The 72,089-nt window shown below is 42.5% G+C and overlaps 3 protein-coding genes across 3 annotated transcripts; 1 reads left to right on the top strand and 2 right to left on the bottom strand.

Annotated features, from left to right (window-relative positions):
- Nucleotides 1-36,118: 36,118 nt before the first annotated feature.
- LOC147859257 (protein SHOU4-like) lies at nt 36,119-39,283 on the top strand. The gene is made up of 4 exons (XM_087326119.1): nt 36,119-37,142; nt 37,368-37,526; nt 37,727-37,938; nt 38,617-39,283. Exons 1-4 carry the CDS (start codon nt 36,153-36,155, stop codon nt 38,807-38,809), a joined length of 1,554 nt encoding a protein of 517 aa, XP_087182245.1. The 5' UTR covers nt 36,119-36,152; the 3' UTR covers nt 38,810-39,283.
- Nucleotides 39,284-41,422: 2,139 nt separating this feature from the next.
- On the bottom strand, nt 41,423-49,405 carry ABC1 (ABC transporter 1). The gene is made up of 9 exons (XM_087326016.1): nt 48,873-49,405; nt 48,139-48,319; nt 46,105-46,330; nt 45,454-45,606; nt 43,607-43,765; nt 43,095-43,254; nt 42,900-43,009; nt 42,457-42,573; nt 41,423-41,959 (listed from the first exon to the last, which is right to left on the bottom strand). The coding sequence occupies exons 1-9, from the start codon at nt 49,375-49,377 to the stop codon at nt 41,582-41,584; spliced, it is 1,989 nt and encodes a 662-aa protein (XP_087182142.1). The 5' UTR covers nt 49,378-49,405; the 3' UTR covers nt 41,423-41,581.
- A 2,107-nt stretch (nt 49,406-51,512) lies between these two features.
- NMD3 (nonsense-mediated mRNA decay NMD3 family protein) lies at nt 51,513-54,396 on the bottom strand. The gene is made up of 2 exons (XM_087325926.1): nt 53,794-54,396; nt 51,513-53,071 (listed from the first exon to the last, which is right to left on the bottom strand). Exons 1-2 carry the CDS (start codon nt 54,268-54,270, stop codon nt 51,992-51,994), a joined length of 1,557 nt encoding a protein of 518 aa, XP_087182052.1. The 5' UTR covers nt 54,271-54,396; the 3' UTR covers nt 51,513-51,991.
- Between the last annotated feature and the right edge of the window lie 17,693 nt (nt 54,397-72,089).

Below are 72,089 nucleotides of genomic sequence, written 5' to 3'. Positions count from 1 at the left end.
TAGTCTTGGTGCTTGTTGCAAGCCATAAAGACTCATTTTCAGCTTATAGACTAACTATTCTTTTCATTTCTCATTAAAACCCTTTAGTTTCATTTTTAGCTTATAGACTAACTATTCTTTTCCTTTCTCATTAAAACCCTTTAGTTCTTCCATGTAGATATCATCCTTCACATAAAGTGGTGTTTACATCAAGTTCAAGCTCAAAATTCAAACTAGATGCAAAACATAAAACTGGAGATGCATAGGTTGGTTAACACAAGCCCCAATAACATGGTAGAAGACAAAGAGGAAATGATAATGGAAATTATAGGAGTAGAAGCAAATCTAGAAAGAAAAATGTCAAATGTCATAAAAAGGAGCAATTTAATCAATTTTGCTAGGGGCCCCGCCTTCCAACTACATCGCTCAGTGAGGCAAGGTTGTCCCCTAGCCCCATATCTCTATCTATTTGTAACCGAGGCTTTCTCAGCCTACTTACAAGCACCAAGTAGCGGACTAAGGGGATTGCCCATCCCCAATGTGATTGAGGATCTTCTGTTATCTTAATATGCCGACGATACGGTCCTTTTCTTGCAAGGCGATGATGCAAATTTGCAACGAGCTGAACATCTTGTTGAAGACTTTTGTCAGGCTGTTGGTGCCAAGATCAATTGGGATAAAACCCAAGGCCTCTGGTTCAGCGAACAAGAGAAGCCAAGGTGGCATCCCCATGCTGATTTTGCATGGGTCCCTGATGGGACGACATTCAAGTACCTCAAATTTACGATGGGGAGGGCAATCCCCAAGGGAGCGCAACTGTCCCATGTGCAACCCAAACTAAGCAAGAAGTTGAACCAATGGAGCAGATCTAAACTATCCTTCGCTGGTAGGGTTCTTATTGCGAACCAAGTGATGCTCGCCACCATGTGGCACTCAGTCTCGAGCTGGATTATGGACCCTTCAGGCTTGCACACGATTAAGGCTACCGTCAAGGGGTTTATATGGTCAGGTAAGAACAACCCGATGGTTGCCGCCAGAGTGTCATGGCATTGGTTAACACAACCGCGGGCCAAAGGGGGGCTTGGCCTCATAGACCCCTTAATGTAGAGCCGAGCATTGCTAGCCAAAATGGTGGTTCGTTGCCTCCTGCCAGGTAAGGGGTGTTGGAAGGTTCTACTTCGCAATAGGTTGCAAGCAGGGACTCCCAAGTATGGTAGGCCTTGGCCCGACTCCTTGAATTGGTGTTGCACGAGCGGAGTCTCTCCCAAGATGGCTTGTCTTCCGGAGGACAAGGTCACAAACTCCATCTTGCGGGCATGGTGTCACGTACGACATCATTTGGTCAAGCACACGCCGGAGACACTAATCGAGTGGTCTAGACAACCATTATTTTGGAACCCTCATGTGCGAACAAGTGATGACATGATGTTAGACCAGCTTAAGGGCCTAGCATGGGGAAACTTGGCGCAAACAGGGCTTCACTCTTTAGATGATTGGAGACGCACAATGGGTTTAGGAGGAGCCTAGGAGGTCCCATTCCCTCCCCTCAAGGGAACCATGAAAATGTGGAGATTGATAGCTAAGTTAGTTGATAGGGTTTTGATGGGGGAGGTTGTTACCCGACCGGCAAGAGGGCTAGAAGATGTCCAGACCAGAGTGTGAAAAGGGGAATTGTTATTTGGGAATTTCTTGTAATTACTAGTCTTAATATATTAATATATGAGAAGATGTGGACGGACGGACCGGAATCGGTATGCCGATCCGGATCCGGACCGATCCTGAATAGGTGCCAGTTGGCACCGTTTTGTACTTCGCACCGGTGACCTATATATAGGCCCGGTTACAATGTAGTCATTAACAGAGAGTAATATAAAACTTTTGTTTAATCATTGAGTATTGTTCACCGTTCTGTGCTTATTGTATATCTTACGTGTGTTAATGACGTATTGCTAAGTAACCGATTAAGGTCCAATTAAGCGTTGTGTCGTAAGTTATCTCGCCGTAACACCCTTTGGTGAAGTGTCTTAAGTGGACACCCTGTGTTAGGCTGTTGTCCGGCCCTAAGGATTAACACAGTTTTTGGCGACCACGATTCCTGCACAATCGCAGTGAACAGCGGCGGGAATTGATGACTAGGCTAACGGACAACCCGACTACGGAGAGAGCACGAAGACTTGCTGAATGGCGAAGGCAGCGAGAGGCTTTCCAGCAAGCGGCGGAAGAAATCTGATCGGATCGATCATTTTCCAAAGTTATCTGGAAAGTGGCGGAGGAGTCGCTCTGTTTGCAACAAAACACCTACCTGGACGAAGGAAGCAACTTAAGCAGTCTCCGGGAAGCGGAATCCCTTCTCCAGGCCTTGGCCGGAGGAGACGGCGAATCCGAAGCATTTTCGGTGCTGGAATCGGATTCGGAAGGGGGTTACAACACGCACACGAACTATTGCAGCAGTAACGACAACCCAGGAGGACCGGAGGACGAGGAGTCAGATACATTACCAACACCGGAACCAGAATTGTCAGACCGAGAACCTCCGGCACTAGATGTGGAGCAACCTCCGGAGTTGGAAGAGTACAAAGAAAGACCTCTGACACCAGAAGTCGAGGAGGAGAAGCCGGCAACACCGAAGGAGGAGGAACACAGACCTCCGACATCGACAGAGGACCGGCAAAGACCTCCGACTCCGACAGAGGACCACTGACACCGACAGGCAACGATCTCCGACGCCGACGGAAGAGCAGGAAAGACCACTGACACCGCCAACCCACGCACCAACATCGGACGACGACATGTCGTTCCAGTACCCCAAGTATAGGGATGACCCGGACGTGGAGGCTCATGTTCACACTTTTCAACAAACATGGGAGGCGAACCATGTGTCACAACGGTTAACCGCAGCCGAAGAGGAACGATCTAAGATAGCCAAATTCGGCATGACATTGGAAGGACTGGCCGCCATATGGCACCGGACGCAGGACCCCAACACCATCACCACCTTTGCGGACCTGAAAGCTAAATTCTTGCACTTCTTTCAGAAGGAGGTGGACCAGAGAGAAAATGGTGGGCCTATTTTATACCATCTGGTAGGACCCTGGGGAGAGCATTCCGCAGTTTGTCATCTGGTTTCAACGGATGCATAGTCAGGTTACCTGAACACCTCCGGAGGAAGAAACACGGGCTATATTCTTAGCCACGCTCCGGGAACCTGTACGTACGGTATGCACGGTTATCGACTTTCGCACAAGTACCGTCGACCAGGTCATCGACCGGGTTAGAGAAATGGAGAAAACAAGCTCTTAGCTAACAATGGGAGCACTCCAATGAGCGTTACCAACCGATGATGATCTCTGGTTTCGACATGCCATTCAATGCACAACATGCCTAAATGTCGGACACTCAGCACTAGAATGTACCATGCGGTCGCAATGTCTACTGTGCCATTCCAGGAACCACACAATGGAGCAGTGCGAGTACAATTTGTTGAATTGCCAAGAACCACTGGTTCGGCAAATCGAACCACGGAGTACCAAGGAGGAGGAAGAAGAACATAGGAGGCGAGAAGAGCGATACCGACCGGCACAAGATGTCCGGTACAGGGACAACTATGACCGGTATGATAGATATGATCAGTACCGGGATTATAATGGACGGTATGAAAGATACAATCGAGACCAATCCCCCGGTTACAACCAATGACGGGAAGCCTACGGGAGACATGATGACCAGCCCCGTCAAGAGTATCGGAACAAAAAGAAACGCCATTTCAAGAAAAGGGGTTACCAACGGGAACTGGAGAAGGGCGCCTGAAGCAACCAACCGGATCAAAGCCCCGCCGTTACCACAGGTCCTCCACCGGGAGCAGGAAACAACGCCGAATCCAACACTACCCGGAAAGCATATTGCTACTATTGCCAACAAGAAGGACATTATAGTAATCAATGCCCGGAAATGAGCTATGATAAACGACCGGCGGTGAACATGGTAGTCGCTGAAGTCGCAGACCTGCAATAGGTAACCACAAGATCGAAGGGTAAGGCGACGGAATGGGAGGCGCAAGAGGCCATCTGCAAGCAGGCAACGGAATGGGTAGAAAAGGCGAATGCGCGAAACATGGCAGAGCTTGCGCAGCAAAAGGAAAATACCGAAGAGCTCGCCGGCGGTAGTCTGCCCGAAAATGCGACATGGCAGGCATTGCAGGAATGCCAAATCATGCTGCCATTAGGACGGCTCCTGTAGCTAGTGCCCAGATAAACAGAAGGACTCAAGATAGGCATGACGATAGGAGAAACACCACCGGCTCCAACATTCTTCTCAAATCCGGAGGAGGGACCGGCGGTAGTAGACACAAACAATTCGGCAATCACAGCCATCGTGAAGGGAAAGGAGTTACCCCCAGAACAGTAATAGATGGAGGATCCGGCATCAATGTGATTAGCGTCCGAATGTGCAAAACCTTGGGAATCCAAGAGTGGGAACCATGCCCGTTCTGGCTGGGATGGCGGATACAGGCTTAGTGCGACCGACCGGCTTGATACGAGATTTGGAAGTAACAATTGGCGGCCACACATTTTGCATCTCGACAATAGTGCTACAACTACAGGCACAAGGAGCTTACCCACTATTGTTGGGGCGCCCGTGGTTGAAAACGACGCACATTAAACAAAACTGGAGGAAGAATATAATCACCTTTCGGCGGGGAAAAGCAAAAGTACGGGTACCGACACAACCACGGACGGGTACCGGGAAGGAATTGGCACCCCTATATGCCGAATGCGTCAATATGCTGGACGGATTAGCAGACGAAGAGGAATACTTGCAGGATAATCCGAAGATCGTACCTCTGTTCGAAATCGACGTAGCTGAAGCCGTATCACCATACATACTACCACCGGACGGAGCCGACGAGGAACCAAATAAAGAAGTGATCCAAGAGCTACGGCAAGCACAGGAGGCACTGGAAAGAGAAATGGCCGTATCGCAACGGGTTAAAGCATCCCAACTAGAGGAGGTAAATCTAGGAACTACGGAAGAGGCGAGACCGGTGCACATCGCCAAGGAAATGACTCCAGAGAAGAAAACGACGATGATTACACTTCTCAAGGAATTTCGGGATGTGTTTTCTTGGTCTTACGAGGATATGTGAGGGCTCGATCCTCAGCTATATCAACATCAGATACATTTGAGCAAAGACGCCAAACCGGTAGCACAACGGCGGTACCGGATGAATCCAAATTACGCCGCCAAAGTCAAGGAGGAAATCGACAAGTTGCTGAGGGTTGGCTTTATCCGCCCAGTAAAGAAATCTACATGGTTGAGCCCGATAGTAGTCGTATCAAAGAAAAACAGCAAAATTAGAGTTTCTGTCGACTACCGTACGCTTAATGCGGCGATGGTAACAGATGCATTCCCACTCCCATTTACGGATGGAGTCTTGGACGCAGTCGCCGGCCATGAGGTATACAGTTTCTTAGATGGATTCAGCGGATACAACCAGATCCGGATGCACCCCGATGACTAGGAGAAAACGACTTTCGTCACCGAATGGGGAGTGTTTGTTGCCGTAGTAATGATGTTCGGACTAAAAACGGCGCCGACAACGTTCCAGGGGATCATCATGGAAATATTCGGAGAATTCATACCGGCATTCATGCAGGTGTTTCTGGATGACTTCGCCGTCTATAGCCGGGAAGGAGATCACTTTCAGCACCTCCGACTGTGTCTAGAGAAATGTCGGGCTTACCGGCTAAGCTTGAATCCGGCAAAATGTGTATTCGGAGTATCAAGCGGGGCGCTATTAGGACACATTGTGAGCAAGGAAGGAATTGCCATGGACTCAGACAAAGTAAAAGCAATCTTGGAGGCACCGGCACCAACAACGGCCAAAGCATTAAGCCGTTTCTTAGGCCAAATCCGGTGGCATAGTCGAATGCTCCGGTATCTGGCGGACCTAGCTACACCACTGCATGCTACGGTACACCGAACATCGTGGACCGACACCGAAGACAAGGCGTACCGGGCACTCAAAGTACTATTGTCGCAAGCGCCGATAGTGCAACCCCCGGATTGGGCTAAGGAGTTTCATGTGTTCGTGGATGCGTCCGACATTGCAATCGGAAGTGCGTTGATGCAACTTATGGAGCCAAGGTGGTACCGGCCCGTATATTACGCAAGCCAAAAGTTATCCCAAGCCGAACGAAATTATTCCACCACAGAGAGGGAAGCTTTGGGCATGATCTACAGCATGACAAAATTCAGACATTATTTGCTGGGAAGGAAATTTTCCTTCCACGTAGATCATTTGGCACTCCTCTATTTAGTTTCCAAAGCGTCACTAACCGGTAACTTGGCACGGTGGACGTTACTGTTGCAGGAATTTGAGTTCGAAATATTCCACCGACCCAGCATACAACACGTAGTAGCAGACTATTTGAGGCGGTTAGATTCCGGCGAGACTGGTGACGGAGTTCCGGACGAGTTTCCGGATGCCGAGCTATTTCGAGACACCGTGGAAATGGCAACAGATGAAACGGTGGCACAAGAAGATAAGTGGCTAACGAATATGCAACAATTTTTGAGCACCGGATTGCCTCCGGAGGAGATGAACCGGGACGAGAGGAAACGCCTGGCGGTACAAAGCCGGCACTTTTGTTTAGTACGGGACACGCTATACCACAAAGGCACGGACGGTATATGGCAACGGGCGGTGCGCAGTGACCAGAAGGATATAATACTACGAGAAGCACACTACGGAGTCGCCAGAGGCCATTACGCCGAAGATGCTACGGCAAGGAAGATATGGCAGAGTGGCCTATGGTGGCCGACAACATTGAAAGACGCAGTCCGGTATGCTAAAGAATGCGATCTATGTCAGCGAATGGGCCAGCCAACCGAACAAGCTAGGATGCCGCACCAGCCGGTACTGCCGTTAGAACCATTACAGAAATGGGGGCTGGATTTTGTGGGTCCATTCAACCACCGGCAATGAGAACCGGCAACCAGTATGTGATCGTAGCTACAGATAACTGCACGAAATGGGTAGAAGCCAAAGCCTTGCGCGACAACACCGCGGTGTCGACGGCGAAATTCTTGTATGAATACATCTAGTGCAGGTATGGATGCCCGATCGAGCTAATAAGTGACCAAGGAGGGCACTTCCTCGGCCAAGTGGTGGAAATCTTGACGTCGTTCTATGCCGTGGTGCATAAACATAGCACGCCATACTATCCGCAAGCAAATGGGTTAGCCGAGTCGACGAACAAAACACTACAAAATATCCTTCGGAAAATCGTCAACGAAAACCGGACAGACTGGGATACGAAGTTGCATAGCGCACTCTGGGCTTGCCGGCCAGCCTACAAAACAAGCATCCAAACCACACCGTTCCGGCTAGCATTCGGATTGGAGGCCGTCATGCCGGTAGAGTTCCAGGTCCCGAGCTTATGGATTCAGATTAGGGAACGGTTAAATGAAAAGGAATCGGAGGCAATTCGGTTAGCAGCTTTGTGTGAACTAGAAGAGCACCGACTAGCGAGTATCATGCACCTGGAACTGGAGCAACGACGAAGAAAGGCGTTTGTGGATCGCCACCGAAAAGGAAATGAAAAGATGTTTGGAATCGGCAAGCCGGTACTAGTGTTCCTGACCCGGATGGGAAAGATGTCGAGGAAACTACGGTTTCGGTGGACTGGACCATACTGGATCACACGTGAGTTCAATGGATCCTACCAGTTAGGGACATTTGCCGGCGAGGTCCTGGGTAAGTGGGTCAACGGATTTCGACTAAAGCCATACAAGGGACCCATGCCAAGGAACCCATTTGAACAAGGAAAGGCCGATGCTGAACCAAATACTGGCATACCGGCAACCCGATTAGCAATCGGCAACAATGAAGCCGGTAAGGGGGACAAAGTGCCAGCACACGGGTTGGATAAGAGGACAGCAAACCGTCACGAGGCCGGCAAGATTCCTCATTCGGGTAAGGGTCCGATAGGACCAGAGACGAAGTAACCAAACAATTGATATTTTAAAAAAAAAAATACAAACGAATCAAAGAAATCATGCAAAGGAGTGGTGTGAACGGCCATGCAAACGAGGAGTAAAGAGGCACTTAGAAAAGGTACGAGGGGGCTATGAATAGGGCATTAAACCACCGCCACATGGCACGTAATGCTATTATAGTATACGACCTGCACACGCGTAGGCTCGAAAAAGGTGCCAGGATGCAGAGAGAAACCCCCCCCCCCCCGCATCGAGACCTTCTTCTTTCGCGAACCAAGGAGCACAAACGCACACAGGCGCTTGAAGATCATCAGAAGAGAGCCAACACACACAGATCTTTCACACACAGAGCTTCCTCACACAAAGCTTTCTCATACACAGCCCTCACCAACGCTGTCTGACCTCGACGCAGGCATGGACTGCCATACTCTCTTTGAGGCCGCCAAGAAATGGACGCACCACCACACAGAGAAGCCGACAAGATCATCAAAGAAATTGACACCGAGCTGATCACAGAGGAAGCGATCCGTGCACTAACAGGCCTTCCGAAGGGGGGCATCTATACTATTGACAACCCTACCTCCGAACAGCTCATCAAATACTTCGGCGAGTATTCTCTGGCCAGCAAGGGCTACAGGACAAAGGGCATAGAAGATATGTTATTCTGAGAAATTGCTCGGGCACTCCATGAGTTCGGCCACGTATACCCTTGACCCCCCGTTATGCCTCAGAACCGAGCAAGCTTGATCATCGCAACATACGAAGGGGTCAAGGTGGATTGGCCGGTGCTGATCGTCGACGGATTGTGTGCGGCTATTGACACCGTAAGAGGTAAGGAAGCCAAAGAAGTCCGGAAAATACGGCATGCGGTGGCGCAATGGCTCACCCTATTGGCGCCACCTGTCGAGCCCGTCCAGACCAAGAAGCGAGGAAGAGTAACGAACGGCACCCCGAAAGCTACTTCAAAACGACAGTAGTTCTTGGCCTCCAAGACCACTAAGGGGAAGACAGCCGACACAGAGCAGGCGACGAAGGAGCGCGCCATCCGGAAGCAGCCGACGAAGACGCGGGAGGAGACACCGGCACGGACCCTGAAGAGCACACTCCGCCGACCGGTGCAGCAAGAAACGGACACCCTGGCGGCAAGAATGAATCCCGGGACTCAGGAGGAGGAAACGGAGGAAGAACCTACGGAGCACCTCCAGCGGCGGCCGACCGTCGAGCACTGCAGAATCAGCCAGGAAGCGTTCGAACCCACAGAAGGATGGAACGCTTTTACCCCACACTGACAATCCTACGCCAAGGGAGGAACCGGAACCGGTTTGGATGGAACGGGTCTCAGAAGCCCCTGCACAACAGGCAATACCGTCGGGTCAGAAACGGCAAGCCTCGAAACGCAAGCACCGGTAAGGCATGTGCCACCTTCCTCAGCCGGCCAAGAACAAGCAGAGCAAGAGCGGCCAGCCGAAACACAACCAGAACCTAAACGACAAAGTGGTCAGCAGGCAGAGCCGGAATTGTAGCTCGACACAGTTAGGCGGGACCGGCCACTAGCAAGTGAACCCATCAGCCAACCCTCCGTGCAGACGCAACAACAGGGCACCGGCAGCCAATGGCTCCGGTGGATAGGAGAGCAAGTTGTTGGAGTGATACTGTATGTAGAGGCGGAAGAACGAGCACAAATGGAACGGTTGCTAGTCACAACCAATGAACTAGAGACGGCCCGGTCAAGGATCTGGTGCCTTGAACAAGACTTGGATCGGGTCATAGAAGACATGGCCAAAATGGCCTTAACCGCAACACAGATCCAAGCACCGGTGACTCCGATGGTGTACAGAATAAAGAAACAACCACGCTTGTACATACAAATAAGACCCCGGAGATAGAAACCATCCCGGAGAAAGATGCGGCGCAAGCCCAAGAGCTTGCCGAATTAAGGGACGAACTTGCTGCACAAGAAGCACTACGGAGCCGCGAACGAGACTTGAAGAAAGCGGCAGAAGAGGAGTTAAAGAAGACTGTTGAAAACCTCCGCCAGACAGAAGAAAATCTGTGGAAAGGGCATCAAGCCTACTACCGGCTAGAGGAAAAAGAAAAATTGTTGCATGAGAAGGACAAGCTGCAACGGATGGTGGAAACGGAAATCGAAAGGCTGAAAGAAGAACTCCGTCAACAAAAGGACCGGGAAGACCGCGCTCGCTGGAAAATCAACCAGATGCTGAAGCAGAAGACAGAGGACTTCGACCACCTGCACCGAAATTTTAAGAGCTTGGACACGGAGCATAAGCAACAGCAGGAAAGGATGGCCGAGCTCCGGCAGGAAGTTGATAGGGCCACGACGGCACTCGCCGACGAATGGGCTAAGAATACAAAGCTATTGGAGGAAGCGGCGAGGACCGGATGGAGCTCCACAAGCAGCACCATGAAGAAAAGGAGAGGGTGACAATGGTGTTACAGAAGTTGCAAACAACCTATCAAAGTCAATTGTCGCATTATAGGGAGCAAGAGGCGGACACGGTTAGAATCATCAAGCAATTGAAAGAGGAGCGACAAGCCGCGGAGAACAAATCACATATCAGAACCAAACGGATCCAGTGCATCCTTCGGGCATGGCTAAACAAGACTAAACGCTTGATTGACGAGAGCTCTGTGCGACGGTGGACGAAATGGGCGCAGAATATGGCTGAACTCCGGTTGCTCAGGGCGGACGCGGAAAACCGGCGGAAGGAAGGTGACAACTGTTACATGCTCACATCGGAGGACTTCACCGCCATAAAGGATGAGCTGGCAGAAGATTTCACAACTCTGGCGGATGAGCAATTGGTGCAGGTCCGACAACTCATAGCTCAACTGGACGATGATCAGATGGATGCTCAAATCCAGTTTGAGAGCTATGAGTGGTCTCGGCTTAGGGAAGAAAAAGCAAGGCAGGCGGCAACGGTCAACCTCTGTGATGAGGAACCGTCACTGGTACAAGGACCAGACGGAGACCAGGCCAGGGTAAGTAAACCAGAGACAACTCTAACGAAGGAAATGCCGGTGCCAGATCAACAATCAGAGTCACAGCCAGGGTCGGAGCAGCCACCACAGCAGCCACAACAGCAACCATAGCAGCAACAACAGATTTTCGTCGCGCCATTGGAAACTCTGGAGCAAAGCATTCTGGACATTTTGGATGAAGAGTAACAGGGCCGGATAGTGGATTCGACGTACAAGGTACTATCCCACGGGCGTGCCATGTGTTACCCAGCCGGCAAGAGGGCTAGAAGATGTCCAGACCAGAGTGTGAAAAGGGGAATTGTTATTTGGGAATCTGTTGTAATTACTAGTCTTAATATATTAATATATGAGAAGATGTGGACGGACGGACTGGAATCGGTATGCCGATCCGGATCCGGACCGATCCCGAATAGGTGCCAGTTGGCACCGTTTTGTACTCCGCACCGGTGACATATATAAAGGCCCGGTTACAATGTAGTCATTAACGGAGAGTAATATAAACCTTTTGTTTAATCATTGAGTATTGTTCACCGTTCTGTGCTTATTGTATATCTTACGGGTGTTAATGACGTATTACTAAGTAACCGATTAAGGTCCAATTAAGCGTTGTGTCGTAAGTTATCTCGTCGTAACACCCTTTGGTGAAGTGTCTTAAGTGGACACCCTATGTTAGGCTGTTGTCCGGCCCTAAGGATTAACAGAGGTGAGAGAAGATGCTTGGTTCGGTCTCTTTGATGAGGCTGGAAGGGTTAAGGCGCTGAAGGGTGTGAGCGGATCGACAAGAGATAGGATTTTTGGGGAGAGTCAAAGTAGGGGCTCTTGGCACCCAATCCGCGTGGTGGCGCAGGTTGGTAACATCTGGAAGACAGGCCCGGATGTTGTTAAGGTGGAACCCCATTGGAAGTTATGGGTATATGGTTGTCGTCCCCTTGTCAAACTGGAATGGGACCCAAGGGATTTCATGTGGAAACATGATGGCAGATTTCGCCATTTCTTCGAATACAACACTAAACTAGGCCGGACCTTTCAACTGCAGCTAGACGGCCCCTTACGCAATGGCTAGCGTACATTGGGCATCCCTGATGAGGTGCTCATTACCTTTTGGAAGGGTCTCTGGTGTCTCCACTTTCCGGAAAAGATAAAGTTTTTTTGGTGGCAAATCGGTCATAATGTGGTTCCCATTGGCGAATGTCTCGGTAAACATGGTGGCCCGTTAGGTTGCCCACTTTGCCATTCACCTATTGAGACTCTAAGACATTGTCTATGGGATTTCCCTCACACTCAAAAGGTATGGGATAGAGTGACTCGCCTCCTTGCAGCATGTGAAGTGGAAGGAACAACATCGTGGAGTGTTGCAGCATGGCTTGATCACTCCGTTGATAGGTGGGCGGATGCCTTCAATGCGGATAGTTGGTGTTACGTATGCATAAGAGGCAAAATCGCCAAGATTCGATTTGAGAGAGGCTTGTAGTCCGCATCCCCTAGGTTCTCGGACATTTGGATGCTGATCGCAGGCTTCACCCCCTGTGGTATGTATGGAAAGCGCGTTGCCTAAAGGTCTTCCAGGATTTGGTGCAACCCTCGGAGCAAGTGATCATGGATATATGGCTTGCGCTTATTAGCTGCCTACGAGGGCAATTGGACGAGGTTTTCAGCCATTCCACTGACGTGGGCACTGCTCGTTTGCGCTTTTGGCAGAAATGGCGGAACACGCCTATGGTGACACAAGGAGGAAGTGGCCCGAGGTGGAACTACCAGCCCCCACGTTGGCTGTTTCCGGCTCACTTACCACCCTCCCTTCGCTGTCGACCCCGAGAGTTGTCTTGTACTAGCCATCACTGAAGGGCACCGTTTTAGCTATAGGTACTTACATTAAGTAGTCAGTCGGAAAGGCGATGTAACTAGTCTCATTTTCTTGAACTTGATCGGAGGGAGATTCCCCGATCTATGTTTAAGCCTCCTTGTACAGTCTCTTTGTAATAATCCTTCCTAACTAATGGGAAAGTAGCTTCATTTTGGAAATAAATAAATAAATAAATATTGTTATACCTTAATGAACAAAGGAAAAGAAAATCTTAAAGCCATAGGTGATGGGCATGATGAACAAATTGAAAGAAATCTAACATGTGATGATATAAACATATTGGTTTTGAATGATGCTACAACACATGCCAAGGTAAATATGGTCTTTTCTCCATCTCATATATGATTGTTGGACTCTAGTGTATCATTTCATGTGGCTCCATACAAGGAATGATTCACAAGTTATAAAACCAAACCACTTGGTAAAGTCAGACATGGAGTCTAACATCGGTATGATGTTATTGGTATTGGGGATGTTGTAGTACATTTTGGTGATGGTTCATAGCTTACCATAAAAAATGTACATAACAAAAAGAAGCATGGTTATCTAAAGGGAAATAAAGTTGGCTCTCTTTACTCCTTATTTGTTCATCAAAAGGAAAATTATTAATTATCACAAAATAGCCTATGACTTGTATTTAGCATGGTTTTTTAGGCAATATGTCTCGTAATGGAATGGGAACTCTTTCTTGTTATGGCTATGTTTTATCATTGTCAATATGGAAAACAAATAAAAAATGTATATAAGATCCACATTGACTCATTCACTTGACCATTGGGTCTTGTTCATACATATGTATGTGGCCCTATGCCTACTAGATCATTGGGTGGAGCTTTGTACATTATCATGGGAAACGACGATGTATACTCTAACAGGAATGCACGCTCCCTTTGCACACCACTCGGCCACAACCAAGTCTCGTGCTCACGATCTTCGCCACAGGCGGCGGTTACAACAGAGGCAAGCGACCTCTTCGTTTCTTTCTCTCTCTCTCTCTCTCTGTACACTGTTGCGCTCTAATCTTGCGCCAACAAGAATGACAACAGCTACACACACACATCATAAACAACAGTTTTCCCTAAGTCATATTTATACTAATATGACTTTCTGGCTATTTACAAATATAACCCCGATGGACTCTCAGAAACATATTTACGAATATGTCCCTTCATCCGGTGATCACTCTTCACCGGGCCTGCATCATCCGACGCTTGCCAAGCACTCATCATCCGGTTCTCACCGGGTCATCCGTAGCCGGGTACTCCTCATCCGGAGGGACCTGTTTCCTAACAAACTCCCCCTTCACTCCGGCATGGGGTGTCTTACTAGTCCGACCCGCTTCCGACATGCATCCAGCTTGTCAGGTGTCAGTACTTTGGTCAGCATATCTTACCCGTTCTCGGCCGTGTGGATCTTCGTTAGCGTGAACTCCACAGCCACCATGTACTCCGCCTCCGTAGTTGACAACGCAACCGTCTTCTGCAACCTCGACTGCCACGAAACAGCCCCCCCTGCATATGTCATTACATTACCCGGATGTAGACCGGCTAGTATCCACATCAGCCGACATATCCGAATCGGTAAAACCGTCAAGTTGAGGTTTTCCGGAGCCGAATCGGAGACACATATTTGAAGTGCCCTTCAAGTAACGGAGTATCCATTTGACCGCGTTCCAGTGCTCCTTGTCGGGATTGCTCATAAACCGGCTCACCACTCCGACTGCGTATCCTATATCCGGTCGGTTACACACCATTGCGTACATTAAGCTCCCGACGGCAGAGGCATATGGAACCTTCATCATATCCGCCTTCTCTGCTTTTGTCTTCGGGCTTTGGTTACCGGATAACCTGCAGTTTGCCGGAAGTGTCGATCCGACCGGTTTCGCTTCTAACATGTTGAACCGCTGAAGCACCTTTGTCATCTTTACTACCGGGGCAAATATCTCGTCGAAGTCCACGCCCTTCTTCTGCTGGAACCCCTTCACCACGATCCTGGCTTTGTATCTCAGGGGGTTACCGGCATCTCCCGGTTTCAACTTGTACACCCACTTATTTCGGAGTGCCCACTTTCCTTTCGGCAAATCCACCAATCCGTACGTATGGTTCTCATGCAGGGAATCCATCTCATCCTGCATGGCACTTAACCATTTGCGGTTGTGGGTGTCATCCTTTGCCTCTACGAAGCTTTCTGGCTCCCCCTCATCGGTTACCAGCACATGCTCTGCATCCGAAAATCTCCGGGGGGCCCTTCTCTCTCTGAGAGGATATCTCTGTCTTTGGGCTTCGGTAACCAGGCCCTCCATTCGCTCTTCATCCGAATCTGATTCGGGGTCTTGGCTGGTTCCGGTTTCATCTTCCTCTACTTCTTCTTCTACCGGTTCGGTGTCCTCACCGTAACCAACTGGTTCCTCGAGTGCTAACCGGTTTCTTGCTGGTTGGGTCTGCTCATCGTAGAATCGATCCTTACCGGTCGACTCGGAGTTCATTATCTTCTTCTCCGACTCCCAGTCGGCGAGCGTCTTGTCCTCCATAAAGATAATATCTCGACTCCAGAATACGTTCTTGTCGACCAGGTCCCACACTCGGTAGCAGAACTCATCGTCGCCGTAACCAAGGAATATGCATGGCGGGTCTTCGGATCTAGTTTTCCTCTCAAGTCCTTAGCTACATGCACATACGCAAGACACCCGAATACCTTCAGATGCCGGTAGGACACTTCCTTACCGGTCCAGACTCTCTATGGCGTGTCTCCGTCCAAGGGTACTGAGGGTGATTTGTTTATCACATATGTCGTCGTCGATAGTGCCTCAGCCCAAAACTTCTTGGGTAGTTTTGCATGCGCCAGCATACTCCGGACCCTCTCCATTATGGTCCGGTTCATCCTCTCGGCTAGCCCGTTTAGTTCCAGCGTCTTCGGCACGGTAAATTCGAGCCGGATTCCCTTCAAGCGATAGTACTCCTCGAACTGCCCCCGGTATTCACCTCCATTATCTGCTCGAACCGCCTTTAGGTTCCGGCTGGTTTCTCTTTCCACTCTCGCGTGGAGCTCTTTGAAGACGGATAGCACCTGATCCTTCGTCTTCAGCGGTGTGGCCCACAGCTTCCGACAGTGGTCATCTATGAACGTCACGAAGTACTGCGATCCCGCATGTCACTTCGTGTCCACTTGACACACATCAGTATGCACCAACTCGAGTGGTGCATTACGTCTCATCGGTGGCCTTGGTCGGAAGGAGGTCCGGTTTTGCTTACCGGCCAGACAATCAGTCCACTTCTCCAAGTGCACGTTATTCACTGGAATGAGGTTGTCTTCTGCAAGCCTCTTCATCCCCTTCTCGCTCATGTGACACAGCCTTTTGTGCCACAGCTCACCGGCAGTGTCGGATGCCACGTTCACTTCCTCCGGACATAACCGGGCATTCATCAGGTACAACGTGTTTACCTTTCGGGCCCGAGCCACAATCAGGCTCCCTTTGCTGAACTTCATAACACCGTTCTGGATGCTACCTGTGTAGCCTTCATCATCTAGCCGACCGGCTGATATCAGGTTCAGACGAACCTCCGGAACGTGTCGGACATCCTTCAGCAGCAGCTTGCATCCAATTAGTGTTGTCAACCACACATCTCCTATGCCGACAATTTGGCATGTACCTTCATTCCCCATCCGGACACAACCGTGATCACCGGCTGAGTAGGATGAGAAGCATTTCCGGTCCGGGGTAAGGTGGAACAACGCTCCGGAGTCGACCACCCAGGTCATCTCATCGTCGGCAAGGTTTATCTCACTCTCCTCGGTGATGAGCATAAACTCTTCTTCACTTGCCGCGATTGTCGTCGTTCCGGTCCGGTCCGTTCCCCTCCGGTCTTTACCATTCCGGTTCGGTGTCCGCTTCGAATCGGTACCGTCGGTTTCCTTGTCTTTTCGGAAATGCCGACAGTTCTTTTGGAAGTGTCCCGGCTTGCCGCAATAGAAGCAAGTAGGCCTCCCCCTTGACTTTGACCATGTCTCCGACTTTTCCCGTTTCTGGGAACTACGGTTTCTATGTCTTCCGCGTTTCGATTCGGTAAGGAGCGCTTTGGAGTCGGAGCTCGTATCCTTATCTTTCCGACGCGCCTCCTCATCTAGCAAGCTCAACTTCACTCTTGCTAGGGATAACCGTTTCCCTTCCGGCCCGGCATTGCCCAAAGTGACAACCAACGTCTCCCAGCTATCCGGGAGGGAACCGAGCAGGAGTAGCGCTAGTACCTCATCGGCGAGAGGCACTTCCAATGATGTTGCCTGGTGTATCAGCCCCTGGAAGGCATTCATGTGCTCCGCCATGCTGGAGCCATCTTGGTACCGGAGTCTTACTAGCTTCCGGAATACCGAAACCTGGTTAATAGCATTTTTGTTCTAAAACATAATGTTGATCTTCTCCCAGAGCTCATGAGCCTTGCTCTCTTCATTGAAGTGGTTGTATAGGCTCATGTCGATGAAGCACCGTATGTACGCCGTTGTCTTCATGTGCATCACCTCCCATATCGTGGCGTCGATTTTGTCCGGTCTCTTGTCCCCGAACTGAACCGGCAACAAAAGATCTTTAACCACGAGCATGTCCCTCATCTTCGACTTCCACACCGAATAGTTGGAGCCGGTGAGCTTGAACATGCCTCCCAACGAATCGTCCATTTTCTGTGTCGTTTCACTCTGATACCACTTTGACAAGAATGCACACTCCCTTTGCACACCACTCGACCACAACCGAGTCTCGTGCTCATGATCTTCGCCACAGGCGGCGGTTACAACAGAGGCAAGCGACCTCTTCGTTTCTTTCTCTCTCTCTCTCTCTCTCTCTGTACACTGTTGCGCTCTAATCTTGCGCCAACAAGAATGACAACAGCTACACACACACATCATAAACAACAGTTTGCCCTAAGCCATATTTATACTAATATGACTTTCTGGCTATTTACAAATATAGCCCCGATGGACTCTCAGAAACATATTTACGAATATGTCCCTTCATCCGGTGATCACTCTTCACCGGGCCTGCATCATCCGGCGCTTGCCGGGCATTCATCATCCGGTTCTCACCGGGTCTTCATCATCCGGTTCTCACTGGGTCATCCGTAGCCGGGTACTCCTCATCCGGTTCTCACCGGGTCTTCATCATCCGGTTCTCACCGGGTCTTCATCATCCGGGTCTCACCGGGTCATCCGTAGCCGGGTACTCCTCATCCGGAGGGACCTGTTTCCTAACATACTCTACTTTATTTTTTGAAAAAAGCTTGCTTCAGTTGAGATAAAGAATGATAGAAAGCTTAAGGCTTTACATTCTAATAATGGAGGAGAGTACACCTCTTATCAATTTATTGCTTTTTGCAAGTACAAAGGTATTTGAAGAGAGTGTTCACTACTCCTAATACCCCTTTCAAAATGATGCGCTAGAAAGAATGAATAGAAATCCAAGACATAGTTGTTTCAATGTTACATAATGCAAATTTGTCACAAGGTTTTCAAGCAGAAACGGTTTTGACTAAAATCCATATGATTAATTTATCATTTAATACTACCATAGGCTTGACAGTGGCACAAAAGTTGTGGACATGCAACTCACACCATCATGAACTTTTTTGGAGTTTTTGGATGTTAAGCATATGTCCATGTTCCAAAGCAACTAAGGTGGAAATTTGATTATAAATGTAGAAAATGCATTTTTTTGAGTTATTAAATTGATGAGCAATTTGTTATTGCTTATGGAATCCTAATACACGTAATGTAATCAAGGGTAGTGAAGTTGTTTTCAATGAAAACAAAATCTATAAGCTCCTAATAAAGAAAGTGGAACTGAGAAAAGTGTCGTTCAAGATGTACAAAAGAATATTTCCACTTATGTAAATTAGATGATAGTACCAAAAGTTTGATGTTTTTATGAAGTCATAGGTATCAAAAGTTTGATGTTTTTATGAAGTCATAGGTACCAAAAGTTTGATGTTTTAATGAAGTCATAAGATTATAGTAGAAGCAATAAAGATTCTTGTTTCTATACAAAAAAATGTTTAGGTGAGACCTATGCAATCTTGATACTCTATGTAGATGGCATGCATATGGTTAGTAAAAACAAAGATGAGTTATCTATGTTGAAAAAAAAGAGCCAAACATTTGATGTGAAGAATTTGGGAGATGCAAAACATGTTGTTAGTATGCATATTACTCGCGTTAGGAGCAAATCTTGTATTTATAGTCCGAGTATATTTAAAAAAGTACTCAACTCAAGATGTTTAATGTGGAAAGTGTAAAACGTTTTTACCACACCAGCTACATGTGTAAAATTGACAAGAGCAATTGCCAAATTTTGATTGTGGAAAGGAATTCATGAGCAAATTTCCTTATCAATCTGATGTTGCTATTCTCATGTATGTTATGATAACAATTAGGCAATATGGTGCATTTGTAGTGGGAGTTATGAGTAGATTATTATAAAATCCTTGTAAGCAACATTGGGAAGAGCTCAAGATGAATCTTTGCAAGAAACATTATAAAGAGGTCTGGATGATATTGAGATAACTAAGTGACACTAATGATAAGTTCTTATGTTTGGGTGGCAATGATTTACCTATTATTGGATACACAAAAGTTGACTATGATAGTATGTTGCAATGAGTGAGGCATGTGATGAAGTTATATGGTTCTCTAGACTAGCTTGTGACATGGGCATATTCCGCGTGTACCTAGACTACTTTGTGACAATTGTTTTGGCTAAGAATTTAGTCTATCATACAAAGACCAAGCACATTGGAGTGCGATATCACTTCATCTAGGAATGTGTAGTTATTAGTTGCATTCGACTTGAAAAGATTGTTTCTCAAGAAAATGTTGCATAAAGGGCAAAAATGAAATACAATAAAAAAGAACACTAGGATAGAAAACTAGAAAATGGTTTTTTGGGAGATGTGTGTGTTTTTACATCCTCCTTCCTCGCCGCATCTTATGATTCGATCAACTGGGTCTTGGTCATCACGTTTCTCCAAGAGCACCCCCAAATCCTTTCGGTATTTTATATCGATGAATCGAAGAAACAACACATCCGTGTCAAGTTGAAGAAGAGCTTGATCCCTCACCATGAGTTGGTTGTCTTTAATTTTTAACCAGGTGAGGATATTCAACACATGTATGTCTTTGTGGCAACTTTGAGGCATTATTGAGGCATCAAAGACCGAATGCTTTGAGCATCATACATTTGAAACCCTCCCATGCTTCTAACTATCATGGAGTTTTTGAATATTATCTTTTAGGTTGTCCCCACTGCAATTTGCATCACATCGGGAAGAAATTCTTATTTACAATTACTTCAGGAATCCCTCTTCAAAGTATCTTTACTTTGTAGTTGTGTAAGTCTTTTGTGATGTTTTGTCATTTATTGTTGTACTTGAAGCACTCCTAAAAATATCCATCATGATCAACATCTTGCCTTAAGCAACCATCACTCTCCAACCCATTCACAATGAGTTCACCAAATTGTCATGATAATCATTTGTGATAGGTAGAAGCATGCATGGTAGAATCACTAGGGTGCTTGACCACGAGGTGGATGAGACCATGTGAATGGGTAGAATTATAAGAATAGAGTAAGGATTTCCAAAACTCAAGAATTAGCATGTTGAGAAATCTTGGAAAATAGATAGCAAAAGGAATTGGTAGAAATATGCGAAGTAAAAATCTTTGAATGCAAAAGTTTGACTCTAGGATCAAGTAATAGAAAGTGATAAGCAAAAGAATCCCCCTTTATGACTCCATTTAGGTGTTTACATAGGTCTAGACATGTAGAGATGTGTACAGTGTGAGCACATGGCACCATTGGGTACTCATGCCTTTGCCTAAGAATATAGATTAGGTTCAATGTATTTGTGCATGAATGAACTCTATCTGGTTCTTATCCCAAGCGGAGATTCATAATAATATATACAATGTTTACATATTTGAGTAATGTGCATGTGTGTTAAACCACATCATTTCAATGCTGGTGCACAACATGTGTTAACATCCATCCATTCATGATTGTAAACTACACCATTTTAGTATTTGTGAACAACATGAACCGATGATAACATAACAACATGACGCCAAGATTTGATATCCAAACCATGACTAGTTATGACTAGGTCATGAACTATGTCCACAGGTTAGCCTCGATGGATGGGATGTACATGGATGGTACTAGATGTTGTGATAAAGATGGTTTGTTCCTAAATTGTATCATGTAAGCACTCAATTAACAAAAAACCGTATGCTAGCACCCACCAACTATCTCCAAAACAATTGGCTAACGGATGGCTAACCTATGTCAAACCTACAACGTCCTATTGAGCTACTTATGACCTTATTAATGCAATCTTGGGTAAATTAATATGACCACCAAACAACATAACAAATGATGCACCAATAAACACTCTAAAGCATCAAGAAAAATAGACATACCTAACCATTTAAAGTTATGTGAGAAAGGATCACGTCGCATGACATTCTTTTTTTTTTCCAAAAAAAAAACTCCTTCCATTAGTTATAAAATTTTACAAATGAGACGATTATGTACAAATCCCTAAAGGGACACAATAGTTCCATCTAATGTGGAAGCCCACTGACTCAAGAAAGGGTGAGGACGACCATTGTTGGATGAAGGTTATGTGTTGTCTTTCAACTCCCTCGGAGCCACCTTTAAGGCCATCATATTGGCTCTTCAGCGTGGCTACAATTTCACTCCATATCTCTTGCAGTAACCTTGTTGGATGGGCGGTTTGGTTGGAGAAGACTCGCCTACATCGTTGTTTCCATAGAATCCAAAGGGTTATTGGGCTGACCAATTCCAACACCTCTTGAGATTTGTCATTAAGAGGAATAGAGTGGACATTGCTGCTGGAGGAGAAAAGGACCTCTTGTGCTTTTATCACCAAAGTCATCCCCTCCTCCTAATGCTCGTATCGGCCAATTGCAGCCCGCCATGATAGCCAACATATATTTCCCCACTTGATTGAACCTTGCACCTGGCATAATGGCAACAAGCGGCCAACCCCCCGCCATATTCTATGGGACGTCAGAGCGTGTCGTATGGATTCTACTGCATGTGGGCACTCTACACAATGATTTTATTAACATTAGACTCTTTGATCTAAATGGTGTTAAGGTTTCAAGATGTGTCTGAGCAATATGTGAAATATGGTAGTGATTATATCTCGTTACACAACTATGCTAGCAAAGAGGTCAAACATTATTTGGTTGTGCCATAGATGCACTTTTAAGGTTCCTTAGGCTTTACTTATCCAATACAACACTTTCACTTCAAATTATTTTTTAGTGGCTTGATTTGCGAGAAAGAGTACCTCGTAATCTATGTTTTACCAACTTTATCAAGATAAACTTGAACGAGGGTAGGGTAAAGTGTGATTCACATTAGAAACCAATTATGGTAAGATAACGTTGATGTTGAATTTATATGTAAACTTTAATGAAGTCCTCGATGTCATGGATATTGTGAAATTTCCCAAGGAAAAGCATGTTATTAACGCAAGGGATAAGTGTCCTCTCAATGGAATTATAAATAGTTATGCCCATAGAAAAGTAGTGAGTGATCATTTCCGTATATATGTACTTATTGCCAAATTTCAAACTTTACCATGTTCTTGAAATCACAAACATCCATTCTTATGAGAGTTCGACATGCAACAAGGTTCCTAGGAAATTTCTTAATATAATAATTACTCGTGCTTCGTATACTATAACAACGGGACATTGAAACAATAACATGTTTCCTTATAATCATGTGTGCAATTAATTGTTTAGCACTATGCAATGTGTCCCAAAATGTTTTAAAAAGAATGAGACCACCAACCCACATTTGAGTGCATAGGAAACATCACACCCAAGTGTATAATTGCACTAATTTCTAAAGTGAGATAGAGCTATGAAACAACCTTTTTTTCTTTTGTCGCACATTGGCATTGAAACTATTTTCTATATTTAACAACCTAAGTTGTGCCATAAAGGCTAGTATTCATTAAAATATGCATTACATCATACAATGGGTTATTATTATAGAAATATTACCCTTGGTAAGTAACATTGTCTCCAACATGTTACATGATCTGTATTTTCGAAAATATCTATTTGTACCCATGCATTAATATAAATATACTCACATGCTTTGATGTTTCTGTTAATACTAACTACAATGCTAGTTGTTGTAGTTCTCACACAAAGCTAAGTATTTTAATTATCATCAATCACAAAGTTATTGATTGTAATCAGCATTGACTATATTTCAATGACTATTGTGCGCCTCGTACAAAACTATTGATTGATTTTTCATTATTGTCTCTTTGAGGCTACTCTAACCAAGCCAAATTTGTACAACAACTTGAACTTAACTATGTTAGGGCATAGCCATGGTAGAGATGCTTGAATGGGTCATAACGAAGAAAATAGTCACAAGAACGAACATATCAAGACCAATCATAAAGAAGCTCATATGTTCTAACATTAAGGTGATCTTCCTCATCTTGATCATGCTCATGCCATGATCCATTACCATCCACACACTCGATTCGCTATATTGATATCACAAAATTTTGAGTGTGCAACAACCATTTTCATGAAGGAGAGTGTACTCTTTTGGCAATAAAACATTATCACAAATTGTTGATAATTCATATCAATGTTTCTAGGTATTTGTAATAAATGATACCAACACACTACATGCTCACTAAGATAATTGCAATTTCATAATAAATTCTCAAGATCGTGAGATTTGAAACTCTGTCAACACTGATAGCTTATAATAAGCACACATAGGCATCAAAAGTGGAGAATGTAATGGTGGTAGACAAATGGTGGACACTGGACTATCTAGAAAGAGGATGTATGGACGAGGGCATGAGCATGTGAGTCAGAGATGAAGAAGTAAATGACCAATGGATTGATCGAGAGATGAGAGGGATTCAAAGAAGATACATGAACACCATTGGTGTTGGTCTACTTTTCATCAACCAGGGGGAAACCTATTCTTATACATAACAAATGTATAGTGCATTGACTATGTATGAAACCTCTCACATTACTTGGGCAAAGCCAGAGTAGTGGCACCTGGCACCCGATCCGCATGGTTGCATGGGCTAGCAACAACTGGAACCCCCCTGGTGGAACTCCATTGGAAGTTGTGGGTCTACGGTAATCACCCCCTCACAAAACTAGAGTGGGTCCTAGGAGATTTCAAGTGGAAACATGGCAGAAGACTACGTCATTTCTTTGATGGGCTGAGCTATACAAATGCAGCGGGAAGGTTCCCTACGCAATGCATAGTAGACATTGGGCATCCCTGACGAGGTGCTTGGTACCTTTTGGAAGGGTCTCTGGTGTCTCCAGTATCCACATACCTGAGAAGATCAAGTTATTTTGGTGGCAAATTGACCATAACATGGTCCCCGTTTGCGAATGACTTGGTAAACGTGGAGAGTTGATAGCTTGCCCACTTGGTTTTGCACCTATTGAGACTTTGAGACATTGTTTGTGGGATTGCCCTCAAGCTCAAATGGTCTGGGACAAGGTGACTCGCCTCATAATTACCTACAAAGTGGAAGGGTCAACATCATGGAGCGCAGCGGCCTAGATTAATCCCTCGGCTGATAGTTGGACAAATGCCTTGAACATAGGTAGTTGGTGCTATGAATGCACAAGAGTTAAACTCGTCAATACATGTTTTGAGAGAGGCTTGAAGACCGCATCCCCTTGTTTTGTTTCCTGGAGATTTAGATGTTTCACCCTTTGGTATGTGTGGAAAGCACACTGCCTAAAGGTCTTCCAAGAATTGGTACAACCCTTAGAGGAATTGATCATGGATATTTGGTTCGCGATTATCAACTTCCTACGAGGGCAGTTGGACGAGGTTTATGGCCACTACCCGCTTAAGCTTTTGGCAAAAATGGAGGAAGACGTTGATGGTGATGCAAGGAGGAAATGGCCCGAGGTGGAACTACCATCCCCATGCTAATTGTTTCCTACTCACCTCCCACCCTCCCTCCGTTGATGGCCAGAGGGTCAGGCTCGTGCTAGCCGGCAATGATTGCCACTAGTTTATAACTCTAGCTACCTACTTACATTAAGTAGAAAGTACGAGAGGATATGTACGTAGTCTCATATTCTTGAACTCGGGAGGGGGGTGATTCCCCGATATATTTGTATAGTCTTATTGTAAAAATCTCTCCTAACTAATGGGAAAGTCGCTCATTTTTTGGATAAAAAAAAAGCATGAAACCTCTTAAGACTTAAGTATAATCACATAAGTGCCAAAACTCAACAATCTCATAACAAACTTTACAATACAATACACTTATAACCTTTTGACATCCTATAAACCCATTCTACCTTGCAATCCTTCATTCCTTGGTCATCCTGGCAAATGGACTAAAAGTTGTATTCAATAGACAAAAAAATTTAGGAAGACCATTTTTATATTTGGAAAATCAAATAAGGAGTTATTTCTTTGTTGACAAACATACAACAAGACCATTATCGATTAAGAAAACTACTTGGATGCAATGTGGTCATAAAATACATTTAAATGTCACCTCCCCATAACAAAAGATATGGGCACCATTTACGTTGACTCGTATATTTATAGTCTGTTTGTTTGTAATATAAACTAAGTAATATGATGTTTTGATTTGTAAATTAGGAAGCCATTCAAATTTTGTGTATGAACTGGGCATACTTCTTGTTTGGGGTCGCTTTTATTACTCATTTTGCGAGTATTAATTGCGAACACTTATTATTTGATGATTTTATCTTGCATATTAAAATATCGAATAGTTTTTTTGGGAAAAAAATAATATCGAATAGTAACTCCATATTCTATATCATTATATAAAAATGGAGGATTACAATCGCACTCGTATGCAAGAGGGAATTATGGTACCCGTATAATGAACAACTACAAATCCATGAGGTTGAAGCATCCTATTTATTCAAATACAATCATGGAACTAAACCTCTATAATTGAATGGAAGAAAAACAAAATGAATGGACCAGTTTGCTTTATAGAATCGAGACTCTAGAAATATCACCTAACAAAATTATAATGTGAATGAATTGGAAAGAGCAGTTTTGGATCATCATGTTGAGGTTTGCCATATCATATCGCCATCACATGACTTGCATTGACATTATCATTGTAGTTTCTTTGAGGGAAACAACAATATTCTAGCAAGAACATATTTCCTCAAAATCTCGTCTCCTATATGCCAAACATTCACATTGTGCAATAATAGATTTTGATACAAAAATTAAGCTAGGAACAATCAAAAAATTATACAAACAATGCATAACTCTATATACGTTTAGAGCCCTTTCACGATATGTTTGTTTGGCAAAATTTGTGGTTTTTGGTTCGTTGACGCTATGTCTTATATACACTAACAATGAATAACACCTAATACCTATTGTGAAAGAAAATAATTAAATGGGATGACCTATCATCGATATCACATATTTTCTAGTTGGATGAATGTTTGATTTCTTATGGTTGGAGACAATTGACATATCCTTAATAATTGTGGTTGCTAATATTAAAGTCATTCATCCCTTTCAACAAATTAATCCAGCCATTTATTGCATGATAGTGAATACTTCCATGACTTATGGGACCTGTCAAAAGTGTAGAGAGAAAGAGAGAGAGCTTAGAACAACTTTGGGAATGTATTAGAATTTGGAATTAGAATTTTTATCGTCCATAAAGAGGCCAATTTAGACAAATGGGACCAAAGTATACATATGTTCTTGATATGTGTCTCCTTCCTAAGAAGGGGTATTCATACATTAAAGCACAAAGTCTCTATTTGTGAATACAACATACACATATGAGTTCAACCTTCTCGGTAGTGTCTTAAGTATGCACTTAAATTATCGCTCCCTCTTAGTATGTCAGTATATCTTGAACGAATTGCAGTATATGTCAAGCATGTGAAGAGCAAGTGACATTCATCCTCTACCATGCCTTCATTGCATACTTTGCATGTCTTCAAGTTCGTTACATTTTGATACCATGGTGCAACTTGAATACCTAACTTGTGAGGTCAAGTGCGAAGTAGTGTAAGGGCTCTATGAGCATTACTACTCATATTGGTAATGAGATAAGGTTGGATACGATCAATAGGCATTCTTGCTTTATATTGAGACCAACATTCAAGGTTGACATTTGCAATGTAGTATTCTAGCTTTGTCCTCTTAGCATCTTCCCACTTCATCCTTAATTATTACACCAACCTTTCCTCAATCATTACATACTGCATAACATTGCCCGAAAGCTCTAAAAGATCATCCACACCCCATCTTCTAAACCATTTCCTTATGTCAACAACCCAACCGGATGAGAGAATCTTACTTTTATGATTCTTTTGAAGCTTACATCCAACATTCCAAGCAAGATGTGGTAATCGACGATTCGGCATATTCTTGACTTTTGTAATGTATTTATATACTGTTTGGAGTGCCAATAGTTCTATGGGTCAAACACCTGTTTCCAAGAGCATAACCTGGTAAGAGGTAGTGCATTTAACTCTCTCTCTTTTTCCTTCCATTAGTTTTAAAAAAAGGCATATCATCGACAACCTACAAAATAGGTTGGATTTCAAGTAATCATCAAATGTCCTTGTTGGATGGCAAGATGTTAAGTATGAGGATAGCTAGTACTTATGCTATTCCAATGTATATACCCAATGCTTTCATATAACATTGCACAACAGATCTATATAAAGTGTCCCCCCTTTACTTTCCTTTTCTTTTTTTGGGTTGAAATGGCATTGTCTCTAACATTGCAATGGCTTCATCAAGTTGCCCAGAACGAGCGAATAGGTTGATCACACAATTGTAATGCTCTAGTGTTGGAGAGAGACCATATTTTTTCATAGCTTTAAAGCACCTCTCTCCGATGCTGACAAGACCTCCATGTCTGTAGACAGAAAGAACCTTAAGGAACATCATGTAATATGGACCTATGCATCTTTGGTTTGTGACCTTATGAGCATTTGCCATGATCCCACATTTTCAATACATGTCAATGATTGTATTTGTAAGTACTCTCACATCTTCATCTATGCATGTTGGAGAGCCATTTATGTCGTATGGAAACCCCTCTTTGGTAATCTAAATATATAGTTCATGGCCTTTGCTCAAAGCTGAAATGTTGTTGCAAGCTTTAAATGCACATGCATAAGTGATTGCATTAGGTAATATGCCATCGAAAAGCATATTTTCTAAGCATTCTAAAGCTTCAATGATGAGCCCATATTCAGCATAACCTTAGATGAGGGTTGTCCATGAAATAACATTTCTAAGAGGCAATAAATTAAATATCTTCTGCGCCTCAACAAGTAGCCCACATGTAGCATACATATCCACTAATGAACTCCTGATGAAAGAATGGCCATCCAAACCTGTCATAACAATCTCAACATGTAGTTTCTGGGCCCTTTCATTGAATTTAGCATTGCTACATATTTGCATTTAACTCCTAATTGCCTCCTTAAAAACATCTTTTGAATTTTCTCAATCTCATTCCATGCATTAAGAGAGATGGTTCCAACCCATACTTTTACTCCATGGCATTGAACAACATTAGTTTTACTTCCCATCCACAAGTATCACTTTGGTTGCATTGGTTCTCCAAAACGTAATACGATTTCCAACTGTCTTGGAGCCTAGAATCAAAGCATGCCCTCTATTTATTTGTGGTTGGTACATCAATACCAAGATATTTAAAGCTTCGAACAAATTGTATATGTTCCCCTCTATATGTGATCATAGGGTAATGATGAGGTTGGATGGTTTGCACTACCATCATTTTTGTTTTCTCCACATTCACTGCTACTCTACTACTATGGAAAAATTATTCTAATACCCCAAGTAAATGTTGCATACTATCAACATCATATGAGAAGAGTACCACATCATCTGCATATAGAAGCAATAAGATAACATGTTGCATCAATTTGGGGGCATTCAATCCTTCTTCTCTTGCAACCTTATTCACCTCTTCTTCTAATTTATCAATACAAAAGTGAAAGAGTGTGGGTGATAGTGGACATCCTTGCTTGACCCCCATGTTACTTAAAAATTGCTTTGAAAATCCACTATCCATTTTTAGTTGGCATTTAACTTGTTCATATAGGCGTGCAATAGTAACTCGGTACTCTAATGCCATGTCAATCTCTACCATTCTATTCCAAAGCTCACTTCGTGGTACGGTATCAAAAGCATTCTTGAAATCAACAAAACAACAATAAAGTGTTTTTCCTTGTAGTCAACTCTCTTCCATGATTACCCTCAACGTGACCAAATGATCCACGGTGGAGTGTTTTGGTCTAAATCCTGCTTGCCCAAGTGCTCTTTTGCTTGTACTTTCAACCCATGTGCTTATCTTTTTCTCCATAATAGTGCAATATAATTTAGCAATAGTTAAGCTCACCATTATTGTACGATAATTTGATACTTGATTCTTATCTCCAGCTTTAAATATTGGTTTAATCCAATTCATAAGCCAATCATTTGGAAATCCTTGTTTTATAGTTTGCTCTATAATTGTCATTATCCAATGACGAGTATGTAGAGAAACTTGGAGGGAGGGTAGTTTCATGCCATATTATGATTTCGCTATTCTATTTTATGATGTTCAACCTAAGAGGGATCATTGACATGGTACATATTTGGTTGCATGATCATTATATTGCACCCATTAAGCAACGTGTACCTTGGTGATGCCTTTCATTATGTTGTGGTAAAGGTGATGTTTGATTGTTTAACTAGTGTTCTGACACAATTTTATGAAAAAAGGGACCCACATTTGTGAAAAAATATGAAAAACTAGGATTAATCAAGATTCAAAACTCATAAGATGGTCATAAAGATCCATTAGTGAAACCTTGTATAAGTAATAAATGTTCGTTTCCGCAACTCTTGTTTCAAATTTGATGAATACCGCTTTTAGTGACAAATTACTTATGCTACCAATTCTATGCAATCCATTATTGACATTAACTTACCTTCTCACCTAGTCAAAACCATCATAAAAGTGTACACATCTGATACCAATTGACAAAATGTATTTGCAAGAGTATTCATGAACATACTTTTGTTTGGTAATGAGATACATTGTTGTTATGGTAATCACTAATCTTTTGACACTATGAAATAAAGTTTTGATGGGCTGAATTACTCATATCCATTGAGGATGACTCATAGTCTGACAAAAAGTGTCAGAGACTGACAATGAATACATTTCCCCTTAGAAACCTTAAAAGGGATCCATATGTGAGGAATGTGCATTGTTTTGCAAGTGAGGCGGTAAGAAGTCGGTGGCAACCACTCCCAAGTGTGTCTAACAAGGTCTCATATGCTATCTAAGCAAACTATCTAATCATTTACCTCTCTCAAATAATGACAATGGAAAGCTTAACCAAATTACAGCTTTACTCATGCCTAATCACTCAAAACAAGGAGAACACAAGAAATCAAGTGTAAAGGCTAGCAAACAATATCTCTTTTATTTCACAAACCACACTTACAAGGGGTGGAACTTAAGTACTTAAGTTTGAACATAAAAAGAGTTAACATAAGATTGGTTGAGAGAGAGCACAAGAGATTAGTGAGAGATTATGTCCCTTTTGCTTATATTTTCATCCTATTATACATTTCATAACCTATAATTATGTCCCTTTTCATATTTGTGGACATTTTGGCTCTCTCTTTAGGTTGCACAAGGCTTCTTATTGATAGGTGTTCCAAACTTGCTTAGTGATAATCTAGACATAATTAGATTGATAAAATTTCTAGTTTTTTTTGTAGAGAGGTTTCATTTGGATTAGAATTTAAAACCCTTCGTCTTTCAATCCATACACTTTTTGGTCATTTTCCTTCACCCTCTTTTCGTTTTAGGATTGCTTAAAATTTTGCCTTTACATGTGTATTTTAAAATGAAACAACAAATAGATTCTTCTATCTTTTTTGGATTTTAGTTTCCTTTCATTTTCACTATGCTTCTAGGGTAACTCCTTAAATTTTGGCATTGCTAGTAACATTTTAAACAAGGTGCCTAACAAGAACACATGGTCTCCTAAAGAGTTATTCTATTCTTAATGTGTAAGTCCTATAAATACATTTGGTACAAATAATTGATTCATAGAGTTGCATGCCAACAACTAGGGGCATTTGACTTGGTGTGATATATCACGTTTCTCATTTTCCAATCCACTAAAAAATGACCAATTCTTGATGTAAACTTGTGTCTAGCAACAATTTTCTTGTTGTGCGAATCAAATCCAACGATTGGCTAGCCTGCTTCCTCTTTATGAAATATTAATGTGCGAGTTCATCATTGATGCATCATAATGGAAAATGAATGACCTTGAGTGAGGCATTCCCTATACACTTATGCCGCATTCAAACATATATTGTGTATTTATAAGTATCTATAGCAACACTCATTGACTATGGCAAAAAACAAGGAAAACTTCTTTTTGTCTAGGATCATCAACCTAGACAAAAGGTCATTTATGCAAACATTAACTATATTGTCATTGTCTATCATAACTACTTGCTCATCTTTTGATGTGGAATAAACATAGTAGTTCAAATGTGCAACACCTAACTCGGCCCTTGGAAACCCAAGTAAAAATATGGGAACAAAAAACATTCATAAACTTTGTAGGAAATCCATAAAGAATTTTCACTTCAAAGTTGTTTGTAATTGAAACTTTAAAATATACTTCAACAAATGTAATTGATGAAAATCTATAGCTTATATATATTTTCCATTTGGAGATGCCTAGTTATTTCAGAAACCTAAACTATTGTCATTGTCTATCATAACTACTTGCTCATCTTTTGATGTGGAATAAACATAGTAGTTCAAATGTGCAACACCTAACTCGGCCCTTGGAAACCCAAGTAAAAATATGGGAACAAAAAACATTCATAAACTTTGTAGGAAATCCATAAAGAATTTTCACTTCAAAGTTGTTTGTAATTGAAACTTTAAAATATACTTCAACAAATGTAATTGATGAAAATCTATAGCTTATATATATTTTCCATTTGGAGATGCCTAGTTATTTCAGAAACCTAAACTATGGAGGTAGTTATTCAAAAAGTAATCATGAGATTCCCTTAAATTTCTTGATGCATGAAGCTATAATCTATTATGTGGAAGTTTATTGTTCAAATCCTAACACCCATCACACGAGTGTAGAAGGCAACAAAGTCTTTAAGGAGTAGGAAGAAGCCTCGTTGAAAAAAGTTTGTTGTTTCTCTACAAAGGAAGGGGAAACAAAAAATGAAAGGAGAGTGAATAAGAGCATTGAGACACAGAGGATGTATGTAATCAAGGTGTTGACGAGAATGGATTCATGATGTATCTTGATGCTATTTAAAAATCCAATCGACACATAATTTTACCAAATTAGACTACAATCCACGACATTGCTTTCTTCGTCTAAGATCTCTATCTATGCAATGATTAACATTCTCCATGCCCACCATAGCCTCTATCATGCTATGGAACATTTGGAAATCTAGATGCAAAGTAGGTCTTGCAAGAGAAGAAAGTCAACCAAAGGAGACAATCATTGCTCTATGGTATTATCTTATTACGAATATATGAGCTCAATATGAAACGTTGGAAGTATCTTCAGATACATTAGAAGCTACAAAACACATGCCTTCCATGAGAGCAACAACCCTCTCAATTCTTGATTTAGTATTTTTACCATGCTTCTTGCAAAATATAACATACACCCTTTCCCCCCACAATTGAGTTAATCCTCCTTTTTTCCAACTCTACGATTTGAATGTATTATAACATCTAGTTATTGCGTTGGTCATAGCAAGTGCTATGCTACTTTATGTTGCTTCATCATCAAATCTTTTTGCTTAACTTTAATAATTATTGAGTGGTTGTTTGCAATAATGGGTTTATTCTCTTCATGTCTTTTGTTTGACTTCTATTGTTGTTTGTGGTATTGAAATGTGCCCATTCTTTCAATTGTGCAAGTAAGAAGGTCTTCTCCAAAGACGCAAAGAATTAGTGATGGCTTCATCCTTCATAGTGTTGCAAGATATTTGAGTAAGTGTTGGCCATGGTGATTCTATATTGTTTGTCTTTCACCTAACTACACTTAAGGAGAAGTTGTGTATTTCTCATTTTCATTACCATTTATTTAACACACTTATCAATGAAAAAGAGCAACTAACTTTACTAGCATAACATTAATAACCACTATTGAAGGCTATTTTTAATGGATTTAAATGTAGGATAATTGGAAACATCATATCCTAGGACTTGGAGGCAAACGCTGATGGGTTGGGACACATGGTGATTGATATAGCTCAACTATATGAAAGAACTAGCTACCTCCCTTTCGCATAGAATATTGGAGACTTTGCTGAGACTTTGCTAGTGTGGCAAGGATCTCGTGTATTTTGGATCCATAGTCTTGCAGACACCCCAAAGTATCATGCTAGGCCATGTTTGGTGGTTTGGAACACCAATGGGATTTTGTATCTATCTTTCATATTCTACCCAAGTGTTTCAATCATTTCTATTACTAATTGCTAAACATCTGTCGTGGATACGCTACATATCTCAAGGCCAAAATTTGTGTGCATGAATGAGAACTTTAAGCTACACATTATATATATATTTGCAATTTTTTTGAACACCCCCTTCCCTAATATCAACGATATTCTCCTTTCCTTCTTCTCACTCCCTAATCTCTTTTTCCCCTAATTGTTTTTTAATCTATGTTTATTGGAATGCCAAACTCTAAATAGTAATTAGCAACAATCTAGTTTGGTTTGGGTGTCTCAAAACTCCAACTGTTTCAAAACAAAGCATTTACAAATTTTGAAACTAAAACTAAATCTCGAAACTCCTAAACCCAAATATTTGAGGAAATGTTGCCGGAGATCTACAACATGTTAAGACGTGGTTTCAGCTCAAACTGAATGATTGGTGACTGACTATGCACTCAAATTTTCAACTTTTCAATAAAGGGACATTTTTTAAAAACTCTAAAGAAATCTAAAACTTAAGAGAATTGTTAGGCCACACAGTTAAAACTTCATAATACATCAAGGTAATTTATATTTATTAAATCTTTCAAAAATATCCCATGGAATCCTTAAGTCATTAAACCATTAAGTTGATAAAGAACTTTAAAACTTGAATTGAATCAAACCATAACAATTAAGTTGTAGTTTCACACCACAAATTGGTTTAGCCCAACCCTAAGAATTTACTTTTTCCTAACTCTATCTAGGGTTATTCCATATCATGATGATTATGACGAGCCAAAGAAACAATCCCACATCACATTTTGTGAACACGAAATTTTGGTTTGCTGAAGTGTTCTCGTACCAAATAGAACTCACACACTTTGACAAAATTCCGTAAGTTTTTGTTTTCTTGCCCTTGCCGTTTTTCCTACTCATCACTTGATAACCAGATTAGGGTGTGTCGGGATGCATGTTTGGAAAGAAGCCAATGAGAGATAAGAGTTAAAGGATAAATCTTTCAAGGGTTTTTTGTTATGCACACATAACTTAGATGAGTGTAGGTCACTAAATTTACAAAAAGATAAGTGAAGGGTATGTTCATTAATGTCATAAAAAGGACTTATGTGATTGGATAGAAAGAATGATAGGTGCATGCACTATCATGATCTTCACAACCTATGAATGAAGAGTTTTTAGAAAAAGCACATCTATTCAAGGGGCCTAAGAAGAAGTATAAATATGAGGCCTAGTTATCCTCCTATAACACACCAGGTCCGAAGGCTAAAGTCTTGAGACACCAATAATAGGGGCTAGGCTTTCGTCATGATAATCGTATTAACTATTCAAAGGTATTAGTCATCCTAATATCCGTCGGTATGTGACGTCATTGGTAGGGTTGGTTGAGAGGAACAAGTTCTTCTATCCAACCTATTCACCTTTTTTTTATTTTCATTTGGTCTATTGATTAGTAATAAACTCCTAACAGGTTTGTTGAAGTGTTGTGTCCCTGCCGACGGAACTCTTTTCCACATTTTTTCTCTGCTCATGCATGCCACCCCCCATCTCCTTGACCTCTCTCTCTTTTTCCTCCTTTGTGCTTCGTCCCAAAACAAAATCACATCTTCAAACCAACGCCCAGTCCCAAACCTACTCCTACTCCCAGTCCCTGACATAGTCCTTCTCCTCGTCTCGGACCTAGTCCTTCTCCCAATCTCAGACATAGTCCTTCTCCCAGTCCGAGACCTAATCCTTCTCTCAGTCCGAGACCTAGTCCTAGACGTAGTCCTACTCCCAATCCCATACCTACTCCTATTCGTAGTCCTAGTCCTAGTCCTTGCCCTTGCCCTTGTTCCCTTCCCATCCTTGTTCCTCCCCTCTTCCATGATCCAACCCAATTGGTAACGCACCGAAGGGATCCTCGTGTCTACATTCTCTTGATCTCCTCCTTCCCTTCTCCTTCCCTTCTACTCTCCTCTTTTTCCACTTCTTCTCTATCCCCCATGTCAACCGAAAAAGGGGAAGAAAATGAAATTATCAACAACAAAAAAGGAAGAAGAACCAAACCTTCTCCTCCTACATACATACAAATTCCACAAGAAATTCCCTCCCATTTCCCTCCACTACCTCTCAATCTCACCCTTCTTATTTCCTACACATACATACATACATACATACATATATATATACATATACACATACACATACACATACACATACACATACACATACACATACACATACACATACACATACACATACACATACACATACACATACACATACACATACACATACACATACACATACACATACACATACACATACACATACACATACACATACACATACACATACACATACACATACACATACACATACACATACACATACACATACACATACACATACACATACACATACACATACACATACACATACACATACACATACACATACACATAGACATATACATAGACATATACATATACATATACATATACATATACATATATGATGTATATGTAATAATGTGTGTATGTATATATGTACATATTTCCTTCTTTCCCTTCCTTCCTTCCTTCCCTCCTCTCAGACAAAAACAGAACAAACTTTCCATTCAATCTCCATCTCCTTCTCCTTCACTTCTTCCCCCTGCAGGTTCAAATTCTTCATCCAACCCTTCATTCATTCATTCATTCATCCATCCATCCATCCTTCCTTCCTTTCTCCATTACTTCCATGGCTACACCTAACCACCATCACCATCACCATCACCACCACCGTGACAGAGTTGTCTCTCATCACCAGCTAAGCAATGGCCTATACGTCTCTGGAGCTCCTGATCACTGTAACAAGGAAAAACCAGAGGCACCCACCATGCTACCTCACTCCTCCTCTCCTTATTCTTCCTTAGTCATCCCTTACACTGGTGGAGACATCAAGAAATCTGGGGAGCTCGGCAAAATGTTCGACATTGCTGTCGATTTCCCCATGAAACCGAGGAAATCCGGCCCAATCATCCATGGAAGAACAGGCTCATTCACTTCCCATTCCGGACCCCTCTCTAGAATTGGAGACAATGGAAACCCTTTTTATAACCCTAACTTTCCTACCAGTACCAACACTATCCCTAATTCTACCTCCAACGTTAACATTAATGTCGGCAGCCTGAACACTAACAGTAAGCCTAACCCCAACACTAATGGTAGCATTTTCCCTAACCCTAACTGTAAGCCTATCTCTAATCCTAGGAAAATGTCAGGCCCTCTATCTAGACAAAGTTCTGGCCCTGTACCACCCAATCTTCCTACCACTGGTCTTATCACCTCCGGACCTCTTTCTTCAACCGGAGGAATTCCTTCTTCTTCAAGGAAATTATCTGGCCCCATTTACACTGAAGGTGGCATCTCTTCAAAATTTGCATCTAATCAAGCCATCACCAAAATCCCCACTCATGGGAAAATTGCGTTCCGGACGAGTTTCCCACGGATAATTCTGTGGACAATCATTCCACTTTTCCTCATGGGTTTTGTGGCTGGTGGGTTTATATGGGGGGCTGTTCAGAATGCGATTTTGTTGATTGTTGTGGCTTCTCTCTTTATTGCCCTAGTTGCAGTGCTGGCATTGCACATGTTGATTGGTCAAGGGTCAGGCTTGGGGTTTGTCGCCCGATATCCCGACTCAGGATTGGGTCAAGCTAAAGAAGGACAATATGTTAAAATTACTGGTGTAAGTCTCTCTGTCTGTCTCTCATTATGGATGGGTTGTTATTATCTAGTTTTAATCAAGAATTCAGTTCCTACTGCTAATGGGAAAACCGACATTACATCCCTTGAAAAATCAGGATTTTTAACTTGTAATCTTAGATGTGATTCATTGAAACATGGGCATTTCAACCATTTCTTCGATTTATGCATTTTTCATTGATTCATAAATTTTATTGCTTCCTTGTAGGTGATTACATGTGGGAGTATTCCTCTTGAGACATCTTATCAGAAGGTGAATAGGTGTGTGTATACATCAACTGGACTCTATGAATACCGGAGTAATTTCAATGCAAAACCAGCGAGGCCAAAACATTGTGTATTCACATGGGGGTTGAGATATTTGGAGGTGAGTAAATTGCTAATAAAAATGATAAATGTAAAATAGATTTGAGATTTGATCTAAGATTAGACTTGTTAGTAGATTTAAGATTAAATTCAACATTAGATTTAAGATTAAATTAAAGATTTGGATTTAAGATGGAGGCAAAGGCATCTAGAAGGATATGTATATTATTTGCATCATATGGATGATGTTGATTGACACAGCACTATGCTGTTGATTTCTACATCTCGGATTACCAATCGGGTTTGAGAGCATTGGTTAAAGTTGGTCATGGTGCAAGTGTGTCCCCTTATGTCAAAGAAAGTATCATCTTGGACACGAACAAGAAGAACCAAGAACTTCCTGCGAATTTCTTGCAATGGCTCGCGGATCGGAACCTCTCTCGAGATGATAGAGTGATGAGGTTAAAGGAAGGGTAAGTTTGTTGTCTTCCTTGTAGGAACATCAATGTTAGTTTCAATCTATTGATGTAAGATCGCTTTAGGTTTAGTTATTGCTCCAGCAGTATCAATTTTATGATGTTATGTAATCTTTGTAAAATTTTACCTGAAAGCAAATTGACTTTAAGTACTGGTAAAGCTTGTGCTTTGCTAATGTTGTCAGGCTCAAGTCTCTAGCAGCGGGTTTTTCCCTATTAAGAACCTAAAAGATAAATTGTAGTTTTCAAATCATGCACACCAATTGTTAGCTTCTAAAATAATGGCGTTTGTTATACCATTGACATTGGCATCTTTCTGCAAACACTGAAAAGTAGTAGCATTACCCTTGAAAAGGAAATGCTAACGAAAATGAACTTGATGCATAACATATTAACTAATTCGACCATGGTACAAGATTTTTCTCAGAACAAATAGCATTGCCCTTGAAAAGGCAATGTTAACGAAAACAAACTTGATGCATTTCATATTAACTTATTCAACCGTGGTACAAGATTTTTCTCGAAACGAATAGCATTGCCCTTGAAAAGGCAAGGCTAATGAAAATGAACTTGATGCATTTCATATTAACTAGCTCGACCATGGTACAAGATTTTTCTCGAAACAAATTTCACCTTGCAACTAAAATGGAGATTATTATCTGCTTGACCTATTAGGTACATAAAAGAAGGGAGCACAGTTACTGTGATGGGTGTCGTTCAAAGGTCTGATGATGTGCTTATGATTGTGGCTCCCTCGCAACCCATTTCTACTGGTTGCCAGTGGAAGAGATTCTTACTTCCCACAATCCTAGATGGTGTCATTTTGGTCTGTGAAGAAGATCCAAAAGCTAATGTAATTCCAGTTTGACCGTATTTTCAAGCATTTCTATCAGGTCAATTGATTCGTGGCAGACCGCGTTTATTACTTGTGATCTCTTTGAGGTAAAAATGCATATATATACATGTTTGAGATGAATGACAAACAACTACAACATCCATTGAGTTGTGACCTTGTTAACCTGAGATGGTGAGTTGGGGCCCATTTTGAAAACATTTCTTGCCACTACATAATCATGTATATATATATATATATACTGGCTTGACCGGATTGGCGAAGGGCACTTTGTAAGCCATTGTTCATACTTTGAAATAGCTAAACCTTCACATTGTACCTTGGGTGAAAAAGAATGATGCCTATTTCACTATGAAGATGCCAAACAGCATCTCTTTGGTAAACCCTAATTTGTGGTATCTAAACTGTACGAGTATCTGTACAACCCAAGAAGTTGTTTTTGTACTTCCGATGATGTTTTTCAATGTAAGGACTACTTGACATTGTTCATTTCCTGGTTCCTAATCTTCTTACAGTTATATACCAGAAATAATGTAGATTTGGATGGCATCTCACTCCATGTGCTTTTCTCGTAATTCATGAACCAGTGTAAGGAATTGTTAAATAGTACCTTGGCTTTAATCATTATGGTCCATCTTGATGAATTTGACAATGTGCACCTGATTGTTATGGTAGTATAAGGCTTCATGTATTTGTGTCATTGTTACTAAAGCTTAGACACTATTATATTGGGGGAGGAAAAATACTTTTCCATGTTCATCCACCTTCTCATTATGCCCACTTAGCTCCTCATCCACCTGAGAATCCATGCCATGGTTCCATTTGCTCTTCCCTTTGAAATCTCACCATTTGACTTCTTGTTTGTAGGTGTTAACATGATTCTCATCTTTTTGGATATATTGTGATACCTTCTTGGACACAATACATGTGGTATCACTTTTGACTCCATATCCACATTTTTTGGGGTTTAGCTTGCAACCTATGTCGATTGCATCAAAGTTTTGCGAAAAAAGCAATGGCATTGATAATGAGTTTTGAATGTCAATATTTCCATGATAATATTAACTGCCATGATAACTTGTTCTACTGATTGTTTTGTTGTTCTATTGTGCGAACATGGCCATTTTTGCAAGATTGGTTAGTTCATTCGTGAATTTGTAAAGGTCTACATGATGACCACCCTTTAATTCAACTATAAACTGAAAATGGTCGAGGACTTCCATCAAGACGCCCCTTGTTCAAATCATGTGTAATGATGTCAAAAGAACACAAGATGGTGTAATCATGCCAATAAAGATTTAGGTCATGTATGATTTGAATATTCAATAATGAATTAAGTTTCTTAAACATAGTTGTCCCTTGCAAATTCCACGTAAGCCATGCTTAAACTTGATGTGGTGGCTTTAGGTCATAGTTGAACTTGATGAAGTGCTAAAACCACATGGTAGTTCACGAGTACACCTACAAGAAAACTTTATAACAAGAAGGAACGTGAATGAATATTTACAAGGATCTCATTGAGCTACCATACCTTAAAGCTAGTTTATATTGTGGAATACGGGAATAAACATCACATCCATTTTTAGTCATTCAAAATTCAAATGCTATTACATCGCATAATCATCTAGATAAGGCCAATATATGTGTTTTTAATTTTTTCAGAAGCCGTTGCCCTAATTTTGTTTTCGAGGAAGATACACCTGCCATATAAAGGTAAATAGTGAATCTAATCTACTATTCCCATGTATTTAACATGTCGAAACATGCACTTATGTATGACTACAAACTATAAATGAGCCACAAATGACCAATGTTTGTTTTTCTTCTTTCGTAGTGTGAACAAGGTCAAATAATATATAGCAGGTTTTGGCTAAGCACACACACACACACACACACCATATGAATATGATACAAATCCACCATTTGCAACTATTCACATTCAAATAGACATTCAAAGATGCAAATATTCAGAGTGACTTGGAATTTAGCTCAAAAACAATCTCAAGTCATCTTATACTTCTTAATATGTTACCGTTATTTCATATGAAAGTTAGAATCAATACGAGTTATTATACATCCACCTTCGGATGATCCATATCCATCCATCCATGTCAATGCACCCTACTTCAAGCATAATGGATCCACCACAATGGACATAATTTGCTCACATAATAATAACTATATTATAATGTTTGGATTCCTTCCACATCATTGTATACATTATTTGATTCAAAGATTATACATTTGCAAAAAATTTAGAACAAATAATAAAAGTTCACATCAAATGAAATTGCTTCAACCAAAAGAATAGCCATAATGGGAAAGGGAACTCTGACGTTTTATCTTTTCTGAAAAATTGTATCTTTTCCCGTAGTTACAAAATAAATCATATATTTTCTCATATACAACCTAAGCCATGTCACTATTCATCAACCCAAAAGGACGATACAATGGGAGAAAGGGCTGTACAAACAGCGTCTAAGCACTTCCATTATTGATGAGAAGGATGATTGAATCAATTGAAAAGAAATGTAGGTCAATGTGAATGAAAACTTTGAACAGGTTAGTTCGAATGAATATATGGGAATATATGTCTATGTGAATGAAATTTTTTGATAATCCGGCTCGTTTTTCTCCCATGGTATCGAGCTTGGTTTTCATCAGGCATGCTTGAAATGCCATCTTTATTCGCTTATTTCACATGCAAGGTAAATTGTTATTTCATTCCCACGTATACTACGAATGATTGAATGTATCGGCTATAGTTTGAGGTAATGATAGGAAACTTCAATTGGCACCATCTTTTTCGTCCGAGTTCTCATGCTGGCTATAAACTTCAAGAAATAATTCTCGACAAGGGACTACAGCCTGTAGTTTAATGCAAGCTAAAAACGCTCCAGATAGTTTCCTGTGTAGACTGTAAGCTTCCTCGGGTGGTGGTGTTAGACGATGTCTCAACATTTCAGCACCCAATTCTGACACTCTTTTGGTGAGGTTTGATGTATGGAAATCAAATCCTCCTGGTTGAGAGAAGGGTAGTCCTACCACAAAAGCAGCTTCACAATGTGCATTGAGCATCGTCATTGATTCCTCTCCAGTGAGAAAACCGAGTTTACATGACAAATCGATGACGTTCTCCCTGTCTTGGTTTGCACACGCATATACCTGCATATTCATGGAAACAGATCAATAAGGGCTGTTTTTTACAAGTTTATTTGTTTGAATTCCCTCCACATTTCCAAAACTTAACCAGAAGATCTGGCAACCTTGCCAGTGGAGCAGACCTCGTGGTTGCCTTGAAGAAAGTGAAAGAGATGGTAATATGGCAACAGGACACTCCTATGACGTTGATAATGCTACTTCCCTGGACTAATGTCTCTTTACAGACGCTAAAAACTCTGAAAAGACAAACCCTCTCTGTCATAGACCACTCTTAGTATAGCGACAATATGATCCACATCACTGAGTACTTATACATTTGTTTTTGTCAATCTTGTAGAGTTATTTCATGAATATGGTTCACAGCAATTCTACAGACCAAACTTAGAAGAATGACTTGTAAAGAAAGTTTTACTGCAATATAAGTTATTCCTTAACATGAGAGAGAGAAAGAGACTTTCTGCAGAGAAATAAATAATAAATAAATTAGCAAGGGAGAGAACCATTTTCAAGTAGTTATCAACAAAATGTTTTGGATATTCTCTTGCAGCTCCAAAATCAATCAGGTTAATTGTATCGTTGGCTTCATCATAAAGAAAATTGCTCCAATTAGGATCCGTCTGCAAATACAAGTAAAGACAAATATTAAATGACTTCCTCTATGTACCTGACGTCTGCATTGTTTATATGAAATTTATTCACATGTAAGATATTGCCAAACTGAGCTACCTATTATATGAACAGTAGCAATTAGAGGTAATGCTCGCAATTGCAATTCTTGACGATCATTCATTAATTATCTGAGAACTATTAAGAATCATATCCTATTTTCCCATAAACATAATTTTTTTCTTCCTTCTCTTTTTGCATGATATCTAATACAGCATAAAAAGTTACATCTATTGGAAACTTATTACAAGGCTTAAGAATAACAGATGATATTTACCTGCATAAAACGATGAACAAAGAGTTCTTGCAAGGTGAGGTGTAATAAACGTCTCCCGACACTATTCCTGGTAGACTGACTCATTTTGGATACCTTGTCAATCGAAACACCTGCTCACTCACTACATGTTCAATAACAAAAAAAGAAAGAAAAAAGAAAGAATACAGATAAAGTTTAATGATACTCTATTCTTACCTGGTACAAGTTCTGTTGTAAGCACCCGTTTGCTAGAAAATTCAGAGACTACTTTTGGTACATATATTCCCTTCTCTTGTTCAACAAGCTGCTGAAATCTCATTTGACTAGCAGCTTCTAGAATGTAATCACATTCTCTTGCCAGTTCTTCTTTAGCAACCTACAAATCAGGCCCATTTTGAGTGGAATAGTCAGATATGTATGAAGAGAAAAAATGCTTTCCAGGAACAACCATTCTGAAGATCAAGAATTGCGAAGTCAGGTTTCATTTTGGTTTCTTATTAGATCCCATTAGTTGAGACAACAGTATACTTTTGACAATATGCATATCAGATCATTTTCTTCTTATGAAATAGACTTTATTCACGAAATCAATTAATATTATGGCATCACTTATTGTTAAAATTGGCTTTATCACCTCAGGGTAATCAGTTCTGACAAAATTTCTACACATTGCTTAAAATCCAATAATTAAAATCCAATAATTATGCATTTTTCATTATCGGATGTACCTTCATGGCTTGCTCTAAATATAAACCCTTTGGAAGTAAATTTGTAAATTCCAAAAGCCGACGAACATTTTCAATGTCACTGTCAATGCTTTGCGCTACACCTGGGTATTGTATTTTCATGGCCACCTCCATGCCATCTTTTAACACAGCTTTATGTACCTAAACAAACAGCAACAGGATTTCCAGTCAAAAATGGATTTTCTTCAAGTGTAATGAAAAGGAAACCCTTTATATGTAACTTGCAATGTAGGAAACAGATGTACAGTTCTTTGGAGATGGTTAAAATTTGGTATCTAACTACATCCACAATGGTTAAATTTTGGCATCTAACACCATCTAACTATGGTGTTTTGGAGATATACAGCGCAAGGACTTAATTTTTGTTCCCTAAAATTTTATACTCTTATTATCTACAATTGATCGACTTTTGCTAACAGAACAAGCATGCCCAAACAGAATTTCAATCATGCAGTCAACCATTTATTTCCATTTGAAACCTTTTCCTGCACAAAACCAAATTTAATCAGATATTGAATCAGTGTCCTGACAGGGCCAAATAACCTATGAGACTAAAAAAATAACATCAACGTGAGATCTGTATAATGTCTGATAGCTGAAGTATCTTAAGAAGACATAATGGCCTATCCAACCTAACAAGTGATTAATCTGCAAATGGTGTAGTATAAATAGAACCAAACAACAAATTAAACCGAATACAAAAATAGAGAGTTAATAAAAGAATATCAATGGTGTCCATGTTCTAGCTTGATGTGCAATTCGCAAATATACACCAATTGTTATCCAAACTATACATCTGTGCATGTGTTGTCTTGTACTTATCAAGACCTACCGATATCCAGATTACCTTTCCTTAATAGCTCTATTTGATATAAAGACTAGATATTATACTTCAATTTCCTTTCTTCATTCCAATCATGATGCCGACATACCTAACTATTAAGTAGATGATTAAAGATAAGCGATGCGAGGTGGTTTTTGAATTTGAGGTTTTCTAAATTTTCGCAACCAGTATTGAAAAGAGTTTCCTGTCTTCCAGGTTTGCCTTGTCAACATCAATGACATCATTGATGTCTTGCTCGGCTTCAAATACCAACTTGGATTTAACATCTATAGGAATCTTTTTGCCATCATCCTAAAATCAATTTGAACTTCCCAAGATGACATCATCCTAGGTAATATCTACATTGACATGAAGCAAGAAGAAAGACAGAAGAGGGAAAGGAAGGGAAAGTTGCATAGCATATGGAGACACTGACAGGGTTTCAATATATGTAATTGAGTGAAAGATGTATTGACATATTAGATCTCCATAATTGGGGTTCTGAAGACAAGAGAAAGCATTACAGCGGGAAAAGAAAGGAAGACTGCACAGCATAGATACTGACAGGATTTACATGTATGCATGGAGTTGAAGATCTATTGATATTTTAGATCTGCACATGTGGGATTTTGAGGCCTAGAGAAAAGCGCATAGCTCCAACCCAATTTCGAAGAAAGGCATTAAGCTTTTAAATATATTAAGGCAAAACATATTAGGACTTCTAAGGATAGCAAATCTCCGTCAAAACATATTAAACAAGAACTCTGTAAACAGAGTCACAAGCAACATGGCTACGGAAGGAGGAAGGAAAGGTCAATTGATGGAATACGTAATGGAAGACAAACTCAGACTGTTTGAGCTCTATCTAGTCGTCAAGGAGCCGAGTGCTTTTCTGGTCCATCAAGGACGGTGACACTAAATCCTGAAATATCACTAATTCATATGCTGAAGGCACTTAACCTTATTTCTGGATGATCATGGGTTCAAATGGCTGAATTTGGTGTACCTGGCCTATGCTTGCAGCTGCCATTGGTTCATCATCAAAACTAGCTAACTTAGACCGCCAATCTGGCCCTAATTCACTTGCTATGACTCGCTGCAACTGGCGTTTCGGCATAACATCTGCACCTTGTCGAACTGTCTCAAGAGCAGCAAGCACCTGCCATATCCAGAAGCCAAAAAATGATTATACAACAAAAACACACATAAATTAAAGAAGATCTCATTTCTAACTGAGGCATGGTATCATTATTCCCACAACTTGAGTCAAACAAAAAACTCTTTGCTGATGAATTAGTTAGACACCCAAATTTGGATACAGGGGTATATTTACAAACATAAGAATTGCATGCCTTTTTGGGCATGCAGAGTATATTACACCTTATAGTAAACTAGAAATATAATAAACATTTTTCTACATTAATACATCTACAGATGTAAAGATCAAAAACGAAAAACCAGATCAGAAAGAGAAATCTGAAGTCCGGTTAGTCATCCAGAAAAGAAAATCAAGCAATAAATTGGGCGAACTTTTGAAAAGCACTGGAGATAAGTCAAAGACTGTAAAAAAAAGTTCATATCTACATATAAACTAATGATGATATATAGTGTTCTGAGCATGTATTTAAATACTATTTGGAAGGACGTGTTAGATTACTTGAGGTGGAAGTAATGATTCATCTTGGATGCTAAGCATTTGGCCAAGTTTTAGGGCAGCACCTCGCATTCGACATAGACCAAGTGCCAATCTCTCAGCATTCTGCTCATTGATGAAAGGTGAAAAAGCAAATTGTTGGTTTTGTGAACGATCTTGTCCTCCCCATAACCTTTTTGCTGATTCCTGGAATGTGCCTAGCGCGATACCTGCTCCAAGTCTAGCAAAGCTGCAAGATGTAAGAAGACAGCATGGACAATCATCATCATCATTCTCCCCATGCAACTCTCATCTCATTATATCAAAATAATTTACATTGAATATAAGATAGCTGGATATAAAAATCCTTGAACAAAGATGAGAAATTGGAAAATACATCAATGTATAAATGGCACATCATATATGCCAAATTCCAGTACATTTAAATAGATAGAATCAACAATAGATGATAGATCTCATAAAAATCTAGCCCTAATTGAAAATCACCATCATCTATCTTCCCATGGGAAACCTCGACATCCCCATAATCATTATGATCTTAGTTTTCCCATCAGATGAAGTCCTAGATGTCTGTGTTCCATGGGTTGGGGGAAATCGGGGCTATAGCCTCTTTGTAGAACATTGAGTAGATATTGAAAGGAGCTTGATCTAATATACATACACATCACACTCATGGTTGCTTCCAATTATTGTTATTGGGGAAAAACATCAAAACAAAATTTAATAGAACGACAGACAAAGTAGCAAGCAAAGAACCAGAATTGAGGGCAAAATAATTAAAACACAACTGATGAAATAATTACAAAACCAAATTGCAAAAACCACAATTTTGATGATAGGAAATGAATATTTCCTGTAGAGTCAAACAGGTGAATATGGTAATTCCATTGGCCACACAGGAAACAAATTTTTCATGTTACACCCCAGTTTCAGGCTAAGAAAATACGTCAAACTGACAGACCAGGACCTCAAGCCTCAGTTTAAGGCCAGGGATCTCGAACCTATGGAGTTCTATCTTTACATAAATACCTCTCATGAAAGAAATGGCATAACATTATTGTCTGCAATAGGAAAATCATCAATTTCAATGCCATTAAGTTTCAGCCAGCTACTCAATTGTGCATAGCAACCCATGCATCTCCTTCTCAATCTAGTTTCTTTGATGAGTGAAGTGCCAACCATGACAACCTTCATTGGGCTACTTCCCACAATCTCTACAGAAACCTGAGCAGTTGGAAGAAGCCTTTAGTGAACAACTGGTGCAGTTGCAGTTCTGATCTGATAATTCCATGTCATATTGAAGGCTTGATCATGATCACTCATACTATCATCACCACCAAGGGTTTCTCTAGGGCTTTCCATCCATCATAAAAGTTCATTTCTGCCCCATCATGAGGAATCCACCTCACCAAGTATCATATTGCAGTAACTGTTAACAAAGCCTCTCTTCTTCCTATGGACAGTTGCTAGGCTCAGCTTTCTCGTGGATATGGAAAACTATGTCCTCTTGAAAGACAATGCACACATATACAGATCCAAGAACGATGGACAAAATTATGTTGGTTTGATACCTTGTAAGATCAACTCTTCCCTATGGGGTAAAATGTTGGGAACCAATCCTTTAATGGCACATAACTGGAGAAAATTTTGAGACACCTTTCATCTCCATAATTGCCTGCATGCTACTTAGCAAATCATCATGCCCCATGAGAAACTCTGAGCTAAGATAGGAGCAGTCCTACTCTTGACCGAGGTAATATTCTCTATTAATGACTTCTATCCAACAGATTTGGCATCTCTCAAGGCAATGGCTTATGAGACTAAATGAGAGATTTCATCTTAAAAGGTTGTATCTCTCGACTTTGAGAACAATCCAAATATATATATATAAGATACCTTTGGTGCTGGGTGATTATGGCCTTTATCTATCAATGACAATAGTGACGGAGCCATAGTTCAAATGGTTGGGGCCGACGAGCACAACAAATTTCTATTGCCCAATTTATTGTAAAAAAAAAGACTTTGTTAAAGACATACCCAAAAGCTCTTCCAAGAGGTGTTGAGGGAACTCTTCGCTCACGCGGCCTTCGTTTTGCAGGAGTAGGAGGCAGCACAGTATTCACTGTGGTATTTGTCGTGGAAGAATTCAAAATCTGCTCATCTTCCAGTATAACCTTTGTAGCATTATCGTGATGCTTCTGTGAAACACTATCAGTGGCTACATTCAAAAGCAAATGTTAATACAGAATCAATTATTTTTAGTGTAATCTTCTTCATGCTTCCATGAAACACTATCAGTGGTTACATTTTGAACTCATTGAAAGTACATCATTGAGAGTGAGATGTTTTAGAAGAAATAAGATTTGGAGGGTTGTATTAGAACAAAAACTTTCTAATTTTTCAGATACGTCTGAATTTATGAAACGTTTTAGCAAACATTGAGGGATGCTTTTAGAATAAAAAACGTCAAATATTGATTATCAATCCATAAATAATCTCAACAAATATAGGGAGATTTCGCTAAATTCAACAACTTTAGACGAAAGACTTACCACATTTTAGATACAATATTCTGGTAAAGGAAATATATATATATATATATATGTTTCTTTTTCTAGCACTGATGGGGCTGCTCAAAGCTCTTACCACATTTTAGATGCAACATTCTAGTAAAGGAAAAATATATAATTGTTTCTTTTTCTAGCATTGATGGGGCTGCTCAAAGTTAGCCGCAAACATAACTTCAAGTCAAATGGAAGTTTCATACATACCTTTTGGTAATATAATCTCTTCCTTTCCATGGTATCTCTCTGAAGGAAGGACGATTTCATTGACAGAAGAAGAAACTGACGAAGACTTAGAAACTGTGTCCGAAATGTTCGGAGAAGGAACGTTCTCAGGAATGCTCTGCGGAGCATCGAATTCTTCTCCTTCTATAACTTTCAGCGAAACAGATGTTTCAGGAGGAGGAGGAGGAGGAGGAGGAGGAGGTGGATCTGCAGGAGAGGGTCGGAGCCTTCCATTCCCATGGGGATCCAATGCAGAAGATGGAGAGCGAGGGGTGCCACGTGTGATGCCAAAGACATCACCTGCAGAGAGGAGGAGACGAGAGAGGGAAGAAGAAAGGAACGCGGGGAAGTCGGAGACGGAAGGAGAAGAAGAGGATCGAAGGGGAGGATGGTGGTTTAGGGTTCTGGATGTGGTAGCAGCTTCTCGAGCCACCATAGCCAAGCCTGTCAACGTCCGAGCAGCGTCCTGCAGACGCGAGCTCGCCATGGCCGCCTACCTCCTCTTCTGAGACGTCCTCCTGTCGTTGGAAGCAGAAGCAGAAGCAGAAGACCGACGGCTCCGGCTTCGGCTCTGGGGTTTTGCGGCTTCCCAACGACGCCGCGCCACGTCATCAGGCGACGTGGCGGCCCTGGCTTGCCTCCACGTGTCACAGCGAGGCTCTGCCACGTGGCACCAACAAAGGGGGCAGAGGCTCTCCTTGCAGGTGGGGGGGACGCCCACCCGTTTGTGTGCGTGTGTGGGTGCGTGCGTGTGCGTGTGCGTGTGCGTGTGTGCGTGTGCGCGTGCGCATGTGAGAGATCATGACTGGTATCGCTTCTGAAGCTCACCCATTCGTGCGTGCGTGCGTGCCATGTGCAAGTCCAATCTGAAACAAACAGTTGGCACCATGAAACCTCGCCCATTCGTGGATGGGTGTGTGCCCTATGTGCATGTGCATGTGAACTCAAACAAAACCGATGGCGCTTCGGAAGCTCACCCAGTCTTGGATGTGTGGGTGTGTTTATTGAGCTCGAACAGAATCGGTGGCACTCTGGAAGCTCGCCCATTTCTAGATGTGTGTGTGCATTATTTACTAAGCTCAAACAAAACTAGATTCACCGCAGAAGCTCGCCTATATTGTGGATGCGTGCTTGTGCACTAGCTCAAATAGACATGCTATCGCTACAAAAGATCACCCATTTGTGAATGTGCGAGCTCTCAATCGAAAGAGAGACACCCAAAAAGGAATACAAACACTTGTTCGTGTTTTTATTTATTTATGGGCTTTTGCCTTTTCGCTTTCTGCAAGCTGCTTCAACATGCGGAGTACATATGCTAGAGATGCATGTGCGCCACTTGAATGAAGTAGAATTTCACCCCTCTCTCATTTTGAGAATGTCGGAGGCAAATACACGTGCAATAAGTGAAGATGAAAATCTAGTAGAATCATTTAGTGTTACCTCAAAAAGCTATTCTAAAGCTTAAATTGGGACACAAAAATTCCCTTCTCATTTGTCAAACTACCAAAGGTAGTGGTACCATGCATGCATAGATCATCATTCATTCTCACAATATCTAGAGAAATATAGCAAGGCATTCTAAATCTATGAATATTTAACACGACAACTTGTTGATCAGAGTGTCAATTACAGAGAGGTCAATGTTAATCGGGCCAAAAATGAGAATTATGATCACTTAATCCAAAGACAAGCAATGAAGCAACTTTAAAGACTATTTTGGTGACTTTGGAGCTTAAATAGAGAATGGATGGTTGAGAAGTTAGGCACACAATCGGCATTCAATTAAGTGTGCAATTTGATCTTGGGGGAAAGTGATCACTTAATTGAGCTACACATTTAGGTTTTTTATGTGTTTTGTTTTAACAAAATGTTTCTTTCTACATCATTGAAGATAGCTCGACCCCCACAACCACTCTAAATGCTCCAACAACAGCGATCAACCACTCTAATTGCTCCCACATTGTGGCTTGAATCATTGCCTGATTATATCTCCAAATGTGAAGGTTTTTACATACTATGAAGCATGTTTCCTCAATGTAACATAAATTTCAGAATGCAACACTAGTTTCCAAACAATGTAATTACAAATTGATAAAATTGAGTTTTTTTCAAAACAATAGGCAAATGATCTTGCATGATTTTGATATGAAATGGAGAAAGACTTGAAATCTGATTTCTATTGATGATATCTATGGTTTTGAATGTTTGGAACATGATTTTGGCATGAAATAGAGAGACTTGGAAATCTGATTTCTGTTGATGATATCATTATTTTTGAGTTACATGATTTCAATTTGGTTTAATGTAATTTTGTCATGAAAAATTGTAAAAAAAATCATCAAGATTTTCGCCTCCACAAGAAGTGCATTTAATAGAATGCCACACTTAAATGGATACACACTTGTACATATATCTAAGATCAGAAACTAATAAACTAATAAATTGAATACAAGTATGGCAAATAAACCTAACACTTCAAATTTGTCACCTTTTCATGGAGGGCCAGATGAGCTTTCAAATGACAACAGTGAGATGAAATATATTAACAGATCTAGTGCTACAACGACAGTGACGAAAATTTCTAATATATTTCACAAGCATATACATGGAGAGCGAACACAATGGCAAAAGATGGCAAACAATATACATGAATCCTTGAATAGGAAGCATATTAAAAAACTTCTGTTGCTGAAGATAAGATTATATAATCCATCAAAACCTCTTTATTACATTTTGTCAACCGCATCCACCAGAGAGAAATACTCAGTATCTCAAGCTGGAGTGAATATAAACGTAAATTTAGATTGCTAATATGTTTCTCTTCCCTACTAAAATGCATTTTGCCAAATATCCATTTCCACTTTCAGCTATGGGAAATTTGCATTTAGATACCGTGCATCAAAATCACCCGTCTTGTATCATCAGTTCTTTTGACTTCATTCAAAAGCTCACTAAATCCATACCTTCATCTTCATACACTGAAATTTGCCATCTTGTGCGATCATTACTTGCAAAAACTCCCTACGTGACATCCATACCTTCCATTGTTATACAACAGATACCCATATTGTATCATTTACTTGTGCTTAAAAAACACCTCACTAAACAGCATCCATATCATCATCTTCATCCTCATCTTCACTTGCAAGTGTACTACCTTCTTCCAGGTGAAGGTCAGCTAGCAGCTCTTCCAACGGTATAGATGGAGGCTCCTCTCCATCAGTCATAGAACCCATCTCAGATTGATCTCTATAATCCGCATTCTTATACAAAGCAACATTAGCACGAAGCTCCGGATCCTCCTCAAGTTCATCCATAAACTTTTCAAACTCCACAGCTTTCTTTTCTTCATCCATCCTACCCCTACCATAATTATCCACCTCCATAGGCAGATTTCTAAGTTTCCATGGCCTTGGCTTACCTCTCCTTTTCTGTCTTTTCTCTTCATAGCTCTTCTTCACAAGTACCACATCAGGAAGTACTAAATTCTTGTACTTATCAAGCTCAAAATCATTTGTGTTTGCACCATAGAGATCATATCCGAGGGCGTAATCACCAGGACTCAGTAGTCTTCCCAAATGGGTCTTAGCTGAAAATATAAGATCGTTCTTCCCAAAATCTGAGATACGAGCAACTTGCACTTGGGCCAAAGAGAACTTGCCATGTGTTACATGTACTCTCTCTACATCTTCTACATCCAAGACCACATATTCAACAAGTTGTCGACTACTCAATAGAGACTTGTAAGGAGCTCTCCAATATTGGGTTGCATCAACAAAAGCTGTTCTCAGCGTTAATGGGTCCAGAAACATTAATGTATTTGAGACTCGAACACATAATACAAGAGGCCCCAGATTACCAAGCCCGACTGCTACCTTTTGTGGAAGACAAACAAGATCATCTTTACACACAGGGCAAATTTCCACCGAGAAAGTGAACCGATAATTATAGCTATTATTCTTCGTATCATGAGAAACTAGTTGTTTATCATTCCGACTCTTGATAGGGGTAACATTACCGAGAAAATCAACAAGTTTCAAAGCATGGCTTCTACTTGAAAAGAAGAAATCTACCCCATCATGGATTTGCTTTATATTGATTGCTTGAGAGGCAGCTCCATGCTTTAGAATAGCTTGTTCTAGGTAGAAAAAAGTACGTTTGTGGTCGACTTTTTGGCGTACCTGAAGTTCCAGTGTTTGGAAAATAACAAAAGATTTTGCCAAAGTTCAAAATAAGTTTGAAGGAAATTTGACAGTCGGAAGTATAGAGCGATTTTGCCAAAAATAAGTTTTAGGAAAAATCTTTCTTATGAAATTTGGTGAAATTTTGAGGAGAATTTTTTTTATCGAATAGAAATATGATATTTTAAAGTTTTCTCAAAGTGGAATGGGTAGATTACTCTTTCTTCTTTAGACTTCACAATTTATAAGGGTGGTTTTCATTTAGATAATGCAAGAGCAAATCATACTAAACTGATTGTGATTTTTCTAAATATGAATGCAAATTCCACTAATCTAATTGCAATTAACTTTCCAAAACAATATCACAAATGAGAAAAAAAAGGTACCCATATTCAATTGTGATTGTTTCTTTAAGTTTGAAGAAGCACAAATTACAACTAACCAAATTTTAATTTTTTTAATAATAAATTGCAAAACCCTGCTAATTCAATCAAGTTGTACCAATACATATTACAAATGCAAAATAAAATTTACATTAATTCAGTGGTGATTCATTTCTTTTTCCACAGAAACTTAAAGAAAGTGCAAACAAAATTTAAAACGTCCATGTCCAACTGTAAATTTAGTTGCCTAATTAATTTGAAGATCAGAGCAAACAAATTATATTTCACACTCTAAAAACTTGACTGTTCCATAAATAATCATCTTTGGAGAAAACAAACCTGAACTGAGGCAATCCACTGATCAGGATTCGCTGCAACGCGAGAGCAACTCTCACACAGATGATCTTCAACGACGTACTCAACAACATAGCTCTGTTCCATGATTGCACCATTCATGATCTCTTTCTGGATCTTCAGCTTGACTTTCACTCTCTTAGAGTGAGGTTCGGTCCACACAAACGCAGCATCGATTAGACGGATCTTGTTCATATTCTTCAGTCTCTTGACGCAGAAAGTGAGGAGCTCTTTCGATTCAAGCTCTGCTTTGATCCATGTCCGAGGGGGATGCAAATAGCTGACGCATTCTGGGCAGAAGAGGATGGTGACATTCTTCTGGAGACCCTCTGTGATGTCAACCTGTGTGCGGAGGCAAGAGACACACATATTGGCGGGGTTGGGAGCCATGGAAACTCCACATACAGGGCACAGGACCCTTCCCACTGTATGAGAGACCGTGAACATCTCGCTCTGCGCCATGGATTCTTTAGAATCAAACTCTCTCTGTTCCTCTCTTTACCTTCCTGTCTCGCTATCTGTTTCTGTGTCGGTCTCCGTCTATCTTCTTCGTCTTCTTCTGCTTCTGCTTCTTCTTCTTCTGTTCTGTGTTTATTTGGGGAAGGGCTTTTTGCTGTGTTTTATCATTTTAGGGTTTGTGGGATGGGATTGGACAATTTACAAAACTATGCTTCCAATTAACAGTTGGCAACGGTTCGGTTTGAACCGAGCCGAACCGTGAAACCGCAGCTTAACGATTTAAACGGTTCGGCAGGTTCGGGGTTTTTTTAAACGGTTCGGTTCGGTTTCAAAAGTTAAAACCCGTGGTTTAGCAGTTTGTTTTTATTTTTTTTAAATTCAAAAAAATAATATTGTTTTTAAATAATTCGGCTTCCTCTCCTCGATGGTGAGCGTTTCGCATGGTGGCCAGTTCGAGAAGGGAGGGCAAAGTGGCACGGGAACACTCCACCGTCTTCAGGGCGTGACCAATGGTGGACATCGTTATCCCAGCGGCCCACTTGACTCGTCTTCGCCGGTTCCCATTCGTAACTAGTTGTATTAACCAATTGTTTTGTAATAGCCACTAGATTCGTGGCATGTATGCGTCTTGTTGTAAATCTTTTGTAATATATATATGTTTGTGCATATCCCTCAGTCTTCTATTTTAACATATTTGAGTTGAGTCCTTAATCGCGGTGAACCTTTTTCTTGAACCCTACCTTCGTCGAATCTAGAAGCCGGTTTAGATGGAAAGCCAACGGACCGAAGCTCGCAAAGTTTAAGACCTCCACCATCCGACTCCCTAGTCCGTGACCCCCGTGGTCCCACCCAAGCCAACACGTGCACGTGGAATACTGTGACACCGTTGTCGTGAAGATTTCCGGCTACGATGTAAAACCGGGGTGGAATGGGCAAGTCGGTGGTGTGCAACATGTGCACATGTATACTAGGAAATGGTGTATAGAAATAAGAGGGAAAATTTTATCCCACGTTGTAAGGTCCCTCCCTCCTTGGGCTATAAAGGAAGGGAGGGGTTACTTATGAAGGGGTTGCCTATTTTGAGGGAGAGAGGCACACCACTTAGGTCGAGGGTTTCCTATTCGATTTTAGGGTTTCGGTTAGGGTTTCTTCTAGGGTTTCCTTTAGGGTTTTACTATTCTACTTGCTTATCCAGTTAGGGTTTTCTTGTAGTCATTGGGTGTGGCCTATGCGGCCATGGTTGTAATGCGTGTGGTGTTCTTCTTAATACAAACCATTTGTGTATCTTGCCTCCATCATTTTCTCGTTCAATGTTAATGTTTTATTCCTTCTCCTCTTGAGCTAAGCTTCCATTTCTTGTCTTACTCTTTCTCTTCTACTCCCTAGTCCAAGACCCTCGTGGTCCCGCCTCGGATCCTACACGCGCTTGCGGAATATCGTGACATATTTGGTGAACCCGACGTGAAGAGGCGACAAGGGAGGACGGAGATGGAAGACGGAGACTTCGACTTTGCGGAGATGATGGTGAAGGTTGTGATGGATGCCTGACGGAAGAAGGCGAGGCAAGATGTGGCTCAACAAGTCGTCGGGAGGGTGGTCGATCGAGTTGGCCGATTCAACGGGGACGATGTCCCGAGGTTCTTGGAAGCGTACAATGCCGAGATGACGAAGAGGGGCGTGGATGAAGCGTTGTGGCTAGAATATTTTCGTCGAGTGGCAGCCGTATCGGTGCACAAAGAGGTCAAGGAGCTTCAAGAAGCTCACGCGTCGTGGGAGTCCTTTGAGGGATCTCTATTGGAGGCATATGGATACGCGAAACCGGAGTGGGTATGTCGGCAACTCGATGGGGAGCGGTGAGCGGCTACACACTACCGCCGGAAGAGAGTCGATGCGTGATCAACCGGAGGAGTACGACCTAGAGGCGTTGGTATGGGAGGCGTGTGAGAGTGTGAAAGCGAAGTTTGAAGCCGAAGAAGGGGCAATCGGAGACGGGGTAGCCACGAACAATGACGTCCGGATGGAGGTGGCTACGGACATAACGAGCGGGGGTCCCGGATCTTACCTGCACCGGTTCTAGAGACTCTAACATCCGGCCCGAGAGCCAGTATGAGACCTAGAGTGACGGACGATGGCGGTGGCAAGGCGGGTGACCGAAACGGAGTGATGCGAGGCCCAGAGCGGGCACGTGCGGAAGGACCGAAGGGGGGGCCGAAGCAGCAACAAGGAGAGAGTCGGGAACCGACCCGACCTGACGGCGAGCCGAGAAAGGAATGAAGCAGGGGCCGGTCAACCGGGCCCGAACCAAAGAAGAGCCGGCAAGACTGGAAGTGTTCGGCCGAACCCTTACCGGCCGGTTACGATTGTGGAAGGAAGCCGACCAAATCGGAACATGATCAGTCGGGACCGAACCGAGCAAGGGCTAAGCCGGCATGATTGGAGGTCAAGGCATACAAGCCCCAACACGCGGTGGGAGCCGGCGAGCGCGAGAAGGAGGCCAACCGGGCACGACGACTACGGTTTGGTGAAAGATCGGAAACAAGCGGGAACCTCCACACCTATTCCAGAGACTTCGGTGGTGGCAAGGAGTCGGTTACCGGAGCAGGTATCCGGTATGAAATAATGGACAGGCGGGGCCAAGACGGCAAGCTCGAGTCGGAACGGGCTACGACAACAAAGGGAGAAGAGGCCGACGCGGAGGTCGAGTCTACGGCGAGGAAAGGGCGTAAAACGGAGCATGCACTACGACCGGCGAAGGGCCAAGAAGCAAGCATGCACCCGAAAGAGCGACAACGAGTGACCGGCAACGGTGGACCGGTCGAGCCTTTGAGAGGCAAGAACGCGGCGAGAGACAGAGCAGTAAGGTGTCGTGATCGACGGATGAACGACGGGAGAGAAGGATGGTGCGCGGAGAACAAAGGGGTACACGCTGGGAAAAGAAAGTGCACCGTCCCGGAGGACATGTGAGGCCAAGAGGGCGCAAGTCAAGGCGAAGCGATAACAAGAGCCGCGAAGGAAACTGACATTGAGGTCGGTATGATGGTATGCTCTATCGCGAGAGAGCATGTCAAGCAAGGGAGAAGGGAGGAGCGCGTAATGGAGTCACCTAAGGACCAAAGATCGAGCACCCATTCGGGGAACGACAACGAGACACGGAAAGAGCCTATGGAAGGTGAGTGCGGGATGGAAGGAGTCAACACGAGGTATTCAGGAGGAGGAGACGATCGAGCCGAAGGAGGGACATATGTGGGACGAAAAGGGTGGAATCCGACGTGCGATCGGAGTGATCGGGGGCCCAATCGGAGAACATACACAATGAACAAAGTCTGGGTGACCGAATTGGCAACGACGTTTGGGAGGACCGATCGGGAAGGAAGGCGCAAACGTCGGATATGGCGGATCAGATGTAGCCGACGGTTCAAGGACATGTGGTGGACGTGGTAGATCGGATGGAGCCGACGAGTTGGGGCCGGTAAGGAGCTGGCAAGACGGATCGGCGCCGGCAAGGGACCGACAAGACGGTCGGGTGCTGGGAAGGCGAAGAACCCGGTTGATAACCGTCGCCGAAATCTCTCACCCTTTCCTTTCTTGGCACGTACCGGTGGACGTGCGGTTTGGTGGGGGTGGATGTCGTGAAGATTTTCGGCTACGGTGTGAAACCGGGGTGGAATGGGCAAGTTGGTGGTGTGCAACATGTGCACATGTATACTAGGAAATGGTGTATAGAAATAAGAGGGGAAATTTTATCCCACATTGTAAGGTCCCTCCTTCGGGCTATAAAAGGAAGGGAGGGGTCACTTATGAAGGGGTTACCTATTTTAAGGGAGATAGGCATACCACTTAGGTCGAGGGTTTCCTATTCGATTTTAGGGTTTCGGTTAGGGTTTCTTCTTGGGTTTCCTTTAGGGTTTTACTATACTTCTCTACTTGCTTATCCAATTAGGGTTTTCTTGTAGTCATTGGGTGCGGCCTATGTGGCCATGGTTGTAATGCGTTGTCGCGTTGTTACGTGCGTGTGTGTAGAAGGGCGGGACCACGGGGGTCTCGGACGAGGGAAGGAGGGAAGACGATTCTGGACGCGTTCCGGAAGCAACCGAACGAGAGAGAGAAAGAGAGGGAGAAAGAGAGGGAGCGCGCGCTTGACACCGACTCACGCACACACACACACACACACACACACACCGACCCAACTCACGCCCTTATGCACAGGAAACGCAGGAAAAGGGGAAGCACCCGACACCAACAGAGACACGAATATACACAGATAGACGCAAATGTATGTATTACAAGGGAAAGAATACAACCCCGACTTCGAGCCGGACCAAGCTAAGGTAGATTACAACAGTCGCATGGAGCCAAGCCGTCATCCGAGGAGCTCTCGGTTCGTCACACAGAGCGGGGTCTTGCACAGGAGACCGAGCAGAAACAACCCTCGACAGTCCACCCACACCACGAAGAAGAGGAAGAAGAAGTAGAAGAACTAACCCTAAATCTAACGGTATACCCTCTAACACAAAATGGGCAACCTCTCTACAAGGGACCATCCCTTCCTTTTATAGAACAAGGAGAGGGATGCATTACAATGTGGGATAAATCTCGATTTACATGGGATTCTTCGTCCCGACTTAACTCCTATTATTCACACAATTACACGAGGGTGGGTGCACATGGTGCACCCCGCCGATGTAGCCAGCTTTTCCCGGTTTACGCCTCTGGCCGAAATTCTTCACGACAGCGTGTGGTGTTCTTCTTAATACAAACCATTTGTGTATCTTGCCTCCATTATTTGCTCGTTCAACTTCTCCTCTTGAGCTAAGCTTCCATTTCTTGTCTTACTCTTTCTCTTCTACTCCCTAGTCCAAGATCCCCGTGGTCCCGCCTCAGATCCTACACACGCTTGCGGAATATCGCAACATATTTGGTGGATGTCGTGAAGATTCCGGGATATGGTGAGAAACTAGGAGATATTGGGGGAATCGACAAGGTGCGCCATGTGCACCCACTCTTGTAAAACTTGTATAGGGAAATGGGGGCGCCTTTATGACGCCGAGTGGCAATAAAGTCGGGATGGACGATCCCATGTATCACGGGATTTATCCCACATAGTCACACAACCGTCACCTTGTTCTATAAAAGGGAGGGCACGCTTCTTGTACAAGGGTTCCCACCCATTGGGTCCCAAACAATTTTGTTCCTCATTTGAGGTTCCGTTTAGTGTTAATGAACTTCTGTGTACACCGTCTTTCTCTATTCTCTATTAGGGTTTCATCTTGGTGTGTGTGTGTTGTCTCTATTCTCTGTTAGGGTTTTGGTGCCATTTGTCTACACTTTCATGTGTTCCTGCTTGTTGCTTCTCGGTACTCCACGGTCCGGTACGTTTTTGTGTGTGGGTGCTGGATTTTGTCTCTTGTGAAGAGCCCCGTGCTAGGTGGTTCGTTGGCTGTCCTCCCTCCTTGGCACGCAAGACCAAACTCGGTTCAGCGAGCCCGTGCGCTCCCTGAAGCGGCTTGGCATAGGAGGTGGTCGTTCTGGAAGAGGCGTGCCTGCACGAGGGTCCCGTCGCATGAACGAGCTTGGGAGCTCCCTGACCGGCCCTGGGATGCAGGCTCCCTCTTCATCTCTGTGTGGAACGGGCGTCACAACAAGCGTCACGAGCGAAAGGGGCAGCAAGGACGAGGGCACACTCTCTCATTTCCTGTGCGGTTACCGGTCGCGTCTGGAGAGTATTTGGGATCGAACTGGCCGGCAATGCGGCAAGCTCCGGAGGATTCGGGTTCTCGGAAACTCCTCCCCTCCTGGTCCATGACCCCGACGGTCCCGCCCAGATCCGACATGCAATTGTGGATTACCGCGACACCGTGCTACTTCGAGGATGTGCCGATTTTTGCGTTCGGCCACTCTATTCTGTTGCGGCATATGTCGACACGAAAATTGTCATCGGATACCTTCTTGTCAAAGGTATGTCGTGATTGCATTGCATTGAACTTTTGGAGGTTGATATGGCGGATTCTCTTATGCCAGAGCTCTATGTCAGTGTAAGCTTTTGTGCCTTTTGCAAACCTGGCCGATTTCATCTCATGCGAATTGAGAATGAACATTCGGCCCTCTCTTCATCCGCGAGCGATGAGTCGGCCCTTTTTTTCGATGAAGCAACCACCTTGGTTGAATCGAACTGGCATGCCTTGCTCCACAATTTGGGTAACTGAGACCAAATTCTTTGTGATGGTCGGTACATGCAAGACATTTTTAATGTATATTTGGTTGCCCTTTTTCCCGAATGGGACATTGTCGATATGCTGAATCAAATGAGTAGTGTTGTCTCCGGTTTCGACATATTATGTAGTTGGGTTGATCCAGCTATCGTAAGTCTCGAAACCATTCTGCATGAGACGTCATATTATTCGAAGCACCGGAGTCAACGAACCATAAGTCTTCTAAACTTGAGGCACTAGTCGAAGTAGAAGCCACCATAGAGTTTTCTGTATGTCTCATCATGAACATTCCACCATGGTCTTCATAGTCGGAGTTGGTGGTGTAATTGGTGAGTTGTCAGCTTGTGGAAGCCAACTAACGCTTCTTCTTTTGGCACTCTTTTTCGTGGTGGCCGATTTTGCCGCAATATCCGCATTTGGTTGAGTTTTGTCAGTTTGGGCCGGCATGGAAACTCCCCCTTATTCCGAGTGTTCTTCGATTGTTTCCGCTTTCTTGCCGAAATTGGGAGTTGTTTTCATAGGTCAGACCTCATCCACCTCGTCCTTGGCCGAATTGGCCTCTTCTTGCTCGACCACTTCCTCTTCCTCCTTCTGAGTGTGAGTAGATCATGTGGCCTTCCGAGGCACTGCTCCTTGTTCGAACATGGTTTTCTTCAACCAACAACATTGATTGAAGATCGAAGAAAGAGGGAGGATTCTCCCTTGCTAGGACGACGATATTTGCACCATCTCATCATCCTCCACGTTGACGCTTATCGAGCCGAGTGAGTCACAAAGCTCCTTGATCTTCAAGGTGTAGCTTGTGATGGACATGTCCTTTTGTTGGATGTTGTTCAACTCTTGGCGAAGTTGAAGTTGTCTTGTGGTTGTGTTGGCAGCGAAAATCTTCCTTAGATTCTCCCACGCTTCCTTTGGCATCTTGGCTCCTCGAATGTAGGAAAGCAGGTGTTCATGGACACATGTTGCCAAGCAATACATCACTCGGCTTGCCGCTTTCTCCCATGTAGAGTAGTCAACATCCTTTAGGTCGGGTTTGTTTTCTTGTGCTCCTTCAATGTAGCCCCAATAAGCTTGGCATCTTGTACTCCCAAGATGCATTTAAGTTGTTTCTATCCAACTTCTTGTTAGGGAGAGCGCTCCCCATTTGAGTATTAATTATGTCGATGTAGATTTCCTTCGTCTTTTCCTTCTCTCTCGAACATGAGCTATGTAGTGGCACTATGATAGTGATGAGCCGATTCTTCTTGAAAGTCGATGTAGGACAACACATGCGGATGGGTTAGATCGAGCTACCAAATCGCTTGCTACCATGTAAAGAATTGAATATGATTCTGTGAAGCGAAAGAGATGTGTGTTATGTGTGTGTGTGAAAAGAGGAGAGGAGAGGAGAGAAACAAAAGATAGATAAATGAGAGAAATGAAGTACTCAAGAAGATGTATATTAACAAGGAGAATATCAATTACAAAAATGTAGCATTACAAGAGAGGACACAAACACTTGCTCTCTTCATTAACTCACTATAACGCTCACTCTCTCTTGGGGAATGTGGAGACTCATTAGTTATGTCTCATAGAATATGATTCTATGACACATAGTTAATGTGTAGAGAGTAATGGTGACTTTTGACCTTTGCATGCTCATAGATTCTCAAAGGTGTGTTCACACACTAGACTAGGTTGAGCTTGATTCTCAATAGAGTTTATATTAGATTCAAGTATATCTCTGAAACAATTATATCATAGATATTGTTGTGAGTTTCGATTCAAGCCATAAGTTGTCAAAACTGAACCTCGTATGATCAAGTAATGGCTAAAGTAAACTTGAATAAGAAGAAACCCTAAAAGAGAGAGAGAGAGTATACCAAGGAAAAGAACTTGTAAATTAACAAATAAATGAAATAATTTTACAATGATTATAAGAATACTCTTGATGAGATGTTAATCAACCCCAACAAAAAATAAGGGGGCTTGGATAAGGTGAAAAGTGTCATGGATGCCATTCTAAGATGTCATGACTAAAAGTGTCATGGGGGAATACTATATGAAGGCATGCTCTATGGGTTGGTTGAAGGAAAAACCTTAGCACACACCAACACCATATTCGTCTTCATGGCGCCTCTTATTATACCCAAAGAGAGAGGCATGTAGTGTGTGTTGATACTTATTATACCTAGAGAGAGAGAGGCATACGTCGTGATAATGGAGACTTGGTAGATTATCACAAATATCCTCTACATTGGATACCGACATAGGTCTCTTTGCACATTACAAAGAAAGTGACCACATACGTACGGCAAGGTATGATGGGCTTTGATGCACACAGGCCCAACCACTTCTATGTTCACTCTTGGTTGAGCTAATTATCTCAACATATAAGGTAGTGAAGGTCAAATTCAATGTTTTAATATGTACAACCTATATACTTCTCATGAGAGAGAGAGAGAGAGAGAGATAAAGAAAGAAAGAAAGAAAGAAAGATATATTAACGACTTCTAAGGCCAAAATTGGCCCATGAGACAAATGGTTTACAACAAAAAATGGGATATTTACCCATTCATTGAAAGTAAAAAATAAAAATAAAAATAGAGTTTTAAGCTAAATAGTGCTAGTAAAATAAAATAACAAACATGTTCTACAATGAAAATGATGTTATACTAAGCCTAATTTCATTTCCATCCAAGTCTCTCGAAGAGAAGCGGGAGGTCAAAGGGTTTTGATGTGGACGTGGTCCGTGGCCCCAATGTAAAAGGTACCCCAACCATAGCTTCTAGTCGATGTAGCTCACGTTCCCTTATCTTCTTACTCCATTCTACTCCGTGTCGACTTGTTTTGAAGCCCAACATCCAAGGGCGTTTGGTTGTTCTTTGCGTTTCGGCTTCCTCAAGAGAGAGGCTGAGTGGCGTAAGTGTGTCCACATTCATCGTCTCTCCTTGTTCCTGAAAAATTACCCCAAAATTACCCTAGTTACAAGTTGATGAATAGTAAAAGGGTTATGGTTAACACTTTGTAATTTATTCTCCCTATGTTGTTTTAGCTCTAAGATATACCTGCCTAGTCTCTTTACATCTGGGGTATCTAATAGTTTGGAGAGGGTGGGAGAGGGTCCTAATATGTCTTGGTATTCTACTCGTATCTCAACATAAGTTGGGCACTTGCATGTGGAGTGATACTCATCCTCTATCTCTATGTGGCACAACCTATATAGCCTTTCCTCTCTAGGGAGTCAGGACCCTATTAGCCCGACCATTCTTAATCTCAAGTTGGTGAGATGATATCCTAAGTTGTCCAATGGCCACCCTTAGTGCATTTGATAAGAATTTGTCTAGATATATTGGTCGTGTAATAAAACCTAATTGAGAGAAGTGCAAGAAGTGTTCCTTATAGTACAACATTTTAGATGGGAGTGGCTCTCATGGGGTGATCCATTTATATCGAGTGTAAATTTGCCATATTTCTTGGCGTATCACTTTATTACGGTCTTCATGAGATATTAGAGTTTGATTAGTCCCATGGTTGTACTTAAGGGGGGGTAAGTTATTAATGTCTATGTCGTTTGCAAGTAACCAACTCACCACAATGCTATACCAAGAGCTAGTGTCTCCAGAAGCATGTAGGGATCGGGATGCCTCAAAGGCTCGACGGGATATCCTATCTTGTGGTTGGCTATGTATCCGATGAATAAAAACTACCACTTGAAAAAGTGCTTCTACTAACATCGGGAGCAGACTGAACTCTGCTCTAATAATGTCATGTGGTACTATCGATTTGCTTCGGAGTTGACGTGATAACATCGTCACCAAAGGTCTCTCTAATTGTGTCCACATGAAAGATGGTAGACCTGGAGCCCATACTACTAATGCATACATGAGGGACGAGGTCACTAATGAGTTGAAGAGCCATCCCTTAGTCCATGGCTCTTGAAAGTATGCTTGGTGGCATTGTCTCTCTAAGAGTGAGAGGGATGCATACCCTCTTGTTAGCCTATCTTTGGTTGCATGGGTCATCGAAAATTTACTTGAGCGAGCACTAAAAGCGACTCCCAAGTATACATATGATCAAACTACCTCAACTGGTTTATGAGAGAGGATTAAGTGACATTTACTCCTAACTCGGGACAATGTATGAAATATAAGGACTAAATTAGTTTTTGCTAGATTCACTACCAGTCCTCGTTGTGTACAAAAGTCATATAGGGCATTAAGATGCTTTTGTAGCTCGTGTTCTGACTCCGAGAGCAAGACAATGTCGTATGCGTAGAGTAAGAGACTAACTTGCGTATCCCAAATAGCTACTCCCTTGCCTCCCTTACGAGCAATAAAATCAGTGATCTCATCAATGTAGATCCCAAAAAGAGTCGGTGATAGGGGGCAACCTTGTTTTACACCAATGGTGCTAGTGAAACAATCTGATAGGCCACCTGGGCATCTTACGCACCCAGAGACTTGCTCATATAGGGCATAAATGGCCTAGATCATGTCATTTGGTATATCCAAGTTCTTAAGTCTATCAAACAACTTGTCCCTAGGAACTGTGTCAAAGGCTTTGCGGAAGTCCACAAAGCAACAATATAGTTTCTTCTTATGAGCCTTTGTTTGGTCAATTAAGCACCTAAGTGTGAAGATATGGTCAATAGTGGAGAAGGCTCGTCTAAGGCCAACCTGCTCAGGTGCTCAAAGACTTAATGTTTCCATATAATCATTGAGCTCTGCTTCCATTACCGCACCATATAGTTTAGCGAGCGTATGACCTAATAATGGTCCTATATGTATTTGGGTCCATTGGGTCCCCTCCTTTATGTATAGGGTTCATGGTCCATTATGGTGGAAAACTCTCGGCGAGGGCGCGGTTGAAGATTAGAGTGAGAAAGGGGGCTAGGCACTCTCGAGCATATATGATGTGTTCGGCTCGCAATCCTGTGTGGTCCATGGATTTCCTATGTTGTAATTTTTTTATGACCTTCGTGACCCTAGAGGTCGTGAAAAGTGTCCCCATGGTAGGTCGAGGTGTGGAAGGCATTGGAATGGGTGGTTGGTTCGGGACATGGTAGAGTCTCTCGATATATGGTTGCCAAATATTAGGATCCTCGATGGGTGTTTGTGATCGTGGTTACCGTAGTCTCTTCCATGCAAGGGCACAATCCCTACTCATGAGCATATGGTAGAGTTCCCAATATTGAGATGCTTCCCAAGCTCGTCTTTTATGACGTGTCATCTTGCACATCTCTTTGCAAGCCTATACTAAGGAAATAGTACCACTAAGTCGCAACACTTTAAGTTGTCTATACAACTATGTACAATCCTCGTCATACCACTTGTTCTGTGGCATAGACCCTATTCTACTATGATTGGAGTGTTTCGTGTATGGGAAGCTACTAATTGCTGCTGAGTGAAGGATGTGTGCGAGTTCTGTAGTGAGGTTCTCTAAAGGCAAGAAAGAATCAAAAGAGGAGAGATGGGCTTGAACATGTCGGGAATATATGTCAGCGAGCTCATGCGTGAAATGTATTATTGTGTGGTGGTTTGGTTGACTAGAGTTGGTGGTGTGGGAGGTGTCGCATTTTAGCTCAAAAAATAGGAAGCTATGGTTTGCACCAATGGGACATGGGGCCACCCGGAAGGAGTTAACCATGTGGGTAGCTTCAGGGCGTCCTATTAGGTAATCAATTGTGCTTTCCCCTCCTCCATGTGGGAAACATGTGAGCGCTTCCGAGCCCGGCCACTTGGCGAAGCCATTATATATGATCATCTAGTGTGTCGGCTTCCAAGTTCAAGTAGATTACGGCCAAAGCTTGTGGCGTCCATACCTTGATCCTTTGATGTACACGTTATGTCTAAGTCTAAAGCGTCAACATTCACCATTTCTAGGTTTCTATCCATCTAAAATATTGTGCATTGTCAGGATTGGGTTCTCACAATGAAATCTCCTACAAGGAAGACTTCCCCTTGAGAAGAATATCAGATTATGTCATCCAATAAAGGTTCATATGGAGAAGGCCCATGTGGCGTTCCTTCATCAACTATACTCGCCTCTCCAAACATATTCTATCGGAATCCTTTCGGGGGGGAAGTAACAAACAACAATAAATATCGCCTGATCCTTGCTAGTGAGGACTTTCACCCACATAAAATGGGCTTCTAGGTCTTTCTTTAGTATTTCTATCCTATTATGTATCTCTCTCCGAAATAGTATAGCAACCCCTCCAGACCCTCTAGTAGTATGTCGATTGGAGGTTTTCCTAAAGACAGATTCGCAACGAAAACCGTCCACTCGTGGTAGTCCTCGATTTGGACTCTGATGTCTTTCTACTAAAAAAAGTATGTCAGATACCTTCAAAATCTCCTCTAAACGGCCAAGGTGTGTCCAAAGTGCACCGTTACAGTTCCATAAAGTCATCCTAAGTTATTGTCTGTCACATGGGCCACACACTGTCAATTGGCGGCGCAATAATTTATTATCACACGTCTGTCTTGGTAAAAAGCACGATGCCCCTCTTTACGAGATTGTATGACTCGCGGCATACAAGTTTTACAATGCTCAATTTGCATCTTGGTTAGGTCTTCATCAAGCTAGATAGGGTCCCCGCCCAATCCTCGAAGAATTGGTCTCTTTTTAAAAAATGCGATTCTAGATTCTGAGTCCTTAAACGGAAGGACCAAAGCTCTTTTCCTAGTGGTGTCACGCCCTACCCTCCAAGTTTTAGTGATTGGTAGGGCTGCGTACCCCAACATTTTCCCTAATGTTTGTGCATCTTCGTCGAGAGATGCCCCTTCCTTGAGCCTAGTAACTCGTACATTTAGGCGTCGAGCTTGACACATTTTTTCCTCCTCAAGGGTAGTGTTTACAATATTTTCATCCTTTAGTTCCTTTTTAATATTACGTTTTACTACATCAACCCACCCAATTTTTGCTAATTTCCTATCGCCTTTAATCTCTTCCTTAACCTTTTTTATCTCGTCCTTAATATCCTCTAGGGAAGATATTTCGCCATCTTCCCTAGATGTCTGATGGTCCTTAACTTGTTTCTGAAGGTTCATGTTGTCTACTTTAAGTTTCGTTATTTCGGCCCTAAGTTCTTGGGGGGAGCTAGACTATTGAACTTATCTAAGCATATGATAGCTCATAGATTTTCATTATTACAAGATATGTGTTCAAACTCACAACCATGGATATCTATTGTTCAATATTTCACTGAGAACAAGGGTTTAACACATGGGAGGACAACGATTAAGGCTTCATGGTGGCAATTACTGAATGGATGTATTTCACTTAGGATTCCGGACTCTATATGTGTTCAACACTTGGTTGCCTCATGGCAAGAAGCACTCTTGTTATGTGTATGGAAACCATCACCTAGTAGAGAGCATTGTAATTCTTTGCAAAAAGAGTTGATTATGTCTTCTCGGTTATTATGTTGGCCAGGAAAGGAGAGATTGCGCTCTCAATTTAATCGTTTGTTTCATTTGGGGGTCAAAGAGCTGGGAGATAAAGTTGAGGCTCCATCTCAAAGAATTTTGGAGTTTGTTGAAACGCGACAATTATTACGCATTCCAGCTAATTATGGGTTTATTTGGGAACAACTACAAAATATTCCATTGATGCACAGTCCCTTACCTCTACAAACACGAGAACAACTGTGGATTGATTGGTGTTTAAAGGGTCAAACGTCATTGTTAAAAGTGACTACTAATCTTTTGTATCATTGCTCTATCAAGTCTCTTGGATGGTTATCATCTAAGGCTGAAGAAGAATGGGGAATACACAAATCCGATCATGGGTGGTGGTAGATATTACAACGTAGTTCTAAATTGCCACTTGTAGCAAAGGTCTTCATTTGGAGAGTTTTGATTGGAGGATTGCCTTTGGGATTAGCTCTAAAGCGTCGTGGACTAACAACGGGTAATTGCTTCTTTTGCACTGTTCAAATGGAAGATAGTACTCATCGATTTATACAATGTCTGTAAAGAATCAAGAGATGGATTCTGTGCAACGGAATAGATATGAACTCTGTGTGTGTATGAGAGAGAGAGAGTGAGTGAGTGAGAGAGACAAGGAGTAAGACATAGAGAATACGCAAGGTAAAAGTATATTAACAAAGTAGAAAGACTCAACATTATACAAGGTGGGAGGAGGGTGCTTTATATTGTCACCCCCTCTCTCTTCATTAACTACAAGACTCATGGAGCATGGGGAATGTGAAAGCTCATAAGTTATGTGTCATAGAATATGATTCTATGACTCATACTAAATGCTAGAATACAAAGTGGTGACTTAATGGTGACTCTTGATTGTTGGAGTGTTTATTCACTCTCACGGTGAGTTCACACACTAGACCAAGTTGAGCTTGATTCTCAACACACCCCCTCAAGCTCAAGTCGGGTCGATTTCAGACGGTATCCGAAATCCGCTTCGACTCGCGTTCCGGAGTCCGCGTCGACTCACATTTATGCAAAGTTGCGGAATCCGTGCTCCAACTTGCGTTGAGCATAGTTGCTAAGTCTGTGCTTCGGCTTGCGTCTTTCTTCGCAACTTTGCGCGATAGATCGGCTCTTCGCAGCTTCGTTGCACGGTTGCGAAATCCATGCGTTATTGTGTAGTGGTGTCTTCAGTACTCCCCCTCAAGCTTGGCAGGTTAGGGATCGTCAATCCGAGATCCGTCATGAATTGCCATAGCTTGTTGGTTCCTAAGGCTTTAGTGAAGATGTCGGTCGTTTGAAGATTGGTGCTAATGTGTTGTAGGTCGACATCGCCCGCTAGAACGCGTTCTCGGATGAAGTGATAGTGCACTTCGATGTGCTTTCTCTGCGTGTGGAACACCAGGTTCCGAGCCAGATAGATATTGTTCATGTTGTCGCAGTAAAGGGAAGTCGGATCCTTGATGAGTACGCCCAGATCCTTGAGTATCCTTTTGAGCCATACGGCTTCACATGCAGCCACTGTCGCGCCCCTGTATTCCGCCTCTGTGCTCGAAAGAGCGACAGTTGGTTGCTTTTTGCTGCTCCAGGATATTGCTCCGTTGCCGAGGGAAAAAACAAATCCGGAGGTTGATCTTCTATCAGCTTTGTAGCCGGCCCAATTGGCATCTATGTACCCCTCGAGTTGTATTGGCATCGCGGTCTTGTAGAGGATGCTGCAATCCATTGTGCCGCTCACGTATCGTAGAACTTGCTTAGCGCAATCCAAGTGAGTATCACACGATGTTTGCATGAATTGACTAAGAAGACCGACCAGATAACTGAGATCAGGTCAAGTGATCGTGAGGTAGATGAGACTCCCGATAAGTTGCAGATACTGAGTCGGCTCACACGCTTTGGTGCCGGAGTTCGCATCTATTTTGAGATTGCGATCGAGCGGAGTTGCCGTGGATTTGCACTCAGCCATCCCGAACTTGTATAACAAGTTGAGGATGAGATCATGATTTCGGCTGGAGTCCGAATTACCTCAATGTCGAGGAAGTAGTGAAGCTCCTTCATGTCCATCATCTCGAACTTGTCGGAAAGGAGGGATTTGACCTTATTGATTTCGACGAGATGCTCACCTCCAATGGCTAGGTCATCCACATATAAGATGATGACAATCGGACTTGCGGAATCACTTCGTATGTAGAGGGAGTTGTCTGATTTTGACATACGAAAGACGATTTGATAAAGATATTGCGTTATCTTCGAATGCCAAGCACGCGGTGCTTGCTTGAGGCCGTAGAGTGGCTTCTTGACTCAGCATACCACTTTCGGATGGGTGCTCGAGTTGAAGCTGGGTGGTTGTATCATGTACACCTCCTCTTCTAATTTTCCTTGTAGAAAGGTGTTCTTGACGTCCATTTGATGGAGGTGCCACCCTTTCGCTGCGGCAAACGCAATTATAGTCTGTACCATCATCATCTTTGCCACTAGGGAAAAGGTCTCTTCATAGTCAACTCCGTGTGTTTGTACATAGCCTTTTGCTACAAGTCGCACTTTGTAGCGGTTGACGGAACTGTCGGCATTGTACTTCACTTTGTAAATCCATCTGCATCCGATCGTCTTTTTGTGTGGTGAGGTGGGAACGAGATCCCACGTCTCATTCTTGTGTAGTGCATGCATCTCCTCGTTCATGGCTTCGATCCATCGCGAATCCTTGGCTGCTTCGGAAAATGTTTCCGGCTCACGTACTGTCGCCACCTTCATCATAAAGGCATAGTGATATGCCATGTAGTCGTTGTAGCCGAATCGGCTGACCGGATTCTTTTCACGGGTGGAGCGACGAAGCTTTTCATTTGCAGAGATGAGGGCTTTCTTAGCTCCGATTGGTACATCGAAGCCGCCGAACTCACTGTCGAGTGAGTGAGTCGACTCATCGTCGTCGAAGCGATCGTCTTCGTATTTCGACATTTTTGCCTTGCCTTTGTCCATCTTCGGGCTAGGCCATGATGTGCTTTGATCGCTCAAAGGCTCTTGTGGTCCGCTCAGACGGGGCGTGATCAAACTTTCTTCGAACATGCGCATAAGGCCATCTTCATCCTCTATCTCTTGTTCGGCGGATTCCGGGTCGAGCGGAATCGGAGTCGAAATTGTCTCTGGTGCGTACCAGGATGCGGACTCGTCAAAAACAACGTCTCAACTTACTCGAGATTTTTGAGTTGAGGGGTTGTAGCACTTGTACCCCTTTTGCTCTAGTGAGTATCTTACGAGGATACATTTCTCCGATTTCGGGTCAAGCTTTTGATGCTTCTCGTCGAGGATGTGCACGTATGCTATCGCGCAGAATATCCGGGTGTGCGATAAGTCTGGCTTCTTTCCGAAGTATTTTTCGTGCGGAGTGACCTCGTGCACTCTAGATGTTGTGCACCGGTTCATTAGGTAGAAGGTCATATTTGCAGCTTCGGCCCAATATGACTTGAGCATATGCTTCTCATTCACCATGGCCCGCGCTACTTCGAGGATGTGCCGATTTTTGCGCTCAGCTACTCCGTTTTCTTGCAGAGTATGTCGGCAAGTGAATTCTCACCAAATTCCTTCCTTTCGAAGATACGACGTGAAATTGTCTGAGAAGTACTCCGTGCCGCCATCCGATCGAAGGCTTCGTACATGACAACCAATGGATTTTTCGACTTCGTTTTTAAACCTTTGGAAGTGTCTAAACACTTCGCTCTTTTGCCACATCGGATAGAGCCACGTGTGCCTGGAGAAGTCGTCGATGAAGAGCACGTAATATCGGCATCCGCCGAATGTAGCCATCTGCGTCGGTCCCCATACGTCGGAATGGACTACGTCGAGTAGACCTTTGCTCACATTCCGCTTTTTCGGGAATGGGTGTCGGTGTTGCTTGCCGAATTGGCATGCTTCGCATACACCTTCAATCTCCTTCTCTTTGAATGTCAGGAGTCCGATGACGACTCCTTTCGATTTCATTGCTTTGAGTTTGTTGAGATTGATGTGGCCGATTTGCTTGTGCCATAGCTCTATGTCGGAGTCGGCTTTCGTGCTTTTTGCGAACATGGCGGATTTCATCTCGTGTGAATCAAGAATGAACATCTGGCCCTCTCTTCTTCCGCACACGATGATTCGGCCCTCTTTTTCGATGAAGCACCCTTCTTGGTCGAATCGTACTTGCATCTCTTGCTCAACCATTTGGCTG

This window comes from Azolla caroliniana, unplaced genomic scaffold (genome assembly GCF_043228905.1).
Source record: "Azolla caroliniana isolate FFs.n. ecotype wild unplaced genomic scaffold, voAzoCaro1.0.p SCAF_10, whole genome shotgun sequence".
In the NCBI taxonomy this organism is placed as follows: domain Eukaryota; kingdom Viridiplantae; phylum Streptophyta; class Polypodiopsida; order Salviniales; family Salviniaceae; genus Azolla; species Azolla caroliniana.
This window is presented reverse-complemented; position numbering and strand designations above follow the sequence as displayed.

What these genes read in the sequence shown, in the direction of transcription:
- NMD3 (XM_087325926.1), bottom strand. Translation starts at nt 54,270, where the DNA reads ATGGCGCAGAGCGAGATGTTCACGGTCTCTCATACAGTGGGAAGGGTC. An exon ending in AGTGGATTGCCTCAGTTCAG is followed by an intron (nt 53,072 to 53,793) that starts GTTTGTTTTCTC and finishes CTGGAACTTCAG; the next exon opens with GTACGCCAAAAAGTCGACCA.
- LOC147859257 (XM_087326119.1), top strand. Translation starts at nt 36,153, where the DNA reads ATGGCTACACCTAACCACCATCACCATCACCATCACCACCACCGTGAC. An exon ending in GGGGGTTGAGATATTTGGAG is followed by an intron (nt 37,527 to 37,726) that starts GTGAGTAAATTG and finishes TGATTGACACAG; the next exon opens with CACTATGCTGTTGATTTCTA. An exon ending in GTGATGAGGTTAAAGGAAGG is followed by an intron (nt 37,939 to 38,616) that starts GTAAGTTTGTTG and finishes TTGACCTATTAG; the next exon opens with GTACATAAAAGAAGGGAGCA.
- ABC1 (XM_087326016.1), bottom strand. Translation starts at nt 49,377, where the DNA reads ATGGCGAGCTCGCGTCTGCAGGACGCTGCTCGGACGTTGACAGGCTTG. An exon ending in ATTTAGAGCAAGCCATGAAG is followed by an intron (nt 43,255 to 43,606) that starts GTACATCCGATA and finishes CCTGATTTGTAG; the next exon opens with GTTGCTAAAGAAGAACTGGC. An exon ending in TACAACAGAACTTGTACCAG is followed by an intron (nt 43,010 to 43,094) that starts GTAAGAATAGAG and finishes GTGAGTGAGCAG; the next exon opens with GTGTTTCGATTGACAAGGTA.